General features: G+C 43.7%; 1 protein-coding gene and 1 pseudogene across 1 annotated transcript; one reads left to right on the top strand and one right to left on the bottom strand.

The window, feature by feature from the left end:
• Nucleotides 1–22,255: 22,255 nt before the first annotated feature.
• Nucleotides 22,256–22,372, bottom strand: LOC136638449 (5S ribosomal RNA; annotated as a pseudogene).
• A 13,635-nt stretch (nt 22,373–36,007) lies between these two features.
• On the top strand, nt 36,008–48,904 carry COX7A2L (cytochrome c oxidase subunit 7A2 like). Its single transcript, XM_066623727.1, has 3 exons — nt 36,008–36,178; nt 46,110–46,244; nt 47,977–48,904. Exons 1-3 carry the CDS (start codon nt 36,107–36,109, stop codon nt 48,118–48,120), a joined length of 351 nt encoding a protein of 116 aa, XP_066479824.1. The 5' UTR covers nt 36,008–36,106; the 3' UTR covers nt 48,121–48,904.
• The last annotated feature ends 21,058 nt before the right edge of the window (nt 48,905–69,962 follow it).

Below are 69,962 nucleotides of genomic sequence, written 5' to 3'. Positions count from 1 at the left end.
TAATGTCAGAACCCCTTACAGCAGAATTTTTCAAATGGAATTCTTTATTAGAGTTCTTTAATGACAATGTCCATAATGGTGGATAAGCAAAGACAGCTTGTCTGCCATTATCACCAATCTGTCCCAGCAATGCGCAAGCTCTAGGGATTGGGATGTTCTGGAGTGCATTTTACATTCATTTGGAGTAAGTGGCCCTAATGGGTTCAGCCAGTTCTTTATGTGAATTGACTGTAAACCTAAACTACTCCCTGGGTTCCCCTGTGATACACAAGGGTTCCTTGGCTGATGAGTGAATTTCCTGCGCAGAGGAAGTTAGAAACCACTGCTTTCTAAATACTTGAAACTCTGGCTAAAGTAACCTCCATCATTTATTTGCATGTAAAAAAAAAAAAATAGGCCAATGCTGGTAGAGAGCTGACCTGAGCCTGTCTCTTCTTATCCCTGGAGGATTTAAAGGCACTGGAGTTGAACTCTTGCTATATTTAATTGTGACCCTTCCCCATGCCTCGAAGACCTAACAGTTGATGAAATAATCTGATCTCTGTGAAAACCAAGTAAATCTGTATTATCAAAAGTGGGGTCAGCAGAGTTTCCAAATTCCAGATTTATAACAGAGATGAGGATCTGTCCTCATTTTTCTTTGACCAGATGTTTTGTGTGACACTAGCTTTCCCCTTTTTGGAGAATGGCATTCCAGTCCTAAACATGTTTACTTGGAAATAAGTCTCATGGATATGCTAGACCGTCATTCCAAGTACCTTAGATACTTGCCTATAGTACGTGAAATTTTTGCCAAGTAATCAAGCTCAAATTATCACTTTGCCTTATCTCCTGGTCAATCAGAGGGCAAAGCCTTTCAGCTCTGAAAAGTTTCCTTGTAATTGTGCAACTTCCTGATTTTAGAAATGGGCTATGTCAGATGCAAGGGAGGGCACCAGGATGCAGGTCTCTTGTTATCTGGTGTGCTCCCTGGGGCAGTTGGTGGGGCCGCTGTGAGATACAGGAAGCTGGACTAGATGAGCCTATGGCCTGATCCAGTGGGGCTTTTCCTATGTACTTATGTTTGTTTCTCAAGGGCAGACAGGTGCCAAATTTCTCAAGCAGCAGGCAGGCACAGCTCCTTAGAAGCAATTTGTTAACCTTTTATTCTCCTTCTTTCTGCTGCAGCCTGGTTCTGCTTTGCAAATGCTTGCAATGCAGGTCTGTTTTTTGAAACACCAGGATGGGAATCTTCCTTTCCATCTGAAGCAGGCTACAATTCAATGCACCCTTACTTAAGAATAACACCCATGGAAAGCAGTGGGTCTACTTCTGAGTAAAAAGGGTTGCAAATATATGCAGCTGCATCTCTGCTGTGAATTGAATTGCACACTCCCAGTTATGTGTTATGGGTTGTATGTCATACATAGAGCTGCTGCCTTAACACACCAGACACCTTGAAGGTGGATTTGATTCATGGTTCTCCTGCAGTGGTTCCCAACCTTTTTCACTTGCATATCCCTTGGCAGCCCATTTCCATAAATTGTACCCTTCATATTAGCAAAATGTTTGTAATTAATAATACAAACCCTCATCTCCTCTATATGAAAGCCTAGACTTCATGTATTTATCACAGTGTTTTCTCTTTTTATCTGTTTGAACAGAAGACTCTGCCTTTGCACTGTTTTGCACCAGAAGTGTGCTGAGAAATTCTGGGTGATTGAGCACTTTCCATATTATTATGTTTCAGCTTTTTTACTGTGCTGGTTTTCAATCACTGGTTCATACATGAATTGATCACCAAAAACTAGATATTGGTGGGGCTTTCACAGCCAACTAGCTACCTCCCTTCCTACCTTGCTGGTCCTTGCAAGGCATTCCTGTCTTGCAAGCATTCTGGAGCATGACCTGCATTATGCCATTCTCTTTCAAGTACCCATAAAGGTTCTGTTGAGTGTCCCTGGGAGTACATGAATACCAGGTTGGGAACCACTGTTTTACTGGTTTGTTGTTTACAGTGCACTTACTCAGATACTACTTACAAAAAGGTGATGAAGACCAGAATTTAAAAAGAATAAAAATGTATCTTATGATCTTTTACTATGTTTTTAATAAATTAGAGACTACAGTTCTTAGGTAACAATTAGTGGTGGGTTATTTTTCAGGATCTGGCCTCAGGTAAAATCAGACAAAACTATAGTCAGACACCCCCCTAAGTTTAACCCCTGACTTATCCGAGGGTCATAGAAAATTCCATGATTGTTGGCTCAAAACCTGCCTTGACGTATCTGTGGTATCGGCTTATAGGTGAGTGTCTGCGGTGAGTGAGTTTAGGGTCAGAACTGAAATTAGATTATGAGAAAGCGAGTATAAAATTTTTTTAAATAACAAAAAAAGGTTCAGTTGTCCAGAATAAGATGGACATTTGTGATTCGAACTAACAGTGTGAGTTATACTGGGTATGAGTTATATTACGAACCAGGTTTCATCCTTAGGAAGACATTTATTCAAAAACCTTGACTTTGCCTTTAACGTTTTTAACAATCACACGGCACTTGCCAGAATAATCGTAACAAAAAGTGTGACAACTGGGTTCAAATTCCTTACTCAGCTGAGAAAGTAAATGGGTGAACCCTGAGCAAGTGGTCATACACAGGAGGTTTGCAGTTATGAGAATAAAATGGATTCAATCCATGTATGCAGCGCTAATCTCTTTTTAAGAAAGGTGGGATACAGTTTGCTGGCAGAATCATGGAAGGCTGCAATCCTAACCATACTTTCCTGAGAGTAAGCCCCACTGAACAAAATAGCACTTACTTCTGAGTAGACCTGGTTAGGATTGTCACATACTTGATAGGTGGACTAATTTTCCATATAAAATGTTGCAGGGAAATTGAATAAAAACAAAATAGATTTATATGCTACAGAAGTTTTAATCCAATCCCTGGAAGAACCAATCAAAAACTCTCATTGCTAGTCCTTTTGCAGAAGCTGTCTGCACCTTTTCAGATTTCTTGGCAATCCGGAGCACCAACATTATGCTTTTTCAAACAGAAAAACCAGATTCTTAGAATTATGTTGAAATTTACCATCAGACTGTATTTCACAATCCTGGCATATTCTCAGACTTCATTTATATGTTACAATCAAATTTGTTATCTTCATGTTTGATAAGGAAGCCATTGTAAATGGATATATTTTAATGTAATTTATTGACGGAACAAATGCTCCATTGATGTGGAAGAGGAGCTCTGAATGTAAGCTGTTCTATGTAAAAAGCAGTATGTACTCTCTTGTAAATGTAGAACCGAAATAAAATAATTCTTGTACTTAACATAGCCCTGCGCAATGGCACCATTAATAAAACTTAGGAAAGCTGCCATTTAGACCTGTGCTGCTGCTAAGCATTAAATGTAGGTACAGTTAAAAGCTGTACTATCTGCTGATAAACAGTGACATGAAACCAGTAGTGTAGCTAGAGGAGGTGCAAGCACTAAGTTTTGCAGGGAGCCTTTCTGTGCTGTGCAAGCGGCCCCCTCCCCTTTGGAGCCGTTCTGGGCCACTAGAGCGAAACAGAGGTGTTGGTTTTGCTTTAGCGGCCTGGAATGGCTCCATAGGAGAGGAGCAGGGGGGGTTTGCATGGCGCGATGAGGTTCTCTGCAAAATTTAGTGCTTGGCACCCCCTCTAGCTACGCTACTGCATGCAACATTCTTTTGTCTCACACCATCCCAGAATCCTCTATATACTTGCATGTGGTGTGTTCAACTTAAACAAATCATTGTAAAATGTTTATTGTGGATGAGTTTTTGGAACTCCTTTTCTTGTTTGCATTCTTTTCTATTTTAACAGTTTTAGAAATGTGAACAGAACATTACTGGCATCTGGAACAAACAACAGCAAAACTGATAATGATAATAATGATATGATAGTAATTATTATTTTCATCCTGGTTACTCAAGCTGCTTTACTCTCACCTCAGGCGTACTACTGTCATTTTCAGTTATTAAATCTTGGCCCCATATCCTTCTACCCCATCAGGAACTCCAGAAGAAATTCTGTATGCGTGCACATAACCTACATATAGGTGTCACACCAAATGACACATGTAGCAAGGAGATTCCAGGGTCCAGATCAGTCACCAGAAAATGCAGGAAAATGACTGTGTAGATTAGATCAAATTCAGTTGTGGATGTGAGCCACGTGCAAGTACCAAAGGAATGGATTCAGTGATATAAGAAGCTGCCTTATACTGAGTCAGACCAGTGGTTCATCTAGCTCACTATTTTCTGAACTGACTGGTAGTAGCTCGCCAGGGTTTCAGCCCAGCCCTAACTGGAGATAGGTCCTGGCACCTTCTGCATGCAAAACTTTTGCTTTACCACTCTGCTATACCCCTGTCTAAGGAGTCTTCTGACTTGCTTAGTGGATTATATAGTCATTTAGATACTCCTGCACATCTACTTCTGTATAAATTTATTTCCCAAATAAATTTACAATCCAACAGAGCAAATTTACCATCCATTCATTTTAATGTGACTCACACCAGATAAATTTCCCAGCAGATTTTTTCTTCGTGTACAAAAAATTTGAAATCCAGAATTCAGCAGTTCTTCTACACAAGGTCTGTTGAAGTAAAGGGGACCCAACCAAGAGGATCATGGCAATGAGTTCTAAGCAATAGACATTCTCCATGGAACGCGCTCATAGTTTTTACAAATCCAGTATAAGGAATATGATCATTTGATTTTCCGAGGGAATATTTATCACGCTGTGGAGTATGTATGTTTTATTGGAAAATCAGTGCTATAACTTTGGTTGCACTGCAGAATGTAAAATTGCTTACTTGTGTATATTTCATTTTTGTATTACAATAAATTATTATTTTGAATAGGATATTAAGGATCCTTTGAAATGGCTTCACATGTTTCCACTGTAAGTATGTGTGTCCCATTAATTGGAGAGACAAATGTATATTCAGATTAGTGTAGCCTGGTTATACTGAAGTGTCATCACAATTTTTTTTAAAAAAATAACAGTGAAATTCTCTGTATTGGTGTACTTGAAAGCGATCTGCACTGTGCTTAATGAAACTTACTGCCCAATAACTGTGTTTAGGATTGTGGCATAAAGGGCCGGCCCATCCATGAGGCCAACTGAAGTGGTCACCTCAGGTAGCAGGTTGCTCAGCAGCACCCTTTTCTATCTGCCTACTTGTCTCCCCTATTCCTCCTCCTCTTTCTACTTCCTGGATTGGAAAAAGAAGAGGGGAACAGAAAGGAAAGAGAAAATATGGAAGGGAGGAGTGTGTTGAGCTAGAGCAGGGCTGTCTAAACATTTTGGCAGGAGGGCCACATTATCTGACACTGTGTCAGGGGCCAGGAAAAAAAAAGAATTAATTTACATTTAAAATTTGAATAAATTTACATAAATGAATTTATTAGAGATGGGACTTATATGAATGAATGAAGGTTTTACAGTAGCTCAAGGCCTATAAAATGCCTTGCACAATGCAAGGCCAGCCTTTCCTTTGCTGCCACTGCTACATCACAGATGTGGAACAGCAAGTAGTGGAGGAAGCCCTCATCCCACAGCTCGGGAGAAGTTGAAAAGTCGTTCTCAACTGAGAGCAGTGGCTTTGGGCCAGCACGGGCTCCAACAAGTCTCCAGAGGGCCAGAGGCTCATTGGAGACTGGGGGCTCCCTGCGGGCTGGATTGGGAGCTCCCGAGGGCCGCGTGGCCCCCGGGCCAGGGTTTGGACACCCTTGAGCTAGAGCACTGAAGAGTGAAAGGAGTTGAAGCAGGCATATAGTTGGATGGGGACAGTGATGCTATCCCAAGACATCTTGGACCTACCCTGGGAGCATAACACAAGTAGCCTTAAACCAGACAGTCTTATTGCCAGGGATGAGGTACAGTTTCTAGCAATCTGTCATTTTGTTTCTGATGGTTACATTTTCACATTTTTTTATACTGCCCTTCCTCCAAGGAGTTCAGGGTTGTATACATGGTTCTTTCCCCACTTATATCCTCACAACAACCCTGTGAGGTAGGTGAGGCTGAGAGATAGTAACTGGCCCAAGGTTGCCCAGAAAGCTTCATGGTTGAGTGGGGATTTGAACTGGATCCACCAAGTCTAACTCCCAAGCCACTACACCAGTAATTTTCAACCTTTTTAAACTAAGGGCACACTGACCAGGTGCTACAATTATCAGGGTGCACCATCGGTTTTTTGACTTTTGACTAGGCACACTGCCCTACTGGCAGGGGGCTCACATTCCCCAATGGCCCTAATAATAAATGACCCTCCACCAAACTCCCACGGCACACCTGCATACCATTTGTGGCACACCAGTGTGCCATGGCACAGTGGTTGAAAATCACTGCAGTACACCATCATGGCTAGCTAATGAAATATGGCATATTATGGTAACTTTATCATAAAACATCAACCACTCCAGCTGTCCCTGCTTGCCAGAATCAGCCCTTATTTTTTAGAACTTGTAAAATAAATCATGGCTCCTATTCTGCCTTGTTAACATTTTGCTAGTCTAAGGGCCAAACTAGACATGACATTGAACAGATCATCATTCTCCTTTGATCAAGGCCAGCTCATCCACGAGGCCAGTGAAGCGGCTGCTTTGAGCAGCAGTCTGGGAAAGTGGAAGAGTGCGGAAATGGCATCGTGTTAAAGGGTTAAACATCATCTTCATGAAAAAGAAAAAGAACAGCTTCCAGGGCTGATGTGTCTCTTTAATTGATGTTCCCAGTGTGTTTCAAATAAAATCTTTGCCAAGGGAATATCTATGACAGGTATGAAAAACATAGCATCGCTGCATAAAAAAATAAAAAAAAACATTCACATTGTATTTATTTAAAATAGACTAAGACCATATAAGGATCTGGACTGAGGCTCTGCAGTATGATATTAAGAGAAAAACAACCATCAAACTAGATGGTGGTGCACTGCACGTCATATCTGGTTTGGCCCTAAGTTGCTAGAGCTGTCACACTTCAGAGTCCTACTCTCTCCCCAGAGTGTATAGAAAGTATACCTTCCGGTGGGAAGTGTCCCACTTCCAGTGGGAAGTGATGGTGTCTGATTTGTCTTGTCTCTGATGCACATGCACCTACATTAAAATGTCACATAGAGTGCAACTTGCCATTTCACCTCTTTGCCGGACTCATTTCGAACTCTCAGTCGCGGCTCATAGTAAAATGATGTCTTTCTAGCATCTTTTGACAGTAAGAGCAAAGACCCTCTTGACTTTTAAAACACTGCCAGGCAAGCCATTGTTGTGTCAAATGAAAATGGCACAAAGCTACATAGAAGGGAGACACCTTCAGTGATGTGTAGGAGTGGTGGAGGCTTGGGCATCCGTGCTTGATGAAAAAACTAGACGGTGTGGGACTGTTTTCATCTGTGAAATCTGTGACAAGATGAATCAAATCCTTTTAAGTTGTGTTTGTTATCTATGCTGATTCCTGTGCACAAATTGAATCATTAATTTAAACTCAAAAACATTTATTTAAGAGTTCAGTGGTTCCCAAATGTTTGAGCATCGTGAGCCACCTCATCCTCAGTGGGTCATGCCCCAATGCTCAATGTTCACTAGCAAAGCCTTTCTGGGAGCTCCTGGAAGTCACTTCTGGGTTGTGCAAGGCCTATGACCTTCTCCATCGGCTTCTGCAGGCCCCAGAATGCCTCCCAGAAGTGACCTGAAGCAACTTCCAGTTTACTTCTGGTTTGGATCCATGACTTCTGGATGCTTCCAGGAGATGTGCTGGGACCCGTGGAGGCCCATGGAATGGCCCGGTATGACCCAAAAGTAGCCTCCAGAAGCTCTCAGAAAGGTTTTGCAAGTGAAGCATTGAGCATTGGGTCATGACCCACAGTTTGGAAAATGCTGTAATAGTGCAATGATATGTGCACTGATACATATCATGTATACATATCATGATACATATCATGATACAACTTCAGATATGCTCCCTGAAGTAACGATGACAAAAATAAAACAATACAGAATGAAATATATAGGAGAAATATAGCAAATGACAGGAAGAGTTCTAGTCTGGCCTTGTCCCAAACATGCTTGCAGGAATATATTTTTTTTCTTTTTCTGTAGGGAAGAAATCAAAGATAAAAGCTGCCAAATGCAATCTGAAGAAGTATAGTCCTAGGAAGGCTACACCTTGTAATTTCCTACCTGTGTAGATCAGGCCTTTGTCATTCCTTTAGCACCTCACTCTAGATAGGCCAACTTTTGATCTCAAAAGTAGTGGCACTCTGAACAAGACTGAGAGGTATCCAGAGAGGTATCCTAGATTTCCCTTCATGGTACACAGTATTCTTGTTCTCCTTCTACCTATGGTAGGGAGATTCCTTCTTAGAAAAGTGATTAAATATGGATGATTCAGAAAGGGATGTCTAGGTTACAGATGTGACAGCCTGGAAAAGCCCAGAAAAAATGGGACACACACAAACAACTTCCCCCTCTTTCCCCCTTCAAATATGGGAAGAATTTTGTTGCTAGCCAATTCATGCAGCTGCACATAACTTAGATCCAAGTCTGAAGGATTGTAATGTCACTATCAGTAGCACTGGTGCTGCATTGAATTGATTAGTAATCATGCCACATATATAGGACTTGATATTGGAAAGGTGTTTTCCAATGTTGCAGAACACAGAGCAGGAGATGTGGTCTGGAGGTTGAGCTTTCACCCTGCCTGAAAAAGCAAAAAAAGATTTGTGGTGGCGTGTGGAAGCTTGGACAATGCAAGTGCAGGGCGGTCAGAACCACAACTGCTTTATGAAGGGGAAACATCTGGAGAAACAGAATTCTATGAATTCTCTCAAAAACCCATGTGAAAAAATGGTCTTTATGATCAGCCTGCCTATGTAAACCACCTTGAGTCTTTGAGAAAGGCAGTATATAAAGGCGATGCCACCACCAGTAGAGAAGAGGGGATGACGACTCTTCTTCATAGGGCCTTCTTGGTTGTGGCGCCCCATTTATGGAATTCCCTTCCTCTGGAATTAAGAGCAGCTCCCTCTCTGGCGACCTTTCAGCAGGGCCTCAAGACCTTATTCATGAAGGTTTTTTAACTGATACTGTGGAGCTGCAGCTTTATATTTTAATTCAGTGTTTCTCAAACTGTGGGTCTGGACCCACCAGGTGGGTTGCGAGCCAATTTCCCCATTCATTTCAATATTTTATTTTTAATACATGAGACTTGATGCTACCATGGTATGTGACTGCATCTGAGGAAATGTTAGATCTGTACTTTGAACAGGCTACTATGTATATTCTTTTAACAATGATAGTCCGTGGGACTTACTCCTGGGTAAGTAGGGGTAGGATTGCAGCCTAGGATTGTTAAAAATTTTCCTGCTTGATAATGTCACTTCTGATCACAACATCACTTCCGGTGGGCCCTGACAGATTCTCATTCTAAAAAGTCGGTCCCGATGCTAAATGTGTGAGAACTGCCTGTTTTAATTATTTAGATCCTGGGTGTTCGTTTTTTAAATGTTTTAATATTTTAATTGTTTTTAATATACATTTTGTTGTTTTAATGTTTCATATTGTTAGCCACCTTGAGTCCCTTGGTGCAAGAGAAAGACGGGATGAAAATACTATAAATAAATAAATAGTGTCAGGGGATGACCTCCCCCAGGGCCCCTGACTTACCTCTAGAGGGGAACTGCCCCCAGTCACGGATCCCCCTTTCCTCTTGGGATGGTTGGGGATCCCACCCCACCCTCTGCAACGCTGGTCTCACCAACCAGGAAGAGGTAGGATCGGGCAAGCCTGCGCCTGGCTTGCCTGGCAAATGGGATGTGAGCGACCCTCTGCTCGGGCCAGCGGGCAGGCAGGCCACCCCCCCCTCCCAAACCAACTGCGGCGGAGGCACGTCCCCGCAGTGACAACCAGGCGGCCAGTGGTGGAGCCCACCGGACTGCCTGGCAAACCCAGGTTTCCCCGCCCAATGACGTCAGTGGGCGATGAAGCACGCTGCCAGCTCCGGATACCCCAAGGGGCGGGAAAAGGGGGGGCCTGGCAGGGGGTGCAAGCCACTGGCAGAAGAGGGTCCTTCAGGGGGATTGATCCTCCCGGGGGCACTGGGAAACCCCTTTCCAGAACCCAAGCCTGGTGCCGGACACTGGCCCTTTTAGACCTGCCAAGCCAGGAAGAGGCGGGGTTAGGAGGAGGAGCCCTGGGGCTTCTTAAGATCCGGTCAGCCCATGATGACAGTCAGTCTGGAGAGAGCAGGCTGAGGGGAGGTAGGAGACTGAACTTCAGCCTTCTTACCAGTGACCCAAAAAGCCCACCTCAAGCCTGAGCAGGGGACCAGGGTGCTGTCAACCCTCCCCTCCCCCCCTGGCAGTCTGAGGCCAGCCAGACCAAGGCTGCTGGATGCTTTAGAGAGAGAGAAGCCGGACTGGCAGCTGGGCCTTCTGGCCCAGGGATCCTTGTGGGACACCCTATGCCCTAGCCCCACCGGGCACCAGAATCCCCACAAATAGTACAATTTTATCTGCTGAGTTATCAGTGATGCATTTTATGATGTTAAAGTAGCAAAATAAGTTGAAGCTTGATATGAACATCACTATTGCATTTATTTCAACCTTTCCCAAATTTTCCATTGTCTCCCCTCCCCCCAAAAGTGGTAGTTTTCCATGGCTTCAAGGACATTTTACATCTCTAGGTGTGGAAGAATACTGGGATATTAAAGAGGTGCCTATTCCATAAAATTTGTCATGTGCCTGTGCCAGGGGTAATGGCTTTGTGTAAAGTGGGCTAATATTGTTTTGTTTTGTTCTATTTTGTTAATGCTCATAGTCTGAAATCATTACACTGATTCTTACTGCTGAATACTACAGTGGTCTAGACTGGAATTTAGATGGGGATAACATTACTGGTTATGGGATTATTTATTATTCATTCTGGGAAAACAGAAATTCCTTTATAATTATGCAAATAGCTAGCCATGTATTATTATCAATTATTATTAACAGTATTTATATACCACTTTTCAACAAAAAAGTTCACAAAGCGGTTTACAGAGAAAAATCAATATAACTAAATGTCTCCCTGTCCCAAAAGGGCTCACGATCTATAAAGATGCAAAAGAACACCAGCAGACAGTCACTAGAAAAGACACTGCTGGGGTGAGGCGGGCCAGTGACTCTCCCCTTGCTAAAAAGAAGAAGGTGCCTCTACCCGGTTAGCAGGGGTTGTATCACCTTACATGTTTGTAAAATTTATGGCCATTTATGCATTTAGCTAATCTGATTCTGTGGCCTAGCACTGGGCAACTAATGGGTGCTCGGGAATTCTAACAGGATGCCAAGAGCCAAATTCTATCCCCCCCCCCCCCTTTGCTGGTGTAGCCATGCCCTGCATGCGTCCAGCAGGGTGGTGGTGTTGGATCAGGAGGCTTCAGCAGGCAAAGGCGATTTAAATTCCCTTACCCCCACATAAGCCTCCAAACCTGCAATGGGTCTCCTCAGACCTGTGCTAGCGAATTTGCTAGAGCAAGTCCAAGGGGAGAAAGGAAACAGAGAAGCAGTGAAAACGCAGGGTGGGATTCAATGTGCACCATCACCACCAGATCGGCCCCTCCTGCCGCCTCTCTGCCATGCCATCTACTGCCCTGTTCCGCCCTCCCCTGCCCCTCCCACCTCCCACGGTGGATCACCTGCTAATGTGGGCCGCTGGAGCTCTGGCAACTTGGGTGGGACGGCTCTGGTCTTCCTGCCAGTGTCTGGGCGGTGTGCTACTGAGTGTGCTGCTGGAAGGTGTTTTCAGGCACTTTTCCAGCTGTGGCCAGCATCAGAATACACGTTCCACTGCTGGTCAGATAACTGGGTTGCAATTTTCCATAATGACTCTTCCCCCTGCCTTTGGGAGACAACCCCATTTCATTAGTGGGAGAATCAGAGAAATAGGACTTGGCAGTTTTGAATTTGGAGACAGAGAGAGGAACAGAGATCTGTGAGTTTAGCTGGGCTAGAAGCGGTCTTAATTGTATTAAAATGCACTCTTTTCTGAGTATATACGTCTCCCTTCTGCCTGACACAAAAACTCTGGGCCATGTGTGGGCAAATTAGGTCCATGTAAGATGCACGGTCCCTTCCAAGTTCTTTGTGAGACTCATGCATTTGCAACAGCAGTCCTGCCCAACTGAAGAACCCTACTGTGGCTAACGGGGTTACCAGCATTGCGACAGCTTGCCCAGACTGTTTGTTCTGTCCGTACAAATGTCTCAGTATATTTTAAATAACCATATTCAGAGCTTTTAGCAAGCAGATGGATTAGAAGATGGTAAAATGTCTGGGCTGTGAAGGGAAGTTGTCCATCTCTTTTTAGACATATTGATGGCTCATCATTCCCAAACAGGAAACATTGCCATCTGTCTGAATGTTGTGTGTCAATGAAAAGCCCCTGCCTAGCCTGATAACATGCAAACAAAGCTCTCAAATTCTGCTGGGGGTCGCTTGAAAGGAAAAGTTACTGGCAAGGTACCACCTGCTTTTTCCAGTCATTTTCTGGCTCCAAAAGCCCTTCCTCAAGTTACTTTGCAGTGGAGATAAAGGGTTGTGGGGCTGTCCCTTACATGCAGCTGCTGTATAACGTTTTGTCTTTAAGTGCACACAAACAGAGAACATCAGCTCTTTGTCCCATCATCTTCTTAACCACTCACTTCGAACTAATGAAACAAGCTATTGCAGAAGAGCAGCTTGTTCTTCACAGGAGTTCACAATACAGCATTTGGCACATGAATGCAACATTGTCCACCTGGATACGCCAGATCAAGTTATGGGCCAAGATGAGAAGAGTAACATCCCTTTGGTGTGTCAGAAGGGCACTCCTTGAGCATCTACTGCAGCATAGAGATAAATGAAATCTGAGCAGTCTAGACCAGTGTTTCTCAAACTGTGGGTCGGGACCCACTAGGTGGGTCGCGAAGCAATTTCAGGTGGGTCCCCATTCATATCAATATTTTATTTTTAATATGTTTGACTTAATGCTACCATGGTATGTGACTGCATTTGGGGAAATGTTACATACCTGTACTTTTAACAAGCTACTATGTATATTCTTTTAACAATGATAGTAAATGGGATTTACTCCTAGTTAAGTGCGAGTAGGATTGCAGCCTAGGCTTGTTAAAAATTTTCCTGCTTGATGATGTCACTTCTGGTCATGACATCACTTTTGCTGGATCCTGACGGATTCTCATCCTAAAAAGTGGGTCCCGGTGCTAAATGTGTGAGAACCACTGGTCTAGACTGTTGGATTCCCTCCACCCCCTGAAGCACCCTATGCCCCCAGCCACAAAAAAGAGCTTTTGCCCTCCAACCATATAACCCACCTCCCCACAACTGAACATTAAACCCTGTCCATATAACAAAATGGAGGTGTTTACCTCTTCGCCCTACCCTATGATATTATCCCCAAGCAGGATGCCTCTTAAGTGCCAGACTTTGGGAACAAACCAAAGGGACTGGTCATCCCTTTCATGACTTGTGAGTTTCCTAAGAAGGCCTGATGAAAATCAAATGCCGAACTAGATGGGCTCTTGGTCTGTCTCTGCAATACAATGTTTATGTTCTTGTACAAGAGCCAAATAAAATGCAATGTGACATGAGAAACAATAGAATAATATTTTATATGTTGGGATGTATATATTGTATTTTTTGTTTTCTGCATAGTTACATTAACCACTCCCAGTGCAGCTGACATCAAATGAGAAGAGCCCCGCTGGATCAGGCCAAAGGCCCATCTAGTCCAGCTTCCTGTATCTCACAGTGACCCACCAAATGCTTCAGGGAGCATGCACGACACAACCTGCATCCTGGTGCCCTCCTCTGCATCTGGCAATCTGAGGTAGCCTACCTCTAAAACCAGGAGCTTGCACATACCTACCATGACTTGTAACCCATATCACAACATATAGCATATCATTCAAACAATGAAAGGAACTTTTCCCTGCCTAGATGGCTTCTTCTTTTCCTCCTTCTGTTCCCAGGGCAGTGGATTGGTCTAGTAGTCTGTGTCCAGGGAGAAGACAAAGCTGGGATGGGATGGTGACATTTTCCTTTGCTGGTTTTAATTCTTCACTTCCACTCCATAGACAGTTATTCTGCCCATCTGTTAAAGCCAATTAAAAGCTTTAATGTTTTTGTCAGCTGATGACAATGGTAACATCTGAAAGTGCAGTTTATTCCACTTTTTGGTTCTTTCCAAAACCGATAGTGTTATCATTTTATAGCACTTTGGAACATTTGCTCTGCAGTTCCTTACAAGCAAATTCATCTCTGTGTTATCACTGGAAATGTTAATAAATATTGGCTTGGCGATTTCTTCAAGCACAATCCTATCCATGTTTACTGAGAAATAAGTCCCGCTGTTTTCAATAGGGCTTAGTCTCAGGTAGGTAAGTGCAGGGAGAATTGCACCTTATGGGCCAATCCTATTGGTCCTTGCAGCCAGCAGACAGTGCTTTCCACTGGCAGCAAGTGATGAAAAATGGCCATAAAGTGTGCTCTGGTGGGAAGCACCAGTGGGAAGGCCGGAACCTTCCTGCACATGTTGATGGAGCACCAGCCGCCCACCAAGGAAGGTAAGGGTATATGGGGAGGGAATGGGGGTGGGGAGGCTACGGAGATGGTGGATCTAGTGGTGATAGTGTTGCCAGATCCTACTCCCTAGAGCGGCAGCTTCCTTGCCCATTTCCATTTGTGCCGGTGAAATTGCTGGTGCAGGTCCAAGGGCACCCATTGGAGGGTGGGAGGCTTACAGAAGGGAAAGGGGACCCTTCTGAAGCCTCCTGCGCTGCTCCCTGCCAATGGATACACCACACTCCTTTTTGGTGCAGTTGCACCAGTAGAGGGTGGGGTAGGGAAGGATTGTATTGGTCTGTTAGTGTATTTAGACCTACCCCTTGGAAGAGCAGATATATAGTCCAATGGTAAGTGACTTCAGCATTGTAGTCTTGGATACATTAAAGGAAATAGAACCATTTCTTTTCCAATATGTTGGTGCTGCAACCTGAAGTATCTTGGACCAAATTCTATTCAACTGTCTGGTGCCAATGCAGGCATAATGCAGCCCTGAGGTAAGGGAACAAATGTTCTCTTACCTTGAGGAGACCTCTGTGACTGCCCCCTATAGCAGGACGCAGCACATGGCCAATTGGCATGGCTGCATCGGCACTGGGAAGTTGGATAGGATTGTGCCCAAATGTATTGCTGAAGTGACTGCTGCGTAAACCATATTTGTTTGGAGTATGTGCAAACATGATTTTTCTGATTTTTACTGTGTTATACCTTGTTCTATCATTGATTTCCTCTGAGGCTAGAGATGGACAATAATTTTGAAAGTACTGAAAGTAGTAAGATAGAGGCAGCATTGTGTCGATTAAAAAAAAACAAACCCCTGTGCAGATCACAGGCAACAATGTACAGTATTACTGATCACACTCAGAAAAAAACCCAATTGTCTGTCTTTAGAATAAAACCTAGGAGACTGATTCTTGTAGAAGGAAGCCCTGATATCAGTTGCTAGAAGTTGAGTATGAACAAAGAACCCAAAGATAGCAGCCCAATCACCAGCCCACACAATCAACTTTTGCAATCCACCGTCTCATAAGAGCCTCTCAAGCTGCCTTATACAAAATCAGAGCTGAAGGGCAAACGAGGACAGTGTATTTTTTCTTACAAATTGCAGAAAACAGGGCTTCTTGCAGAAATCTGGGATTGCACAGAACAGAAGACAGAGAACAGATAAAGAAAGAAGTGCTGGGCTGGAAAGTGTAGTAGCGTGACTGACTGTATGTATAAAGCTGCTTCATATACTATTGACATGACCCAGTGCAAGTGCTCTTAGATCAGGCTACTAATATATGCAGCCTTTGGCCTGTAATTGAAAGTCAAAGCTCTGTTTGGTAGTACTGAACAGTATTAATCCTTCTTGCACAACAGATGTATTATCTGTAGATGTATTTTTCTTGTCCTCTTTATTGATCTGAATTCTATTTTGGCTCAACAGGGCAAGTTAAAAAAAAATCTAGATGTCAGGAGAAGCTGATGTCAGGACAAAGATTCTGCCCTCAGATAGTCCTTGTCAGTGAAGCTGAAAAGGTCTTGAAGCTTATTCAAGACAAATATACAACAAGGTTTGAAACCAGGCTGAAGACTAGTTCTCACAGAGGTGGCACACCTGTGCCTTGGCTATACCAGTTGCAATGGTGGGGGAAGTTACATGATGGGGGGGTTACACGATGAAATGTTTCTCCATATAGGGGAGGGGAAATACGTGCACATAGAAAAGTAGCATGCCAGCAAAAACCTGGACATTTCTGGACCATTTCCCCTGACATCTAGATTTTTTAACTGTAGATGGGATATGGAATTGTTTGTGTGAAATCGCATTCAGTCATATGAAGCACAGGTTTATTGCCTCCGAGAGAACCAAGTGGAGTTTAGCACGGAAATATTTCTTTATTATTAGGTGCTGCTTCTGACTTGGAGTCCCACACTGAGTTGACAGACCTGAGTGCTAAAATGAAATGCTGTGAGGGAATTTGATCTTGGAGCAATAACTAATGAAAGCGGCAGCGCTATTTGTACAGTTGCAATTTTCACAGCTACAGCCAGGTATATTTTAACAACCTAGAAAGTACAGAATTGTAGAAAAGAAACATGCGCAAGCATGGAATGCAAACATAATGAATGATATAGATTTGAACATTCTTCCGCAGACTCTTTCTGCATTCATTTCCTTCCTCTTCCCTCTGTTGTTTCTCTTGCATCTCTTTTAAATGTTGAATCTTTGGTACAGTTGCCTGTCTTCTTCACTTTTTGTACAGCGCATGTGCATGGATTGTGCTTAAAAATAACTAGCATAATACCCATGCTTCGCTACAGCATTTAACTACTTTAAATACATTTTGACTCCAATAAACTTTCCTTTGATTGCATTGAGCAACTGAAATTTAGCACAACTACCCCATGTCAGGCAACACTCTGTAATTATTGAAAGTCATGGTTCCATTAACTAGACGCTGTTCCAGAACCACCATTCAGAGCGTGATACCATAGTCTTTCGAGACTGAAGGTTGCCAACTACTACTAACTACTGGTTCCATTAAATTTTTTTGTTTAATAAATGGTTATTTTTGTATTTTGAATTGATTTTGTGCTATAATAGCACAGTATCCATGCTTCACAAAGGTACTTGCAAAAGTAAAAGAAAACAAATTAAGGAAAAGTATATGTAGTTTGAATAAAGCAAAGCAGGTTGATGCAGAAAAATGAAATTTGAAATATAACATTTGATGAAGAAATAACAAAGAGAAGATTGTAGTGAAAAAGAAAATTGCAAAAATACCTACAGCCTTTGCTTCTCCACTTAAGGACCGCTTTCTAGACCACATTGGTGGTTCTCCCCCCAGGTGCTAGGATCACCAGGCTGCTGGGTGAGCTCACTCTGGAGCAGAACGGCCCAAGTGAGAAGCAGTTCTCCCTCAAATCAATCTCTGCCACCTTCAGCAACTGCCCCCGGGACTTGTTGATAGTCATAGCAAAGCAGACCTTGTTTTCTAAGACAGGCCATACTGTGGCAAGCCTTGTCCTCCCAACTGCGTCCTCAATCAGCACCAAGGATCTGTTGTACACCTCATCCATTGCCTGCTCTGCACTGCCTTGCAACTCCGTCTCCACCTGCTGCATGTGAGGGAAGCTAGACTGTGCCACAGAACTTTCAAGCCAGCACCCTTACCTAAATCTCCTCTCACTGGAACACAGGGATAAGCAGAGCAATGCCTCCTGTGAGGGAAGTCAGACTGCCCCACACAATTCTTGAGCCAGTGATCTTCCCTAACTCTCCTCTCACTGGAACACAAGGATAAGCAAAGCAAGGGCTGGTGATAGCACTTGTTCTCAGGAGAAGGGCTTGTCAAAATCTTGGTGTAGCAGAACTTCACATTGACCCAGAAATACTTCATTTTACTCTTCAGAGTAAACACTAAAATGACTGTTATTTTTCAGTTATTTTACTATTACTACCCTTTGCCATAATGACTTAAAAAAGGTTAAGTTGAAAGGGCCAGCCTGTAGACCCCTTGTAGGCCTCTCTCAGGCACAGGGAAAAAAAACCAGCCAGGCCCAAGTAATAGGAAGGGTTCTATAATGCACCCCCAAATTTAGATTCACCCCCGTGATTAGAGAGAAATCCTGAATTACATTTTTAAGTATTTGTATTGGTAATCTTTGTAAGCAAAAACCAAGTTGATATCTCATTGGGCCTAAAAGATCTTGAGGAATTCGTGAAAACACATTTTACCCCTTTTCACCCCCTTAGGGGTTGAATTTCTAAAAATCCCTTCTTAGTGGGTCCTTATGTAATGAAAGGAATATACTCTCTGAGTTTCATGTTTCTAGGTCCAGGGGTTTGAGCTGAGTGCTGAAGACTCAGGACATTTTTTTATGTATAGAGATTATAGTTGACCATTTGAAATTCAGCACCTTTGGGAAAAGAAAACAACCGCCCCTATTGTCACTGGTGCACTTGGCGCAATCCCCAAAGTCTTTAAGAAATACCTGGCCAGCCCAGACAGAGATAAGGTAACAGTTGAACAACTGCAATGAACTACTAGGAACTATGAACATTATTTAACAATATCTCACCAGTTATTAAACTCTTTGGGAGAGTTTGAACTAGTGAGTACTCAAAAATCCCAGTTCAAACTCCTGGTGGACTGTAACAACAGGATATAATAGTTGACCGTTTGGTTAGTGTCTGTAGCAAAATAGTCCACATAGACTATACAGGTGAGAAGTTAACGACGGGAATACGTTCTCCGATCCCCACTGTTATGCGATTAAGTTATTAAGTGAACATTGTCCAATCTATTGCTTCCAGTAGCCTGCAAAGGCTACTGTAGAGAGATTGCCTTTTCTTTGCAGTAACAGCCTCTCTGTTGTGTAAACAGACACTCTGCTGCAGGCGATGGGAGACATGATTGCCTCATTAAGAGCATCTTTATAGTGCTTTGACACCATCATATATTTGGTCCGTCATAAAGCAAATGGTTAAGTGGTGCAGACCTGTATAAGGAACATCATGACAGAGTTACAGCTTTGGTTCAACTTGAATTTTTGCAAATGATACAAATTACCTTAACACTGAAACTCACAGAATCATAAACCTGACAAAATCTTTGAGAATGACCAAGCAAAGATTCTTTGGGACTTCAGATTATAGATAGATAAAACACCTAGAATATGATACGCCAGATAACAGGAGTTCATAAAAAGAAGAATCAAGATTGGATAATCAATATTGCAATCCTAGGAGACAGCAGAATCACACGGGAAGACCACAGAACTCAGGCATCTCTGGAAGAAAGTCAATATTGTGCCAATTGTCACTGGAGCTCTTGGAGCAGTGCCTAGAAGTTTGAAGAAATACCTCAATATTCTTGGCCTTGAGCAAACTGCACTAGCTCAGCTCTAGAAATCAACATTGCTTGGAATACCAAGAATCCTACATCAGTACCTCCGTGATTCCCAAGATCTTGGTTATATCCCTAATTGCAGAACATAGCTAGTCCAGAATATTTGCTTAGGCTGTTTTGAAATATCATAATATAATAAACAATGCATGCCGTTTCCTCATTATAGTTGTACCCTTCAAGTGAGAGATGAAGGAGCTGCTTGTCAGCCTGCGTGGGAGGAATCTGGAGGCCAGAAGTGATACCAGACCAGAAAAGTTCCATCTGAAATGTTGTGTGGTTCTTGAAAGATAGAACCTTTCTTCAACTGTAAAAATCCCTACGGGGATTTAGAACAGCCTGCCCACGTAAACTGCCTTGAATTAAAGTCTGAGGAGAAATCTGATGACCAAGAAAGGCGGTATATAAATACCTGCATTATTATTATTATTATTACATTTCAAAGTTCAAAGCAGCATACATGAGATTATCTTATTTTAGCTCACAACATCCCTATAAAGTAGATTACGTTAAGGCAGCAATCCAATACACACTTAGCTGGGACTAAGCTCCATTAGCTTGAATGGAACTTACTTCTGAGTAGACATACATATGCTTGGGTTGAAAAGACTTCCCTTATGTCTAGTGTCTACTAGGATAGGAAAGATAGGAATATTACATCCCTCAAACCGAAATTAGAATTAGCCAGTGTGCCACAACAACCAAAAGGAAGCTGCTTTCCATCCCTTGCCATGAGGACTTTTGCCACATGGCAATCCACTTGCATCCTGCCTTTTTCCCATTGTACAACTCAACACAGCATATGCAGCTGATCTCCCATTCAGCCACTGACCAGACCAGCTTAGTTTTGGGAAGATCCCGCATTATGTGCTACAAACCATAACTCTGGTGATTGCTTTGCAAGTACTATACATTGTGTGCTTTTCCCCAGGCTGGGCATTAGCACTGGTGTGAAGCAAATGGTTGACTTAACAAGGTGAGTGATTTCTTTCAAATAACTTGTCATTTGATAGCATTCACTAAAGCTGCTGCTCTATGCACATTTACCTGGTAGTAAGTTCCATTGCAAGATGCATTATAACTGGAATAATTTGAAGTGGTCTCCAAGTGAAGCCCATAAAGAGAAGAATGGGTCTTACAGCTACATCTAGAATGGTCCAGAGACCCAAAACTCGCTGTGACCACATGTCAGCTTGAAAGCACTTCCAACAGCTATTTCCAAAATAGAGATGAAGCATGCTTCTCAATTTGATCTCTTTTTAAACATTCATGATATGATTTATGTGCTGTCACAACATGCTATCACATCAGACACATGAATTGGGATTGTCTCATGCCCTCTAAATCATGTCACATACACCAGATTTATAGCTCAAATCACTAGAAGTAGAGTTTTGTTCATATTTTATTCAATGCCTTCAAAAGATTGTTTTGCACCAATCACTAGAAATACAGAAGTAGAAATTGTCAAGATAGCGGTATTGGGCTCTCTTGGTCCAGCACAACTTGTGATCCGCCAGGCAGGTATATGCAGCCTGCCAACCCTTAGAAACCCCCTCTCCCCCTTTGTTTGCATTGTGGCACTTAAATATTTCTTGAGCCTCTGGTGGGTTTCATGTGGTTTGGTGGCTCAGATTTCCTTTATGCTGGCATTATTTGCTTGGGGGGGGGGCATATCACTACTGGCACCCAGCAGTTTCAGATCTCTTTAAGTACAATTGTTCCCAAATACAGAACCTTCATAGAAAGAGAGAGAAGGATACTGTCATTCTTTACTGTCATTTACTTCTGTACTTCTGTAAATGCCTTTCCACACAATACTACCTCTGAACAAGACCACTTAGTACTACTTAACACTGTTCACAAAGGTGCTCCTGAACAAACAAGCTAAGAGTTCAAAACTGCATAAAATAAAAGGCATACTAACAGCGATTACTTCCCAACCATGAAATATGCTTTGGTGCTACATATACAGTATGTTACACATACAGTATACAAACATATACAGAATACCATCTGGTGCAGGGGTCTCCAAACCCCTTTCAAGTTTCCAAGTGAAGGAAATGGGGCAGTGAGAGGGTGAGTGAGTAATGGGGGGAATGCTGAGTAGGGAGCTTGAAGGCTGTAATCCTGTGCACACTTTCCTGGGAGTAAGCACAATGGGACTTACTTCGGAGGAGACATGCATAGGATTGTGCTCTAAGCTTGGGAGGAGGACAGAGCAGCTGCACTCAATTGCTTGCTTTTGCCTTGGCTCCGTGGGGTCAGGGCTGCTTGTGGGAAGGGGGGTCATCAGGGTGTTCAAACCCCTTCGTTTATGCGCCCTCCCCTACACGGGCAGGTGGCTGGCACTGCAGCTCGGGCGGGAGGGAACGTGCGGCTGCAGCGGCGGCAGTGCGGGCTTTTTGGGCAGGAGCTGCTCCGGCGCCCTCCTGCCCGCGCTGTCCCTCTCTGATCTGGCCTCACCTGTGTTGGCTGGAAGCTCAGCACTTGAGGTGTGGGTGGGCAGCTGGGCTACTTCTCAGCGTAGCTGCATGGGTGGGCGTGCCAGCCATTTGCGCCCTCTCCTATGGGGTGCAGCTGCAGGAGGTGAGGGAGCTGCGTGCGCGCGCTCGGGCTGGTGAGCGGCGGCTGCGTCACGGGAGGGGTGAGCCCCTCCCCCCGAACGGGTTGGCCCCGCAGGGAGCCGCAGCAGACGGCTGAAAGAGCCGCTTGCGGCTCCAAAGTGGCAGGTTGCTGACCCCAGGTATAAGCCTACAGCACCCGGAATTCCCAGGCGGTCTCCCATCCAAGTACTAACCAGGCCTGACCCTGCTTAGCTTCCGAGATCAGACGAGATCGAGCATGTGCAGGGTAACAGTTGCTTTCATGACTATGCAGAAAAGCTTTTGTAGCCTGGAAGAGCATCCAGTTTTTCTTCTTTGGTGCATTGGTGGGAGTTTGAGGCATTCTGGATAAGAATAGGCCATCTGGATGAGACCAATTATCTGTCTATCCTATTCAGCAACATGGCCTTCATACAGCACTTCCAAGTGTGAAAGCTGAGTGCTTCTCATGTATTCTCTTGTGATAATTATCATACCTGTAAGGTGTGGGAGTAATAATATTGTAGAAGTGAGAGTTGAAGTGGAGACTTGCTAATTCAGAGACCATCTCTTAACCACTATTCAAGCCTACTGTTCAATAAATAAACCCACAATATTATCATCTATCTATTGGATACTGTAAAAAAGAGCTGTACTTTGCTTTAAGCTATTTGGGCAAAATGGCATATGAAATTTCAATAAGTAAACCTACCCTTTTATACCATGAGAAATTGTATTATAAAACTGATGAATTATTATAAAGCCAAAGAAAATGGACTCAAAGAAGTTAAGGCAGAAGCTACGCTGATGTTTGCTTTACCGTCAGAATCCCAGCTGCCTCCTTGGAGCCTGTCTGCCCTGATGCACGGGTGAGCTCCTGTGGCAGTTCCTGTGTTGACTTAGCCCTGCTCAACCTCATGCCCCAGCTCTCTACTCCAGTTGCCATCCTTGCCTGTCTGTTTTTCTGTTTCTGCTTAGCATCTCATCTGAAAGTGCCTGATGAGCAGAACAGAGATGTTGGGAAAGAGAGGAAAATCTTTCTAAGAAGTTAAATGTTAATTAAATGCAAAGAGGTCCCATTTCCCAGCGTCTCAATTAGTCACGCATTTTTGACAGAGATGGTAGTGAAAAGGCTTTTTGACTGTGATTAGTAGAAAGCCTGGAGAGTGAAATGACAATTATAGCTAGTTGTCAGATGTAAAAAACAACAGGACCCAAACTGAGGAGTCCTCTTTCAAATCCTTTCTTGCAGTGTGATCCTCACACCCTTTACTTGGAAGGAAGCTCCATTGACAAACCTTCCCTTTCTTCCCTTCTTTCTCCTCTTCCTGTGGTGCTTAGGCGCATTTATTGAGTGACTGTCTTTTCATGCCTCTGTAGCTGCGAAGGCACTCAACATAGCACCCAAATTCATGCTGAGTAAACTACTTTTATTGGAAAGTGAGTCTTTAAATTTGGAAGCCACCTTGGCAGCTATGGTGGCTACCCCAAATGGTCACATTGGTGGCCTCTGTGGGAGCTGAGGACACAAGTTCCATGGAATGGTTTCACAGGGACCTGTTGAGGCAGCCTTCTTCCTTCTTTCCCTCAGGGCACACAGGTATTTAAGCAATACTTAGGAAGCTGGGGAAAAGGCTGCCCCAACAGTTCTCTGTGGCCGTTGGTGGGTTCCCAAGCCCTTATCGAAAGTTTTCCCTGCCCTGTCAGCAGCAGGCAAAGACATGGCACTCAGAGAGAAAGAAAAACACAATGTATTGAAGTCACAGCATGAGTAAGTATGCCTAAACATTATGAGGAAAGGGGAAAGACTTAAACATAGTGGTGCCATTTTGGGTGGCAGCTGTGTGTTGTCTAAGATCTCGCTCTGTCCTTCTACAATAGGCCGTAAACATCTATTTCATCTCTGGCTTCCATTTTGCCAAATTCCCAGTCCCGACTTCGTCTAGAGAACCTATGCCCACTTTAAGCTAATTAGGTCCCCTTTGTACCTCAACAATAGCCCTAGTTCTGCACTGCAGCACTGCTGGACACCACCACCAGGGTAGCTCACTTGTTCAACCTGCAGTGGTCCTCCTTCCTCCCCTCTTCTTCAACAGCTTCTTCAGCCACCACAGCAACACCTTGGTTCTCAGCAGGTCTTGGGCATGGCAGCCACACACCAGTCTCCAGTATGTCCAGCAGTCTCTGTTCCAGTAATCCTCAGAAGCCCATTCACCCATCTGTCAGTCAGTAAGTCCATTAGTCAGTAAGTCCATCAGCCAGTCCATTAATCAGTCCAGCAGTCAGCTAGACCATCACTCAGTCCTCTCTTCTCCAAGCACATTTCTTCTGCTCTCTTAGTCTTTCCAAGCTCTTTCCTTCTACACCTACCCACCCTTGCTACTCCAGGTGCTTTTATCCCTGTAAACCTGACTGCCTCTAGTGGCTACAGTTGTGCAGCACACCCAAAGCCTAGGTTTTAACCCAAAGCCTAGGTCTACAAAGCCTAGGTTTTAACCCCATACTTGCCTGCCAGAGCAAGAGGCATCTGTTGACACCACACCCTATCTCCCTGAAGGATCTCGCGCATTTGCATTACAGCTTCACACACCTTTTCCTCTTTGCGCCTGAGTTTTACTTCTAAGCCCTTATTCATTGTTTAAATCTTCCTCCCAAATTCTGGCTTTATGAATGTGCACAATAGAGACAAGACCAAACTGCTCCTGCTGAGTCCTGCAAGGAGCAAAACAATTTGATTCTGTCTTAATACCTCTGCTGATACATCCATCATATAGACCAGTGCTTCTCAAACTGTGAAGTCGGAACCCACTAGGTGGGTCGCAAGCCAATTTCAGGTGGGTCTCCATTCATTTCAATTTTTTTATTTTTAATATATCAGATTTGATGCTACCATGGACTGTGACTGCATTTGGAGAAATGTTACAGATCTGTACTTTTAACAGGCTACTATGTATCTTCTTTTAACAATGATAGCAAATGGGACTTACTCCTGGGTAGTGTGGGTAGAATTTCAGCCTAGAATTGTTAGAAATTTTCCTGCTTGATGTCACTTCTGGTCATGACATCACTTCTAGTGGGTCCTGACAGATTCTCATTTTAAAAAGTGGGTCCTAGTGCTAATAGTTTAAAAACCACTGGAGTGACTCCTTTGCTGCTAGGCAAATTCCATCACAGGAAATTCAAGCCTTTTAATGTATTTCTTTTCTTCATGCCTTTCTATGAGTTGTTAAATTATAGAATGAAGCTGTGACAGCTTCAGGCAGAAGTAAATTAGGAATAAGTCTGGCAAGTTTCTCTGCCAAGAAAACCTTGGTCTCATTTATTGTGAAGAGAAGCAAAGGGGAAGGGGGAATTTCTAATGCTATATCAAGGTTTCTTATAGTATGAATTCCCTTCACCCATAAACAATGGAGAACAGACTGGCTTTATTACTTCTTGAATTTTGCTGTAACTAGAAACGTACAGGCTGTGATAAGGTTGGTTGCTTTGGATCAGTATGATGAATTCAGCCTCAGTGGCATTTAGTGCCTGCAAGGGGCCTTCTGTGTGTACAGCTGGATGTGTGGAGGGCCCCCCATACCTGACAAGTAGCAAGCTTTGATGTTAGGGTGTTATAGAACTTAGAGGCTGCATCATGGGATCAATTGACCGAGTGTTTGGATAGGCTGGTTCTGAAATCCAGATGGTGTCTAGGAGCTCAGTCTGCCAGGCTTGCACTGGAAAGAGAGCACAAGTGGGAAATATAGGATCTCTAGTGGGAAAGTTGTCAGTTTGCCCCCAAATGAGTGTTTATCCAACTTTTTACCTCTTTCATGGATAGGCAGTCAAGGTTAATAGCAGGCTATTTTGGCTTCTCCCTTAATCCCTTGCCTCCACCCTGGTATCAGATTCCTTTCCCCCCCATTTTCAAGGCTTGATGGTCTTGTGACATTATCATGTCCCATTTCAGAAATCTTCTGTTTTTGGATGCATCTAGCCAGAACCACAGAGCATGACTCTTGGGAGTCCTGGTTTGAGACCCCAGTGCTTTATATGTGGCCAGTAAGGAATAAATATTTCTTAGTGGTGTGTAGGAACTACAGCCCTAGACTCAAAAGGGTTCGCAGAATTAAGTTCACAAAAGAGTATGCAGACTTGATTTGAAAATCTGCATTTGAGAAATGTAATTGGTGTCATTTGGCATAGACCTTGTGAGTAATTTATGAGGTCTGTGGAATAAATGCATATTCCAGCAGTGGATTAATCCTGTTCCTCCTTCAGAACTATTGAGGCACTCAGGCAGAACATTTCTATTTTTCTCTGTGTCTTTCAGGCCTTTAAAAAAAATTATTCTTATTAAAGAGTGAAATATTCTGCCTTGCTTAAACAGATTGGATTGATCCAGTTTTCTGCCAATTCTGGTAGGTTAACCCATTTTTGCCCAGCCCACAGGTGTACACATTTTGTTCCTGTTGCGTATATGCAACGTTGGGCAGAAATGGCTTAATACCTTTGGATCTTGCTAATGAAGTTTAAATTGTGCCATCTCTAAGGGCACATTGATTGGAACCAAAGAACTAGCACTCCTGGGGGAATGGGGCGCAAGGCAGCTCATAGCTGTAAAGTAGCATTTCAACTGTGCAGTTGGGGGCCAGTTCAGATGTTCTGGCCCCATGTGATTTGATGACAATGTGTTATGGCAGGGTGTGCACCCTGTTTCTTCTCATGCAGTGTTCCACCTCTCAGACTGTATTGTCCAAACTGGCCCTAGGGGAAGTAAAGAATCTCTAGCCACCCAATCTCTTATGATTTCCTTTCTGATGTCAATAATGAAGAAATCACTGACCCAAGTGTTTCAGGTATTCATGGCACCTTGCAAACCTTTCCCTTCCTCCCTCTAGTTTTATTTTTCCTTCCTTACTTCTTCACCCACCCCCATTTTCCATCACCTTTCCCCCTCCTTTCTCCCCTTCTTTCTGGCATCTCTAGGAGAGAAAAAACGTACTTAGGGTCATGACTGTTTTTTGTTTTTGTTTTTTTCCAAGTGGGGACTACTGGTCTAAAGTATTAACGAATTGCCAGTATCAAGGTCAGTAATTTTGCCAATCGTTGACCATGCCACAAGGTGCTGTCTATCCCTGCAGATTTCTCTCCTGTCTTGCCACAGAACAGTTGTATGGAACTCCATCAAATGTCAATAAGCTACCACACCTGTTTCAGTCTGAATCCAGAAGCCAAAGTTCGATAGATAATGTGGATTCCTTGACAGTTCTGCCCACTCTTATTGTGTATGGTTTCTCACCGTACTTGACAGGCTGGTCTCACACTACATATCTCTGTAGTCAAGTCTGTGCATAGGTAGGCATGTGCTCCTCACCTTTAATGTTGTGTTCTGTATATGCCAGTGAATGTCTCTCTAAATTTTTAGAGGTCACAGAAAAACACTCAGATTTTTATAACAGGTCATTTTAATCACATCAATAGGCACATCTTTTTAAAACAAACAAACAAATGTATTTGCACAGAAGGACAAATGGAGTTTTAACAATAATTTTTATGGCAAAGGTTATATATAAATTATAACTCACAGAGTGCAATTACAGACTATTCCCTGCAAATGTAATTACAGAAAAATGAAATTTTGGAAAGCGCATTCTTCATTATTCAACAGACCATATTGGATTGTTAGAACACATCATAATGAAATGAAACGTTCCCTTCTTTTATTAATTTTCTTTCCTAGATTCATCTTAGCTAATTGGAAAAGTTCTGGATTTCCCTCAAGCAAAACTCTTCTACAATTTTTCCTCCATTAAAATACATGGGTTCCTAGTCATTCTCTGCCTCTTAGCACCTGCTGATCTTGATCAGAATAGTAATCTATCACTATTATGTGCGTTATCTGTGGGCATAAGCCTAATATGGGAAAATGAGCATCTTCAAGTAGAAGAAACTTTGCAGAGCAGAAGAAGAGATTCTAAGCGCACTAAATGAATATAGAGGGGATTATATTTCCATCTTCCCTCCTATGTTCAGGCCTTCAAACAAGGCATAAATGTTTAAATTATTACCAAGTGCCTGGAAAAGAAACCACAGCTTTTAGCATAAGACTGTTGGGTGCAAAGCTTATAACATAGCATGGCTTACTTGTGGGTTCAGGCCACAGTTACACTTGTGACTCACTTGCTTCCATGAAGACCATTCACACTTGGCAGGCATCAAATGGGTTAAAGCTGCCTTGTCGGGCATTAAACGTAAAGGTAAAGTGGAAAGGCCCATCTGGATAGGTTCCAGACGATCCTTTTTGATGTGATCGGGCAGCCTTAATCCTAAAAGTGGCGCAGCCACCAGATGCAGCGGTGCTAAAGCAACCTGGTTCCTCCCCCCTAGCTATCCATCACCCTGTTCCACTCACTCCCCACCTTCCCCCACCACTACTTACCTCTGGCCAGTACTGCTGGAGCATTGGCTGGTCCTCCGAGAGGCACCGAGGTTCAGCACCAACTGGCACGGGTCCAGCGCTGGCAGCCCCTCCTCTCCAGGTGCTGCAGATGTGCTTTACATGATGTCTGCGACACCCAGCATCGGCTGTACACGTGAACTGCCAGTGCTAAAGAGCTCAGAATTGGACTGTAAGAGTCTTGAAGCACCTTACAGACCAACCTGCCTATATCTGCATGAGCTTTAAGAGCATTCTGCAGAAGAGACACCACACTTGAGAAGGCCTTCTCCCTGGTTTCACTTCAGATAACACTTCGTAGTCATCAGAGGCAGTATTATTATTACAAAAGTGTACCCTGTGCTTTCCCGTAAGGAAGGTGCTCAAGGCACAATCAGACCAGAACCAATACATAAACAAAACAAATTAAAATTACATAAAATAAAAAAATAAAAAACAAACAATAGAAGCAAATTAAATTACATAAAATAATCAAGGACAGCAACAGTGGCAGAATTAGCAATGAGTGTACCCCAGTGAAACAATAACATCACAGTAATTATATAGAAAATCATATGTCGAAAGCCAAAATGGCAGTTTCTGGGGCACAACAGTGGGGAAAGAGCTATTGCCATGCTTCTTGGCTTCCTGGAGGAACCTGGCTGGTACCTATGAGAAGCAGGATACTGGACTAGATGGGCTTTTGTTCTGAACCCAAAGAACTTACAGATCCAAACTTGTTGTATACGGATTTTTTATGCATGGATTTGACTCAACACTAATCGACACTGCAAATGAGAAGGAATGTGCCAATCCCTGGAGAAGAAGGAAAAAATGCATCTCTTTAAAATAGCAGTTCAAATAACTGCTTTTCTTCTGGTTGTAGCAGCAATTAGATATGCAAGTGACTGCTCACCCTTTGCCCTGAAGAATGGAATGCAGAAGTAATGAAACGGAAGTAATGAATGCAGAAGTAAAGAATCCATTCAATTCTTAAGTGAGCCAGGCAAAGGCAGAGAGAGGGCTGCTTGCATCACTAATTGACTGCCTCTCTACAACAGTAGGAAAAACTGTCTTTTTAAACCATGATTGTAAAGGAACATGTTTTTAAAAAATTTTTTAATTGCTTTAATTTATGTATTTTTTGGTATCAGCAGGGAGTCCCAAAACCAATAATGAGGTACAACCATATGTTCATTTGGCCTGACTGTTGGAGAATGCAGCAGTCAACCCACTGAAGTATGTCTCTGCTTAGGCTTAATTAGCAGACAATGCAAATGAGCAGCCTACAGTCTCACTTTTCCAAGGTGGCGACCACCAACTACTACTTGGTGTCCAAAGTACCCTTGAAATGGCAGCAAACCTTTTGGAAGTCCTGGAAGTGTCGGAATTACCCCTCCTCACTCCTGGAGCAAAGGTCCATGATGCTGCCCCCCTGGGAAGATGCCGCACCCCCCGCACGTGAATCCACTCCCTACCTTTCTAGCGTGACGTTAAGACTGACTGGGGAAGCCTTCTGAGGCTTCCCTGTGGTCTTAAACTGTGCTTCCAGAAAACCAGAAGTACAGTTTCTGATCATGTTGGGAGCCTCAGTGAGCCTTCCCATGCAGTCCTAGAGGCCCACAGACTCAGCGCCCGGGGTGTTTGACCAGTTTGCCCAGTGCTAAGTCTGCTGCTGAGTCCTGGTGAAGTTTCAAAGCCACAATTATTTCAGTGCGCAGCTTTGGATGAGAATGCAAACTTGGTTCTTTAGACTACAGCTAGGGCAATAGCCAAATATTTCATTGCCTTCCATCGGTTTGCTGCACATATAAATAATGAACACATTTTATGGTGTTTCTCTCCCATCTTTCAGTCTCAAGCCCTTTACAAATGCTTGCTGCATAAACAAGCCACAAGCGCACACTGCAATTTCATATTCTTAACCCGCCCACTCACTTGTTCCCTGAGACTGAGGAAAGGAGTTGCATCACAGAAGTAGCAGGCATCTGTCCTGAGTAGAAAAGCCTGTGTTGCAACTCTTTGTACAATGAGCAATCTTTCAGGACAATAGGAAATTTTTTTTTTAATCTTTGATCCATATTCACAGGAAAGGAAGATCCCATACAATCTAAATAAGTTACTCTATTATACACTCTTGGTGGTCTGCTGGTGCTATTTCAGTATGATTTTTACATAAGGCATGCAAACATGACTCTCTCACTCACTCTTTGACATCCCTGGCTTGTTCACCAAAGGGGGGGGAAAGGCTAATTTGCATTTAAGCCACCCCAGGAAATGTCCGTGCTTACTTATTCATATATTTACCAGGTAAGATGATTGGCGGATCATGCAAATCTAGGGCCCCAGTCTGCATTTTCCTGAAGCCTGGGGAAGAGCATGCCTGGCTTGTTCACTCATCATTCAGTTTGCTCCTTGAACTTTCTCTCTCTCTGGAGTTCATCCATTATGTAATTTAGCTCTGGTATCCCTGGTTTAATGAACCTGACAGTTCCCAGGAAGCCAGAGCAAAGATACATAAAAGCATCCTTTTGTGACTTACCTGAAATGAATTCGAGGAAAGCCAGCAGGAGTGAATGTTTCAGAATTGCTGGCTTAGGCAGGGGATGTGCGTAGACTGTACTGAATATTTTTCAAACTATTAAAGCTGGTACAATTCCTTGGCAAATGCTGAAGTGGTAATCCTATATACACTTTCCTGGGAGTAAGTCCCATTGATCACAGGGCGGCATACTTTAGAGTAGACTTCCATAGGATTGTGCTGTATGTACATTAGGAAAGAAAACTATGGACAGTGCAGGAAGATGTAATCAGTGAAAAAGTCGTTAAAAAGCCATTATTACCCTATTGTTTCTTTTGAATTTTTGTCTCTGGTCCAACAGAGCTACCTGCATTTTCTGTCAGCTTCAAAGAGGATACTGGCTTTCTGAGTATGGAATTTTCTCTCAAGCAAAAATCACTAGATCAGTTCTATTTGTTCTTCAGAAGGGCAATAAAAATATCCCCTTTCCACCAGACCTTTGAGCTGTAGGTTGTGGACAATAGTTTCTGACATCATCTCCCGTTTAATGATCATGTTATTTCCTTTTGATCATGCTGCCTTGTTATAGATTGAAAGGATTTGTCACTGACTTTTTAAAGTGTATTTTTATGAAATAATGCAAGTTGCTAATGTGGTCAGAAGGCAGAATGCAAATGTATACAAAATAAAAATCAGAAGTACATTTTCAAATATTCTGCAATATATTTTTTTATTATTTACTAATTAAAAGGTGTACAGAGCACTCTTCAGGAAAGCTACCCAGGATGGCATGCAGAAATTAAATGTCTTTACCACTGGAACAACATTGAAATGGATCTGTCATTTTGTTGTCCATTCTCCCAGTTTGGAGAGATTCTTCTGGAACTCTTTACAATCCTTTCTGGTCTTTACCACTCAGAAAAGTTAAGTGTCATCCTCAAACTTGGTCATCCCACTGCTAATCCCTATCTCCAGGTCACTTATGAACAGGACAGATCCCTGAGGCACACCGCTTTTCACCTCTCCATTGTGAAAACTGCTCATTGACACCTGCTCACTGTTTCCTCAACCAGTTCCTAATCCAGGGGAGGACCTGCCCTCTTATTCCCTGACTGTGTAGTTTTCTCATCAGCCTTTGGTGAGGGACCGTGTCAAATGCCTTCTGAAAATAACACTCATGGGTTCTCCCCGCATCCACATGCCTGTTGACCTTTTCAAATAATTCTAAAAGGTTTGTGAGGCTTCTTTGTACCTGGCTTCCTCATTTGAGGGAAGTCTGCTCTTTGGAAGCCAAAGGGTTTTGTGGTGGATTTGCTTGGCACTTCCTTCTCATTGCCTCTGCTCAGGCAATTACCTTCTCCCCACCCACTCATGTTTCTACCCTGCCCCTGCAGCTGCCACACTTGTGCACACCTGATCTCTTGCAGTACCTCTAGCAGATACTTTCACTCAGCCGCTCCACCATCTGAAATGCTTCAGGGGCTCATTCGCTGCCTTAGTGAAAAAAACTACTTGTGGATTCCTTAGAAGCAAGCAAAAATGGTGCTATTTCATGAAACGAGTGGCTTTTTCATGTTTTGATCTTAATATCATTTTAGATTGCGCAGAAATTCTCATTATTTTGCATTCTGTGTTGGTCACCAAATAAACCACCCCTAACTATAGGGCTCCCCCCGCCACACATGATCTGGTGGCTCAGCTGCATCAGCAGGCTGGGGGAGATTTAGATAGGATTGGGCTGCTAGACTCATTATTACTTATTACCTTTGTTGCCTATTGGTGCAGCCAGAACCCGGCTTCTAAGGATTTCAAAGAAGATACTTCAAAGAAGGTTGATATATGGATGAGATTAATAAACCAGAAGCAAATCTTCATACACTGTGTATCATATACAGTGAACATGCTGCACCTGGACTTACCAACATCAAGAATTCTATTCCCATGTTCTGTTATATTCTATTTTGTTTCACGTTTATTTATTTACAATGTTTTTATTAAAAAATATTTTAATTCCATCTTTCCATTAAACATGTTGAAGGTGGCTCACAACAGAAACATTAAAATAAAATGAAAACCACCATGTCAAATGCAAGAGGGAGAAGGACGGCAGAGGAAATGATTAAAAGTGACACTGCTAATTCCCACCACCCCTTTACAGCTCATTGGTAATAAGAATGGGTTGCTTATACTGATGCATCAATACAATGTCAACAACATCTGCTATTCTGCCAGTCTTCTAATAACATTATAATAATGCCTCAGACTGGTACGGTGGGTGCAAACCTTTAGGAACAGAGCGTTAATCTGTCTCTGTTACGCAAAGCTGATGATTGCTCAAGATAACACCTTAGAAGCAACTTCCTTCTCATTCCTGCTTTAAATAATTAGTTTTCAATTTCCTCCCTGTCATATGAAATGCTATATTGGACATATGGTTTCATCTGAAGTTGCAAAAACAACACTTATTTTACTGCCATCACTTTGGCATTTACACAGGGTTGGATCCTTGCATGAGAGCAGCTCTCCTTCTGTTCATGGGAGGAGCTTCCAGTGCCACTCTGCTGAAGGCTAGGATCCAACCCATCTGCTTCTTCGAGTCCTCTAAAGCAGTGTTTCTCAAACTGTGGGTCGGGACCCACTAGATGGGTCGTGAGCCAATTTCAGATAGGTTCCCATTCATGTCAATATTTTATTTTTAATATATTAGACTTGATGCTACCATGGTATGTGAATACATTTGGGGAAATGTAACAGATCTGTACTTTTAACAGGCTGTTGTGTATATGCTTTTAACAATGATAATCAATGGGACTTATGGGTACTCCTGGGTAAAGCACTAGTTTCCCCATCAACACTGCTCCTTATATTGCTGCTTCCCAGGACACTTGTTCTTCCAGGAATGTATCTTTGCAGTACTGTAGGTATTACTGCATTCCGAACAGCATGATTATGTTTAAAAAATAAATGCATGAAGTATCACATCTTTTATATGTAATGGTACAACCCCAGCTAGGCATGTTTACTCAAAAGTAAACCTCACTGGGTTCAATGCATTTTGTCCTGATGGGCAGCCCAGCCTTGGCAGCATTGAGAACGGCTGCCGCTGGATCCTGTGCGCCCTGGGCTACCGCGAATGGCACCTCTGGAGAAGGGGACTTTTGTCCACTTCCCCTGGGTAAGGTAAGCAGCCCCGCAATGGGGCTACTCGCTTTACCGCCGACCAAAAGGTCGGCAGTAAAGTAAAGGTGTTCACATAGGGTGCCAAGTCCTCCACGAACGCCTTGGATCCAGTGGAGCGGAACTCCATGGGCCCACCTCCCTTCCTCCCCCTGGCACGCCTCCCGCCTGCCCCTTCCCAGCTCCCACCTCCCCATCATGCCTTCCTCAGCCGTCTCTCCACCCCCTGCTGGCCTCCCCCCTCCCTGGAACACCTTGTCCCCGCCCCCTCCCCACCCCCGCTTACCCTGCCAAAACTGTGCGGTTCATGAGACCACCAAGTTGCAGAGGCTGGGCACCCACCCTGCACTAGCCCAGCACTGGGCTAGCACTGGTGGTAGCCTTGCAGTGAGGCTCACAATCGTGCTTTATGGCACGTTTGCGACAGTGCACAGCGGCATGAAGCCACGGCAAAGAGCCCAGGATTGGGCTCTAAATGGGCATAGGGTTGCAGTCTGAGTGGATGAAGAACCTCAGTGCTTGTAAGCCTCCCCCCCCCCCCAGCTCTTTGATGGCCAGGACTATTGTGCTACTTTGTCTACCCAGCCTGGCTCTGCCAGCCCATACAGAAGCTCAGGCAAGCCACCATAACCTGCTAAGTCTTCTTCCCCTAGCAACAGTTGCTAGGCTAATGCTTAACATGTGACACTCATATACACAAGTGTTAAGGATTGGTCTGTTTCAGACCCTGTCCTCTTGCACAGATAGAGCTAGAGCAGGGGTGTCCAAACATTTTGGCAGGAGGGCCACATCATCCAACACTGTGTCAGGGGCGGGGGATTAATTTACATTTAAAATTTGAATAAATTTACATAAATGAGTTTATTAGAGATGGAACTTCTATGAATGAATGAAGGTCTTGCAGTAGCTCAAGGCCTATAAAAGGCCTTGCACAAAGCAAGGCCAGCCTTTCCTTCGCTGCTACTGCTGCATCACAGATGTGAAACAGCAAATAGTGGAGGGAGCCCTCATCTCACAGCTCAGGTAAGAGGTTGAACAGTTGTCCTCACGCAGTTGCATTGGGTCAGCATGGGCTCCAGCAAGTCTCCAGAGGGCCAGAGGCTCATTGGAGACTGGGGACTCCCTGTGGGCCAGATTGGGAGCCCCTGAGTTCTACAAGTGGCCCCCAGGCTGGGGTTTGGGCACCTCTGAGCTAGAGCTAGGAAAAGACCAAAGTTACAACTTAGGCTCCAGTCCTCTCCACACTTTCCTGGGTGTAAGCCCCACTGACTATAATGGGACTTACTTCTGAGTAGACATGCAGAGGCTTGGGCTCTCAGGCTACTATCCACACTTTCCTGGGAGTGCACTAATGGGACTTACTTCTGAGTAGGCATGCACAGGATTGGGTACTTGCAGAGGGAAAAGACACAGCACAAGTTACTAAAAACATTTACTGTGACAGAGAAACTAAAGCATTCAGAAGAAAGCACTAAACGAGAGCCAGGGCCCCAACCACCCAGGGAGGAGAACCCCACTCTGCCGCCTCCCAGGGGACTGCAGCCCTCCAGCTGACAGCCAATGAGGACTTGGGCACAGTCCAGTTCAGCCCCCAGGTGTCCAGAGTACCGCCTGCCTGAAAACGGATGCCGGCATTACCCACGCCCAGCTCAGCAGTGCCATTTTCCCCCTCCTCCCCTCACCTTCTCTTCAGGTATTCAAGCGCATCACGTGCGGCTGCTGCTCCTCTTGAGGCCAACGATCAGGCACTGAAGTAGCCACCTCACAGAGGGGCCTACGGCAGAGCGCGGCGGAGCAGGGTCCTTTTTCATCGCGCGTCGCAGCCGGCTGCCTGCGTGCTGGCGGGGCTGGGGAAGCGGGGCTCAGGGCGCGGAGCGAGGCGGCCGGTGTCGGGCGCCGCCATGTACTACAAGTTCAGCGGCTTCACGCAGAGGCTGGCCGGGGCCAGCGCGTCTGCCGCCTACAACCCACAGGTAACCTCTGGCAGCCCCGCCGCGCTTGCCGGTCGTCAGGGGCTTGACCTTCACGGAGCTTGCTACGGGTGCCCGCTGGGGACACTTCTCAGCGGTCAACCCGGATAACGAGTAGGGGGTGAGAGGGGCTGTGTCCGCGGAGGGCGCCAGCAGAACACGTGACCACTGCTCTTGCCCCGGGCAGGAATGGCCTGCCCAGGATGACCTTCAGGGCTCCTTCTCAGTGCAGCCTCCAAGTGGCTCTGCTCCTGTGCCTGCCCTGCACTGCTCTGCTGGCTGCATCAGTGGCTCCTCTCCTGGCTTCACTGGGTGCCAGACTCTCACTCTGTGGGATGCCTTTTAGTTCAAGCAGTTAAACTGCAGCAGACAAGTGCTGCTTTGGGTGTTCCCTGAGGTCTGCATGTGGTACACATCAGGGGTGTCTGGTGAGTGGGGAGGCAGGTGAGGTGCTGCCTCTCCACCGGAGTCCTTCGAAAAGTGTCGCCACCATGGGAGCTGCTCAAGCAACCCCAACCCATGCGCGTGACTGCAACCTTTCCCCAAATGTAGTCATGTACCATGGTAGCATCAAGTGTTGTGTACTAAAGTTAAAATGAATGGGGACCCACCTGAAATTGGCTCGCAACCCACCTAGTGGGTCCCGACCCACAGTTTGAGAAACACCGCACTAATATCGTTAACTTGTTTCTGAACTTTTGCCTTATGATATATATTAGTGCAGTGATTTTCAATCTTTTTTATCTCATGGCACACTGACAAGACGCTAAAATTGTCAAGGCACACCATCAGTTTTTTTGACAATTGACAAGGCACTACATGCTGCTGGTGGGGGGTTTACATCCTTATTGGCCTTACTAATAAATGACCCTCCCCCAAACTCCCATGGCACAGCTGCAGACTGTTCGTGGCACACCAGTGTGCCACAGCACAGTGGCTGAAAATGGCTGGATTAGAGTGAGAAGGGTGATGGCCAAGGTTAGTTGAATGGCTGAAGCTAGGTGAATTTAATGGGTGAGAAGGATGTTCCTTTTATAAGTGTCTAGGTGCTTTAGCCAGCACAGTGCAGTGAAATTAGTAGCAATAACAAATGGTTCTTGTCTTTTGTCTGATGTTGTCTTCTGGTTTCAGTTCGCCACATTTTGATATTTGGTTCATGACCATTATGGGTTTTGTTCCAACCCAGAATCTGCGTTTTAGTTGTCACAGACGCAGATGGACTTCACCATAGTCTTTAGGGAATAAGAGTGTTGTAAGGTAGCCTGGATAGTAGAAGACACTACAAAGCATTTGTCTATTTAATGACACATGAATGTGTGTTGCTGAATTTATATGCTTTGATTCCTCTCAAATAAGTGGCAGTGACCTGACTCTCTTCCTCCCAGTTGCACAAATCTAATATTTGTTCAATTCCTGTTCTGCTTTTGTCTCCAAATGGCACCCAAACAAAAAACCACATTTAAAACAATAGTTTTTATATAAACATTAAAACAACCTTAACCATTAAACAGCCTTAAAATCACAACAAACACAAAACCAGCAGCAGTAACCTATTAAGAAAGGGCAAAGCTTGTAATCTAATCAGCATGGAAATAAAAAACCCAGATGTCCAATGTAAAAAACCAAGAACTCAAAAAGTTAATCTGAAAAAATATATTTAGGCTCTGGCAGAAAGCCTCTAAGGAGGGAGCAGTTCAAAAACTGAAAGGGATGGAGCTCCATAAGGTTGATGCCACTATTGAGAAGGCCCTATTTCTTGCTGCCACCCCTCCAACAACTGGTGTTGGCACCTGTAACATTAGCTTCTCCTATAACTGGAGGGGACAAGGCAGATTATACAGAAAATGGCAATCTCTCAAATATCCTGGCTCCAAGCCATATAGAGCAGAGCTGTCAGATTTGTTTCATATAGTGGGTAGTGTAGCATTCATGGCACCTGCTGAGGGCCGGAAATGATGTCATCAAGTAGATGATAACCAGAAATAAGTACTTTGTTCTCACATAGAAACTCATTAGCTGCAAATGACAGGTGAGAAAATGTGGAAATCTTGATCATATTTTCAAGATATAAGAAAGCCCAGTTATAACACTGGCCCAATTATCATATGGGCTTACCTTTTAGCAGTGCTGCTTCTGCCGCGCTGTCACTTCACACCTCAGCAGCTGAGATGTGATCTGTGAAGTGATGCCTTGGCAGAAGAAGCACTGCTGAAAGGGCAGCCCACGTGATAATTGGGCTCTCCCAGAACCTCTGCAGCATCTCTTTCACTCTTGGTTTTCCCCTTCTCCTGTAGTTTTCCTTGTCTTTAAGGGCCTCCTGTCTCTCCCTCCTAGAGCTTTGGCAGAAGGTGCACTGCTGAAAGGATGGGGACAGTTCAGTTATAATGTGGCCCAGATAAAGATCTTCTGGGAGCTGCATCCTGCCTTACATTTTACCCCCCTCAATATAGGGTTTTAAGGTCAAAACCAGTGCCTTGAATTGGGCATGGAAGTGAATTGCCAGCCAGTGCAGCCACCAGAGCAGCAGCCTGACAGAGTAGAACCACCCACCTCCAGCAATCACAAGGGCTGCCACATTCTGAACTAATTGCAGTTTCCAAAACATCTTTGAGGGCTCTACACAAGCAGTGTGTAATATCTCTGACTAATTTGTGTTCAGATTTGGCAAAGGTGCAATTGTTGAAATTTCTGGTTAGCGGCAATGTTAAATACTCAGTTTGAAGTGGGTGCAGCAGTAGATCAAAGACAAGTCTCCTTTTGTCAGTTCTTGCATTGCCTGGCTAGATGGAAGAATGTGGTGCCCAGTGTCACATCACTACAGATAAAAGTGCAGGCCAGATAGAGTTTGCCAGGCATCTTTGTTGAAGTACAGAATTGTACTGTTATGCTTTCACCATTCCTATGTTTATCAAATAATTGTGTTTAAACCAAGATATTAATATACTTTTTTTTACTATGGTGATTTGAATCCTAGCTGGTGCCTGATTGATGATATCTTAAGTTTTATAGTAGATTTCAGCAGAATATACAGAATAACTTCTAATATAATTTTGTGCATCCCCATGCTATTGAAAGATGAGGAAAAACTCAGGTGTTGGCTGCCTGGACTCTTTAATTCTGAGGTGCTAGTGCATGTGTGTGCATTGATATATCTATTTCCAGTCTGGGTGTTGATGGTTTGCTGCCTGATTCTATGCAAAGTACAGTGGTGCCTCGCAAGACAAATTCGTTCCGCAAGTTGTTTCGTATTGCGAAAATTTAGTCTTGCGAAGCGCGGTTTCCCATAGGAATGCATTGAAATTTAATTAATGCGTTCCTATGGGCAAAAAAAGTCAGAACAAAGTCAAATTTGGTTTACAAAGTGTTTATTAAGTGCTCTTTAAAGGCATACATACTGTACAGAGGATTTCAAAAATTTCAAGCACAAACTTCAACTTTTTAATTTTAAAAATTCGTCTTGCGAAGCACAGCCATAGAAAAAATTCGTCTTGCGAAGCACGGCCATAGAAAAAATTCGTCTTGCGAGTCACCAGAAAAAATTGCAAAAACGCTTTTGTCTTGCGAGTTTTTCGTTGTGCGAGGCATTCGTCTTGCGAGGCACCACTGTATAGAAACAGATCTGAATATTAACAGTGCTGCTAATCCATAAATGTACAGCCTTTACCCTTGCAGTTCCTTTTAGATTACAGATGAATCCCCAAATCTTTTAATAACCAGAATGTTATAAAGAGAGGTCAGTGCTCCCTGCTATGAGGAGCTCTAAGTCAATTCATGTGATCCTTTTACTTTAGGAAATGCTGGTTGTTGAAGTGCACCCTTTAGTGATTGTTTCTCCAAATGCTGCCTTTTGGAACCACAGCTTGCCACTCATCTACTGCAGGAGCTGCAAATTGTGGCTGGTCTTGATACCCAACTATTTTCTAGTGGCATGCTGTAGTCCAGTTCTACTGCACTAACAGCTTGCAATGCTAAGATAATTTCTATACGAAGTGAAACTTGTAATCTAAATTATGCCAACAAAATATTAGCTGCAAACATAGTTGCTTGTTTGTACTAGAGAATTGGTCAACCAGCAAATATTAGGAATACTGCAACTAGAAGAGAGAGATAGGAAGTCCCTGACATCATTCTGACCTCTCTTTTTCTTGTACCAAAACTGTAGGCAGCACACACGGTGCTGCAGGCACACGACATTAGGCAGTAGGTTATGCTTGTGAAGGGGAGGGTAGCAGGTGACCTCTGCAAATAGCTGTCATTGCTGTGCTCTTAGATAAGTCCATTGTAGTTGTAGGAGTTCCATTGCTGAATAGGATCAGACTTCATAACATAACATACCAATCCCTTCAAATTAAGACATCGGGACTCACCGGGACCTGCTTTTTAGAATGAGAATCTGTCACGACCCACCGGAAGTGACATCAAGCAGGAAGATTTTTAACAATCCTAGGCTGCAATCCTACCCACACTTATCCAGGAATAAGTCCTATTGACTACCATTGTGAAATGCATTTCCCCAAATGCAGTCACATAGCATAGTAGCATCAAGTCTAAGATATTAAAATATTGAAATGAATGGAAACCCACTGAAATCAGCTTGTGACCCACCAAGTGGGTCCCAACCCACAGTTTGAGAAACACTGGTAAGGCATTGATTTTAAAAGTTGTATACACTGCCTTTTGATCTAAGAATCCTAAGGCAGCTTGCAGTGGACTATGTAATACAATGTGAAGATATGGGGGGGGAATCAATTACTGCAGCAATTGTCAATCTTTTTCATCTCACGGCATCCGGCAAGGGTGCTAAAATTGTCAAGGCACACCGTCAGTTTTGGGACAGTTGACAAGGCACACCACACTACTGGCCTGCTTTCATCCAGGATGTGTACTGTGAAGCCGTACCAGATATAACTTCGACTGAAGTAGAGTTTTTCCATGAAGGCCAAATGGCACCAGTGTAGCTCTTAGATTGCTTTGGCATTGGGACAGTTGAGAAAGGTGCTGAGGGGACATGATGTTAAGACTTTCCAGTTCTCTAGGGTTGCTGCTACTGCTGCTGCTTGTAGAAGCTTGTGACCAATCCAGGGGAAATGAGAGTAGTCCAGTGGTTTTCAAACTATCTAGGAGAGTTTGCACTGCTGTAAGTCCTTGCAGGGGTGGGGTGGAGGCAGCAGGGATGGGGGGGAAGGCAACGATGCTATCCCCAGGATTGCTCAGCTCAGGAGGGCTGCAGGGACTAGGATGCACTCACCAGTCCCTGCAGCAGCCTGACAGGGGTGCGGAGAGTCCTGCGCATTCGTCTGCAGGGCTCCCCAGCTCTGGAAGTGAAAGTGGTGCTATTGCACTCCTGGTTTTGCAGAAGTGGAGCGCAATCACTCTACTTTCAGTTTTGGAAGGCTGGGGAGCCCTGTAGACGCTTGTGCAGGGCTTCCTGCACCCCAGGATGGCTGCTGCAGGGACTGCTGAGTGCATCCCAGCCCCTGCAGCAGCTATCCTGAATGGTGCAATCCTGGATATTGTGTCACTGCTTCCTCCTTGCCTCTCCCCTGCCTCAACCCCTTAAAGGGAATGAGGCTAGGGCATTGTGATGCCCCAGTCTGAAAACCACTGGAGTAGTCCTTTATAACAGACATCACAAAATGACATGTGGAAAAATACCTTGACCCTCCTTGAAAGGTGGCTTCTCAAAAATGAAACCTTCAGGGTTGTGTCTAGTTATGCATCCAAGTCCAGGCCTTCTGTTTCCTAATTAACTAGATACTGTACTGAACATACGTACTGGCAAATATTAAGGAAGTATCAGCTCATTGAATGAAAACAGAAGGTTCAAAAGTTTTTCTTAAAGAGCATCATTTTGAATGGAAAATAGAAGGTATGGTGATTAAATAAGCTGATTGAGCCAAGTGTGTGACCTGTGTGAAACCCCTCCATGATGGGTTGCAAAGCTTGACACGGTGCTCTTCCAGTTTGTGGCAGCAAATGGAGGTGACCATTGCAGCCCCTGCACCCTTACTTGGGAAAAGGGGATGAGGAGGTCTCCAGCAGCCCTGGCGGTGCTGCACCAGGTGCTGCAGTAACCGTGCTGGTGCTGCTGCACTCAGCATAGCCACTGGGGATAGGATTGGGCTGTAAGTTCCCTATAGTCTGATCTTTTTTAAAAAAAATATGTAACTCGCTTCATGTTTTTCTGACATGAGAAGTGTGTGTGTGTTGTTTTTTTCAAATCGCCTTGATTGGCAGGCTCTTGATAGGTGAACAAACAAAAAGTAATTAGTAGACATTCATTCCAAGCATGCACTCATTAGCCTTGTTAAAATGCAAATTTAGTGTCAAGCATATTGTGTTCACACTCACTGCCTGGAATAATAAGGTACAGAATTGGTAATTGTGGTTGAACTCTATAGGGTTTTTACTTCTGTGTAGCCCTATTAAATCCAACCAAACTGCTCAAGAGTAAGCATATTTTGAATTATCTGGTGGTTGAAGCAAAGCTGTCTAGAATTAACTATCTCAGCACTTCATCATCAATGCTGGAATGCATGGATGAAGACACTGCATTGTGATGGTAGGAGCATTCCAATCTTAATTGAAGGGTGTTTTGTGTTATAAGTCACTTAAAACTGAGGGGGAATAAAGGCTATTAGGAACTTACTTGCTATTAGGAAATTCTCTATTTCTATTTCTTCCCATCTTTATTGGTAGGTCAGTTCCCAAGTCTGTTAAACCAATTGGGTTAAAGGGCAGGAAGGGGTTGTAGACCAAGTCCCCCTTCCATCTATTCTGATAAGTGCCCCCGCTCCTCACCTGCTCCTGCTTCCTTTTTCTTCTTATCTCAAAAACTCTGACAAAGTGAACCTGAAATAGTAAGGAAATACTGTTTTTTGTATTTTTTCTTTTTCTTGAGTACTAATAGACACCCTGAGGAAAACTGGCAGGTCATAGTGTGATGTATTTGGATTAGTATTTCTGTTTTTTTATTTTTGAAAAACTATTTCCGTCTCAACCTTCATGCTCAGGGAAGTAACTCTATATAGTAGCTGTAAAACGGAAGCAAAGTATTTCATTGTGAGAGTGAGTTCTTGGTGTCCACGCCTAGTTGCAAATGCTTCTTTTCAGCAGAATTATGTCTCTGGGGCCTGATTCCGTTGCATATTGGACTTCACTTGGGATTTGCATGTGGGTCACACTTTGGTTGATGGTGTACCATATTGATGGAACTGCAGCTGTTCTTGTTAGGTGGTGGGATAAGGAGAGCAAGACCAGGTGCCAAGGAGGATAGACTTTCTTCATCTTTAATAGTTAGAGCTGACAATGCCTCATAAAGCAAGTATCTCCTTCTACTCTATCTGAAAACCTAGAAACATAGGAACCCTGTGTGCCTCTGCATCAGATCACACTAAAGAGAAGAAGGAAATTGTGCGTATTTTATGGTTAAAAAGAAAATGAATGTTGCAGGTTGAGATTAAAGGTGGATTCTGGATCTAAAAAGATTGCATATTTTTTTGGCATGTTCTTTCTATAACTTAATTTAATCCACAATTGTGCTTCATGTATGTTATCTGAATATTCCTTACGGCTGCCCTGAAAGCTGCTGGTGGTATTAAGACTATTTAAATATTGCTTTTCAACAAAAAGCAGTTCACAAGCAGTCAATAAATGGTACCCTGTCCCCAAAGGATGGACAGCCTAAGAAGAGATGCAGAAGAGACACCAGCAACAGCCATTGGAAAAGACACCATGCTGCGGTGAAAAAGAGACAGTTGTTCTCTTTTCCCTGCTTAATATAAGAGGACCCCACTTTAAAAGGTGTCTCTTTGCCCAGTTACTAGGGGTTAGAAACTGTGGTCGTGGTAGATCAGGATGATCTCAGTTTGAAGTAGGGATGTTTGTACTTGCTCTTGACCTTTATATGAAGTTGGAGTTATCTTCAGCAGCCTGATGAATACGTTCCTTCTGGTAGCAGGTTGCACAGTGCATAGAATTGAGTTTGGATCTCTTTTTCGTACAGGAAGGTGTCTTTTATGCTTCTGATTTTTCTTGCATTTGGAAAACATTTGGCTTGGCAAAAGTTGACATGGCCAACATAATTTTCTTTTTTGTTTGACAAATTCTTAAGTGTGTAGTGATCTTTTTGCTTCAAGTTTGGAAAATCTTGAGGAACAGACCAATTTTGGCAGAGCTTCCATTGTAAAGAATATAAATATAGATCTATCTCTAGCTATTAAATAATCTGACAGTAAATATTAAGGGCAGTACAGAGAATATTTTTAAAATTTTATTTGGAACGTTGGAGTTAGGAATTTTTACCATCCTTGTTGGGCTTCTGGGGGGAGTTAAAAACAAAATTTCGTTTTGCCTTCTTGATGGGCAGCCCAACCTTATTCAGTTCTGGTGCAGTAGGGCCTCATGACCTATGCGGTACCCAGTGCTGGGACTGAGCAGTCTAGAGGTCTTCTCAGGTGAAGTTAACATTTGTTCTCTTTCCTCCTGTCATGCCCCAGCCTGCTCAATGGGGCTATTCAGTTCTGCACCAATAAAATCACTGACACAGGTCAGAGAAATCCCATGTAGGGCTTTCAGGCCTGGGAGGAGGACTAGGATGTGGTAGGCCAGTGCCACCGATTCCACCCCAGGTCTGAACTGCCTCTGCCCCGTTACACATCCTCTCCTGTTCTGTCCTCTCTTGCACCACTCAGTTGGCGCGTACCTGGCGCTTATCAGACTGTGCTCCAGGATCCAGTGCTGGCAGGATGGCACAAGTCGTCCCCCCACCCCCGCACTGCTTACTTGCATGGTGCCATAAATGTGCTTTGCAGCACATTTGTGGCACCTATGACAGTGCAGTCAGCTTCTGTACCAGCATAGCCAGCAATTCAGATTGGGCCATTATTTTGTTGTCAGTTGCTGCTGTTTTGTTGTTCAGCTTTTATTTGTTGCTGCTGTTTATTCAGCTTTTATTTATTGTGCTTGACTGTTTTTTATTGTATTTAATCTTTTTAATTATTTTGTAAGCTGCCTTGGTTACAAGGGGAAAGGCCCAGTAAAAATATAGCAAATAAGTAAGCTTGCCTGCAGAAGAACTTGAAGCAGCCTTTAACAAACTGTACTGTCAAACAGTGAAACTGTTACAAAAGGAGCTATGACCAGTAATAAACATAATCATTAAAACAAACACCCACCAACCTCTGCTGTGCATTTCATACTACTATTCGTAAAGAACTAGCAGTGTCAACTCAACAGTTTTAAGCCCTAAGGTTTGGCCTCCTTTCTGGACCATTCAGAACAGTGCTTTGGGGAAGTTGTACTGTGACCTCAGAGTAGTGGCAGTGAGTATCCTGCTACGTGATTTGACTTTGTGTGGTGTGAAATCACACATTGTAATCCACCCTCTGTGATGTACTAGGCTGATGGCTGTTGCAGACACAGATGCTGTTCATGAAGGAATAGAAAGTCTTGAACCAGCAGTAAATTAGCCTTGGCAGCCAATTGCTAGCAGAGTCCCAAAAGGCATCAGATCTCTGTTGGTAAAGCTTAAAATGAGCATGACCCACAAATGGATGGATGAAGGGTAGCAGCAATTCAGGTACATTGAAATTGCATCTTTTCCCATGGTAATTGAAGGAAACTGTTTGAGAAAGGAGTCAAGTAATAGTTGATTACAACCAAGCTACTGAAAATGCTCTGCAGGCTCCCTCCTCTGATGGCTGCCAGGTAATATGGGCTTGCCCATTGCAGGCAAATTTGACTTGCAGGCAAACTTGGCTTGCACTTGACTGTGACAAAGTGTCACCTTTGCATACAGTAATGGTTCTAGAGTGAGACCAGATTTGTGTTTGCTTTCTGTTCTCCTGTTGATCACTTGTTTTGCAGGGAATGTGGTTGCTGATACCATTTTCATTCTTGTTTATAAACACGTGTAATTCCCTTGTTACTACAGGGACTCAAGCCACTGGTATCTATGGAATCGCCAGCTCTGATATTTGGGACGCCAACTAAAATTGCCTCTGAAGCACCAGCAGCTGTTGAGTACTTGGGTAAAAACAAGGTGCCAGAGCTGCAAAAGTTATTTCAGGTGAGAAGAAATATTTGATTTTAAGAATTCGGACTTGTAGCACTAGAATCATACTTGGAGGCAATGAATTTGTACTGTAGTTTTGCTTGTGTAGCAATGTTGAATGCTAGATGTTTGCAGGTATAGATTAAATCCTTGTATTTTTCCAGTTCCTTCATATTCTATTGCCCAGTGAATAATGGTGGCCATTAGTCATGTTGGGACTAGTATGTCCCGGGGAACAGCAGAATGAGGGGGCTAATATCTTCAATTTCTGTTTGTAAACATCCTGGCAGCATCTCGTTGTCCACTGCAGGAATTATGACTAGATGTTGTACTTTGGTCTGCTATAGCCGGGCTCGTTCTATATCAATAATGCTATTGCAGGAAGAATCTGTAGCAAATAATATTACATCAGAATTGTTGTATCTCATTAAGGGTGGATTTTTTGTGTATACTTAGCATACTTTTTCTCCTTTTCCCCTCTTCCTCTCTGTGCTTCATATGGTTAATTTTCATAATTCCTCATCCAAAATTGAGACTTTCAAACAAGCTGAAATTTGGGGGAGGGGATGGGGGGGCAAAGACTGAGATGGCAGAGGGCAAAGATTGGAGCAGGGAAGATGAAGAAATCTGGAGAAGGCAGGCAGCTTGCTTGCAAGGAATGATAGCCATGGGAGGAAGGAGGGAAAAGAAACTGCAGGAGCACTGGAGAACCACCTCCTGAAGCCTTAGTGTCTTGGTTTAGCTGTCTTTCGGCTTTTAGTGTCACCATGTTCACAAGATGTTTCTCTCTGTGGCTGAAGGATACCATTTCCTAATTCTGCACCAGATGCTAGATTCTGTGCGTAACAGAAAATCAGCAAGAGCTACTTATGATCTCTTTGTTCAGCTTCTGTAACTTGAGCATTTTGAAGAATATCTACTGATACAAAACAGAAATTCCATATTCCTCTTTGTTTTGTAATAGGAATTACATATTCAGGTTGGTTTTCCCTGTAGGCAGTTTGTATCTGCTCTGTGTATTGTGCTAGGTGTATTCTGCACTTAAATTGTGCCAGCTTAAATTCTTCACAACCTCTGTAAATGAGTGTGTTTTGCATATTCCCTTTCTGTCTTCACAGGAAAGGGCAGGGAACTATATAAAGTACTGAAGCTGGTACTCTCTGACAACTGAGCTCATTTAGATGGCTTTTTCTGGTTGCTGGGGCATTAGCAGACATAATACAGCATCCCAGCTAGCGCTTCTGTCGTCAAGTGCTCCCTCTCTGTTTGGAAGGAGCTTTCTGCTTATATCACATGTCCTTGCCCAAGCAAAAGGCATCATTACATGAAAGGAGGGCTCCTTCCATTCATGAAGGGAGATCCTGACTACAGAAACCTTGGTTAAGATTTACTCATTGACTTTGCATTTTCAAGCACATATTTGCAGCCATGATTATCCTTAATAACCAAGATACTAATATCTTATTTAATGGCCTTTTAAAATTTTAAAACTGAGTTTCTTAGGGTAGTGAATTCTGTGGACGGCGTCCAATTCTGTGCTTCAAGAAGACAAATGGAAGAGAAGGTTCCAAATGGAAGAGTTGAGTTGCCTGTCTAGCTTGAGAGTTTTAATTCAGGTTCTTCCTAAGTAGTGTGTTTTCTCTGTCAGCTTCCTTGAGGCTCTTCAAATTTCAGGTTTTGTAGTTCAGTTGGGATAATAATGTACCTGCCTTTATTAATCTATGTGCATTTTTTTTAATTGCTTCAGAAACCTGATGGCCTGCCAGTACATCTGAAACGAGGCCTTCCTGATCAACTCCTCTACCGGACCACAATGGCACTAACAATTGGAGGGGCCATTTACTGTCTGATAGCACTCTATATGGCTGCCCAACCAAAAAGACAGAAGTGAATGATTCCTAATGAATTGGGACTTGATCACAATCATCTGGAAGGAAGACGTGTGTTTACCCTCTGCTGTTATCTAATCATGTGATTTTTTTTTTTTATGTTGCAAATTCTCACGATTCAGTCTGAGTTTAACAAAAATATTTTGGAAAATGGTGACCTTCTGTTGCTTAGGAAAATAAGATCAACATGATGGCGGGGGACAAACCATAATCTCCTATCTAGGTTTGCAGGTTTGTCTTCATGTCTTTTCATCAAAAGTAAACCAGACACAGCATGGCCAATCTACAGAAGTTCCTACCAGCAAGTTATGATGTGCTGATAGCAGAAACCGGAAATGAAGTTGCTGGGTTGATCCATGCCTTAGCACGACCCAAAGGGAAGGCGAAAAAATGTTGAAAATGCATTTCATTTACGAAAGGAAAAATTATGGACTAACGTACTAAGTTGCTCCAAAATGGCAAATGATTCTGTCCCTTAATAATTTGCCTTGGAATCTGGCACTGGCCCCTTTCCCAAATCATGTTGCAACTCTGGTTGCTAAACATTGTAATTTTCAGGGAACAATTTTTTGGCAAAGGGCTACATTGTCACAAGCAGCACATAACCATTCTCTTCTGATCTGTTTCCTCTGTGAGTACATCTTTGGGAAGCCGTGCTGTGCACAAGACAGGCTCTGCATTGCATTTGCTCCACATCTCTCCTTCACCCCTTCCTCGGTCTTCTCGCAATGAAGTTATCTTTGTTTACCATTGGAATAAATATAGCAGTACAGCTACTGGATCATGCCAGATTTGTCTGTCGTCTTTTATGAATCACATAGAATGGATTTGAAACCTAATTCTTCCCTTCATTTCCATGAAACTTTAACCTGAGAAGGGTAGTATGAACAATTGTTACCTTAATTTGAAAAATATAATGTGCAGCCATAGAAATTATCATAGGAAACCTAACACACTGGTTGGAATAGTATTACCCAATTGTAAATAGCTAATTGCCTGCTTTACCGTGGGGAGAAAAAACTGTAACCAGCCAAGGAGCAGAAAAGTAGAGTATAAATGTGTGGTGTTGGGACAAGTGGATTTGCGGTTCCCATGGAGCCAACTCTGAGCAGAGGGTTTGGTTAAATTAGTTCAAATATACAAAATTTTCTTCTACTCCTAACATGGCAATTCATTGCAAGAAAACATTTATGAAATAAGTTCATCCTGTGACCCACAGATTTTTGATTAACTTTTAAAGCACCTAAAACTATTGGGTGGAGCACACATGCAAAGAAATTGGACCCAGTTTTATATATTTTAACTTCAAAGCTTGGAATCCATCTCTTTGTCCCAGCTCGTAAAAACTGGAAACCACCAAGCATCTTTGGAGATTTGTGTTCTAACCAGTTGGAATGGGAAGCTCTGAAACTTCTTAGGAGATTCTAGGGCTGACTAGTGAGAAAGTGAAAACACTGAGTGTTTTGGTATAGTACTTTCTAGTCCTGAATAGAACAAGAATCTCAGAAGACCTTTTGGAGCTTTGCCTTTACACTAGTTGGAACTGGAAGCCCCCGAGAGGCTCCGGAGACTTCCATTTCTACAGGTTGAAACGATTTCTGATGCATTTTTAATGTAACCACGTATACCAGTACCTATGTGAGTGGTTGCTTGTCTCGCCTGCTACTCCCATAGGGGTAAGTGAATGGCTCCCCACACAGCTGCAGTGATTTCAAGCAACTTTTCAATTTCTCTTGCTTATGGTTTTGCTTCTGTTCTGTTAAAAACACACGAACAGCCTATTGTATGTTGCTAAACCCACAGGGCTGGATTGGTAGTGGCTGCTCACATAGGTGGTTCCATATGTGAACTGAACCTTAATCACTGTTTCTGCTTTATGGAAAAGTATTCTGTGAGCACTTCCCCCCCTCATAAGGCCATTCTTAGTATGTTCCCCCCCTCCTGGGTTGAGTTGCACAGCCTGGTTCTCTCCAGTCTTCCATTGAATCCTCAAACTGCCTTACTGCCAATAGGAATAGGCGTGCTATCCAATGTTAGAAGTGGTGGAGAAAGAAGGGAATAGTGGTTTCAGGTTTGTGTAGTCTTTAAAAAAAAATAGTGATGGGTGGGCTAACTTAAAAATTAACTTCTGCATATCTTTGGCTACTTGTTGCTATATTGAAACAATCCTTTTTTATTTCCCTGGATGCCCGCTTGGCTCCAAAACAATTGATACCAACTCTGTTGTTAAAGGTAATGATGGCTATGAATTTGATACAGCCTCCCAGGTGGCATTTCCCTTTATGTTGACTGTGAGGCATCAAGCTGAAAGCAAATCAGTAGCAACTGTACTGTTGTCAGTAGAGTTTAACTGGCGCAAAATTGGTATGAGAATAAAATTAATGGGAAGGGATATCTTTTTAGGATAAAACCACTTGCAATTCTTGACATGGGGTTGTCCTTGCAAACAGTTCAGACTGAGTTCCCTCAACCTTCCCATAATTTTTTTCTTCAGATATATGTATTAAAAATATTTATATACCACAGGAGTAGTTCACCAAGCAGTTCACACAGTAAAATAAATCAAATGGTTCTCTGTCCCCAAAGCGCTCACAATCTTAAAAAATACAGAAGAGATGCCAGCAATCTTTACTGGAAAAGACACTATGCTGGGATGAAGAGGGACAGTTTCTCTCCCCCTACTAAAGATAAGAGGACACCATTGGACATTTCATTTTCCCACCCCTTGTTCAATGTCTGCAGCTAGTGGTGGATTTTTTTCTTACAGAAAAGTAAGGGCATGACATGTGAAAGATGATTATTCAAGAATTAGTCACTGCTGTGAATGGTCCTTGTCTTCCCTCCCCCATGGTAATGTCTTGTTTTAGAAGACATACAATGTCATGCTGGCATACTCAGATTTTCTTCACCTGCAAGTAAAAGCCAATGAAATGGAACAAAGGCAGAGGAATTTGGAGCCTACTAATGTCATGATACTGTTTTAAATGCCTGATGCGGGGAGGGGGGAGAGGAGAGAGAAGAGGATATTAATAGTATATCAAGCTTGCTATTTCTACATCCTGACTAAATGTCACAGGGAAAGGAAAGGCAACCATAAGCCTGTCATTTTAATAAGTAGCCCCATGACAAGCGTGGCATGCGGTTTTGTCCCTTAAACTTCCATCTATCCAATGCTTGCTTATCTTGACAGCTTTAAATGAAAATTTCTTCTGGAATGTTTGCTGCTATCACTACAAGGTATGCAATTTAGGCTGCAATCCTAACCTCACTTTCCTGGGAGTCCCATTGAACACATAGGACTTACTTCTGAGTAGACCAGGTTAGGATTTTGCCCTTAGTTATCGCAGTCTCCCATTGGCAAATTTGGACAGATGGGGAAACTATTGGTATCAGCCACTCAATCATGGGAACAGGATATTGAAATAGGAGATATACAAAAACTGGGCTTGCATTTTATCTACTGATCATGTGGATGAACCAAACCTGAAATTTTCAAAAAGGGGGAAATTTAGCTGTGGCAGCAAAGTAAATTTTTTGCATACTTACATCAGTAATCCTAAATGTAAGTTGATAAGTTCAGATATGATCAGTGTGACCATCTCACAGCATTCCAATTTACTATGTACAGTTTGAATGCATGAATCCAATTCTTCAGTGGCAGGGGGGCTGCCGAATCAAGTAGTCATAACATTTTTACCCTACCTTTCTAAAAAAAAATAGGTTCAACTAGATTATTTTATTTCTAATAAAGGCATTCCTTGCCCTTTGGTTAGGGATCAGAGCATGGATGAATGTCCAGAATGACTGAATGTCAAAGCATAGCCTTATCTAGCTTGCAAATTTATTTGTGAAAAATGTAAATAACTATATAGCACATGCAAATATGTATAAAACCTAAATAAACAAAAAAAAGAAAAATAAACATAAGAACATCAATGAATGTTGTGGAAGGTTGGATGAAATTAGATGAAAGAGAAAAGTAGGTGGTTGCAAGGTGGTTGAAAGAGAAAATTAGAAATATGGTTGCAATTGAAAATGGTTGAAAGAGCAAAGTGATAAAAGTCAAGTGGATTAATGGCTTTTAATAATAAGATTATATGGCTTATTAATGGCTTTCTTAATAATAAGAAATGGCTTAATAACAATTTAGTTGTAAAGGGACTGCTGTGCCACTGCAAAAGCTCCCTGTGATGTCAAAGGACTTCCAAATTTAGACTGGGAGCAGTGTAAACGTCCCAGTTGTATACTTTTCTGAGAAGTTGACATTTCAGTTTAATAGGAGATGGTACTTCCTTACAGAACAATTCTGCTCTGCAATGTGATTGTAGTAAAATGACATTAAGGATTCATAAACTCTGCTCCTCTGTGTACATTTTGACTCATATTTGCTTAGCACAGTGGTTAGAAATGCATTAGCACTACTTTTCACTCTTGTAGGATTCAGAAAGCCAACAGAGTAACCCAGGTTCTAAGTCTCTGTTGCTTTGCCAACATAAATATTTATTAGAAATGTGTACTCAAAGAAAGGTAGGTTAGAAGAAAGGTATGTTTAAAACAAAATCATACCTCCACATGCATGTGCACGTGCGCACACACACACACACACAGAATCCATTTAGTTCCAGATATATATTGGCCTTCTCATCCACAGCCATCCAGTCTCTAAAGCAATTTTAGTTGTCCCTCTTGGCTAAAAGCACACACCACACACACACACACAATATTCTGATGTTTCTACACTTTATATTATTAGGGTGTCTTTCCATCCCCTTCTTTGTTTGGAATAATTTTTCTAAAGTCTTGGCCACCACTGCCTATTCGTCCTTCAAGCTGCTCCTATTCAGCCCAGTGCCTACTCTACTTCCTCCATCCATTCTCTCAGCATTCAGCTTGCCCTTTGCCTGGTGCTACAGCTTCTCACCTTCCTTCCTTATCATCTGGTCCTTCTGCACTTAACTTTCCAGCCCTCCAGGGTCTTGCCAGCTCACACAGCTCTTTTTATTCCTAAGCTCAGGGTGAGGTTTTCCTTAATTGAGCTGCTGTTTCACTTTCCTTGCAGAAACAGTTTGACATATTTTTTCTGAGCAAATAATGTCTTAATGAGGATTCCATTACTTCAGAGCAGCTCAGCCAATGCAGCTTGCTCTCTTTATGTAAGACTTTTCTTACTCTGTTCATCTGGGGAGCTGAAGGATGGATGAATCCAATCTAGCGCATGTGAGGAGATTCTACAAAGGCAACACTCTATACCCCAATCAACCTTGGGGGGGGGGGGGAGTGAGGCTGAGAGGAAGTGACTTGTCTAGGTACACCTAATGGATTGAAGCAAAGACCTTCTGATTCACAAATCATGATCTTGCTCTCAGATTGCCAGCTCAGACTGAAGCTATTTCTAAAAAATATTTTTTCTCCAACATTTTACAATGTGGGAAATTTCTGGACCCCAGTACTGCTTTCCTGGAATCCTAACCATGCTGTGCACTGGCACAATGGCCATAGAGCATGTTTGCAACTACTTTAGTGTAGGCAGTACTGGTGGGAAGGCCTGCACCACTCCACCGGTGCTGAATCCAAGCCCCCCAGCCACTGGCAGAGGCAAATAAAGCACCAAGCAGCAAAGGGGCTGGGAGAGGTGTTCTGGATGTTCAGGAAGGTGTTCTGGATGTGGGGAGGGGTGGGATGGGAGGGGATCAGGCCCAGGAGGGAAGCGGGATAGGGGAGCAGGCTTTCACCATATCCTATCCTCCTTCCTCGGCCTGGCAGCCTTACGCAGGGCTGCTTGGACTTGTACCTGTTAAATAGTTGGCTGAGATACGAGCAGCCCTACAGGGCAGGCTGCAGCATTCCTCAGCGTAAAAGGAAAAATATCCCCTTATCACAAGAAAACCTCCAGCCTGCTCCTAAGCTGCGTTGAATACAACAGAAGCTATGTGGGCCTGCTGTGTCAGCACAGGTTAGGACTGGGCTGCCCAAAAAGGATCTGCACATGTCTGGCATACAGGGGGCACTGAAAGTGTCTTCCATGTATGAAAGACCATTTTAAATCAGAAAGACACCTGCCTTTTGAATTGATCACAACTGCTGTTGTCTGATTTAGAATGAAAAAGCCCTGGAACTGGTGAGGTTTCCCATCTATTATTAAACACCTCCAGTTTTCAGTGCAGCGATTATTAAATTGTTCAATTAGAATCCCACATACAAGCACACAACCCCTGCTTGCTATTAAAGCAAATGAGAAAGTTTTAATTCCTTGACCTCGTACTGTTCTGGCTTGTCTAATGAATTTTCCGATTTGGAAGAGGCAGATTTCTTTCTCCCTTGTTGATGACCCGTGTTTTCTGCTCTAGTCAGCGTGCGATTAGTTTCTTATTTAATTTTAAGCCTGCTGAAAGAGCTTCATTTGAATTTCCGAAATACCTGATGTTAATTTTAACACAAATTACATTGACTCTGACAGATACATGGGAGGGAATATTTTGTAGTTCTAAAGGGAGGCAGGGAGGGAGAGAGAGAACTGTAGGAATACCTAAAAGGGATGTGAAACATCAGCCATGATTGGAATTAAGAAGAAACACACAAGGAGGTAGCACAAAGACTTTTTAATCTCTTACCCATGACTTCCATCCCATGGAAGTGAGCTCCACTTCACTGCAAACTGCTCCTCTTTAAAGGCCAGACTAGATGACATGTCTTATCATATGACTGAATCCTGGGTGCTTGATTTTCAACAGTAAGTAGCAGTCATACATGGCCCCGATCTAGACAAGAACTGGATAGGAACTGTGTAGGAGGATAAGAGCTCTGCACACTGGTTTTCTACTGGTGCGCACTGTTGCAAAGGTGCCTTAGAGGAGCTTACTGCCAGCCCAGCATCAGAGCTAGCCCGGCGCAAGCTAGGGCTGGTGGAAAGCTGGTACTCGGTTGCTCAGTGGTTGCCCGAACCACCAGTGGTGGGAAGTGGGGAGGGAGGTGTTCCAGGGTGGGGGGAGGTGGCCAGAGGGCAGGGAGAAGACATGCTGGGGAGGGAGGAGGGCAGGATTGGTGGAGCTTAGCTTCACCAGATCCTCAGCTCCATGTTGGGCCATGTGGCCCGACACAGAACTCTTTGATTCTGTGGCAGCTCCAGAGCTGCCGAAGAATTGAGTAGCCCCATTGTGGGGCTACTTTCCTTACACAAGAGAAGGGCTGAGGGGCTGCCGGCAGCTCCCTGGTTGTGCTCAAGATGCCACAGCAGCCATTTTTGGTGCCGCAGCACCCCCACGCTTCAGGCAGCTCAGGATTGGACAGTGGGTTTGCATCTCCCCAGTCCAAGTCATTAGCTGTTAATTAACAAATAAAACAATCTCTCATTAAGAACGTAAGAACAGCCCCACTGGATCAGGCCATAGGCCCATCTAGTCCAGCTTCCTGTATCTCACAGCGGCCCACCAAATGCCCCAGGGAGCACACCAGATAACAAGAGACCTCATCCTGGTGCCCTCCCTTGCATCTGTCATTCTGACATAACCCATTTCTAAAATCAGGAGGTTGCACATACACATCATGGCTTGTAACCCATAATGGATTTTTCCTCCAGAAACTTGTCCAGAAACATTGACTCTGATGGGGAGTTTTCTTGTCAAAATACAACTGCAGGGCGGTGGTGGGGGGGGGGAGGAATCTGAATCATGATGCTTCTTCTCACCTTGGGTCCTTTGAAAAAAAATTTAGATCTAGCCCCTGAATGGTCCTGTTAATGACATTACCACCCGTGCTGTAAGGAAGAAGGAAAATTTTCCCTTCTCAATTTGCGCCTGGGTATAGGAAAAAGAAAAATGGAAAGAGTGCATCACATGGCCAGGAATGACAAGATGTGCAATCTGACAACAATTCTGTATAACTCTTGAAAGGAAATAAGCACAGTAACAGTTCACAATAGCAATTGGCGACAATGCAATCTCTCTAGACTGGCAAAGTTAGTTTACGCCTGTAGCATGTGAGAAAACTGTTATCTTGACTTTCAAGCCTGGACAGACATCTGTCTACTCTGCATTATTTGTTCCAAAGGCAGAATTTGCATTTTACTATTAGGAAAGCACTGAATGGCCGTGTTGAAGTATTTTACAGTATAGTAACTGTAATTTTTCAAACAATTATTGCAAGCCACTTTAATTATTATTTTTTTTTAATGAACAGCGGGTTAGAAATGCAGTAGATAAAAAATAAACACAGTAAATACACCCAGCCATGTACACAGGATGAGCACCGGAATTTGGGTTTACTCTGAATATTACCTAAATGTATGAATATAACAGGTTGACAGTGCCTGATACATGATCATACTTGTGATGGACTTTCAGTGTTAATTCACCTAGTGCAGCAATTTTGAATCATAGTTCCATGACACATTGGTATGTGACAAAAAGTCTGTAGGTGTTGTTCAGGAGTTTGGAGCAGAGTGCTTGAAAATCACTGAAAAACCTTTCTGGGTTCTGTGGCTCTGTTTTAAGAACAACTGTCAGAGCAATCCTACCTTGCACTGGAACAGGCTGGACAGAAGGTCTGCATTGTATCCAGCACAAGATAGGGCTCCAAAGTGGTAAGGGGAAGGAAGGTAAGGGGAAACTCTTTCCGAAGGGAAGGGAAGGGGAAACTCTTCCCCTTACCCCCTGGATAAGCCACTGCAGCCCTTATGGGTCTCCTTGGACTTGCGCCACCTCAAGAGGTGGCATAAGTCTGAGGAGAACGGAGTGGCTTGAAGCCGCTACATTTCGCTCAGGAATGGGTGTTGGGATCCGGCATAATTTCCGGGTCCCAGCTCTGCCTCCTACTCCCAGCCTGCCTCCGGGACCGCCCACTCTCTCCCCACCCCAGAACGCCTCTCTCCTGCCTCCTCCCCACCCACCCCAGAGCCTTGTGTTGGCTGAGCTCGGCCAACGCAAGGCACCCTTTCCATGTCAGCACACAGGCTGGATTCAGCCTTTGTGGGCTGGTGCGCATCTGCGCGCTGGCCCAGCCAACTTTCGAGGAGGTGCAAACGTGCCTTATAGCATATTTGCAACCCCTCCTGGGCCAGGGCAAGAGACTTGTGTTGGCCTAGGACACACTTAGGATTGTGCCCTGTCTGTATTAACTAATTGCCTGTCCCTCTTCCTCTGTTGGCAGTTGCCCTAAAAACAAAGCTGCAAAACCAGGAAGAGTCTCCAAGAAGCTGGAAGTGACATCATAAGAGGCGAAGACCATAGGTCCGTGTGAGAAGAAAAACATTGAAAATAAATGACCTAGCAGGCCACATTTGTCTGGAGGATGGAAAGGGAAATCTGAGGTATTTGGAATAAGGAGCTGTATCCGGCTTAAGTGTTTTCTTCGGAATGTGTAGCCTTACCTATTGTCTTCAGTTAGGAAGTTGGAAAAGTTGTGAATTTGGAACCTACAATAGGTGTGGATTTTCATCGTTGCAGAGGAAGACTGATCACTGTGTGGAACACACTTGATGCGTGTTCCACTTTCTCTGTGGCACTGTGCCTTCAGCAGAAACCTTCTGGGGATTCTCTAAATTTAACTCACAAATCTCTTCCCTAGTCAGCATTCAGCAACCTCTTTCCAATTAGCAGATATTCATTTTTTTTTAATTCCAGCCTCCAAGGCTCATTATTCTAAATTTATCTCCAGAATGAACCGCTTTTACCTCATCTGTAATTAGGTCAAGTACTAGTAACTCCAAAATACTTCTGCCTTTGACCATATTATTTCTAATTAATTGATCCCCTTAATGTCAGCACCATGGTCACAGTCACGGGTTCTGCTACTGAATAATATGACCCTGAACGAGCTGCTTAATCTGGCAGTACCTCCAGTTCCGTTGCATAAAAACGTAGCTAATGGTGTATTGCATTTCTCCATGGGAGATATTTCTGTTTAAGGATGTCCTGTGCAAATGGAGGGTGTAAAAATGCCACACAACCAAGGTCAAGCAGTAGGAATCTGGGAGTCTATTGACTGGTGATCAGCAGTCTATTGATTACCCATGGTAGCCCCAGGAAAAAAAATGGTACAGAGGCACAGAAGGGGCAAAATGCAGTTGGGGGCATGGGAGTATTTATTTATTTATTCCACTCTTCCTCTAAGGAGCTCAGAGTGGTGTACATGGTTCCTTCCTCCTTTTGTCCTCACAACCTTGTAAGTTAGGCTAGGCCGGGGTGCCCAAACCCCAGCCCTGGGGCCACTTGCGGCCCTCGAGGACTCCCAATGCAGCCCTCGGGGAGATCCCAGACTCCAATGAGGCTCTGGCCCTCCGGAAACTTGCTGGAGCCCGCACTGGCCCAACACAACTGCTCTCAGCATGAGGGCAACTGTTTGACCTCTGGCATTATCTGTGGGATGAGGGCTCCCTCCACTGCTTGCTGTTTCACATCTGTGATGCAGTAGCCGCAGTAAAGAAAAGACCAGCTTTGCTTTGTTCAAGGCCTTTTATAGGCCTTGAGCTATTGCAAGACCTTCATTCATTCATATAAGTTCCACCTCTAGTATATTAATTTATGTAAATTTATTCAAATTTTAAATGTAAATTAATTCTTTTTTCCCCTGGCCCCCGACACAGTGTCAGAGAGATTATGTGACCCCCCTTGCCAAAAACTTTGGACACCCCTGGGCTAGGCTGATAGTGACAGGCCCAAGTCACTCCGGAAGATTCATGGCTGAGCAATGATTTGAACCTGAATCTTGAGTCACTCTATGTGCAACCCAGGCACAGAGCTGAAAAAAATCTAGAGTCATCAGGGTAATGAGTCAATGACCCCACCATGTGCCCTGATAGGCCTGCCCTCAAGGCCTGGCCTGCTTGATCTATTCTATATAAATACCTATTATCCTATTCTCTTATATTCTCTCTATAGATAGACTGTATTCTATATTATCCTTCTGAGGCATGACTTATATTAAAATGCTTAAATTCCTCATAAGCATGATTGCTTTCTGCTGCTTTATGAGGCATTTGTTCCCTCCCAACCCCCAGTGTCCTGTAACGGGTTCTGTCACTATTTTCTGCTGCTGCATGCTGAACACAGTAATAAAGTTCTCTAAACTGCTTTAGACCCAGGGAGAATCTCTGCAACGACACATCTAAATTCCATGCTAACATTTTCCAGTCTCCTGCTCCCTGATCTGTGCCAGTTGTAATAGGGTTGAACGGCATGCTAACCCCTGCAAGAGCATTCTGCAAGCTGTCTTATATCCATTCCTTTTGAACTCTATCATCTTTGGATCTTCGATCAAGGAAATAGCCTCTTTGCTCAAGAAGCAAGAACATTAAAGGGAGAAAAAATTCTCATTGGTCCCTTGGCTTATGGCTGGTCCTCTTTTTTTCCTCAAATCTTGCTGTGTGTGATTATATGTGCTATCCTCTTGCTGCATTAACTGGAAAATTGTTCAGTTGCAGAGCTCTTCTTCACTGCACTTAAGGTTTATTTTTAATGATGTGTCTCCAGTTATCCTTTATGGAGTAGATCACTGTGGCTCGTTTTTATCCCTGAAGTGTCTAGATGAGTTCTACTGCTCTAAATTATTTCTCAACGCCCTTGTTCAAGGCTGCCTCAGCATCAGCCGATGGGACATGGACAGTAACTGCTGGCTTGACAAAATCTGGCAGTACAGCTCTGTGCATGGTGGAGATGCAACTTCTCAAAAGGGCAGTGACCCTTTTGAGAGGGGCTGTGGTTCAGTAAACTGAACATCAGCCTTGCACAAAGAAGGTTCAATCCCTCATATCTCCAGGTAGTGCTGGGAAAGACTCCTATATGCAATAATAATATAATCAGTGTCAACAGCACTAAACCAGGTGGACTGATTGTCTGATTCTGTTTGGCTGCTTCCTGTGCTCACCCTCACTCACTTACCTATCTTTATCCAGTGTTTATTTAACAAACTTGGAAGCCATCCTTTGGTTTCCAGGGTGGTGTACATATTGAATCTATAAAATACCAAAACAAACAAATAAAATTTCATAAGGGACCATTAAAATAACAGAAGCAGGCAGAATTACAACTCTTGTGTGATCAGTAAAAATAAGTCAGAATGACACAGTTAAAACCACTTAATCGTAGTAATTGCATGAATTATATTTTAACAACTCAATCCTATCTAACCTCCCCACTGCCGAAGCAGGTGTGCCAGTGGAGGGCAAGCTGCATCCTGTGGTGGAGGGGCAGTCCTGGAAGCCATTTGTTCTCTTACCTCTGGGTAAGTCGATCTGTGCCAGATCCTTGGCTGATGCAAGTCCCAGGGGGAGGTGGATCAAGGACACAAAGGGGGATAGGATATCTAGAGAGCTGCCGGTGCTAATAAATAAACCAAGTGTTTATTGTTTATTGGGATCATCAGAAAAGGCATTGAGAATAAGGTGGCCAATATTGTAATGCCATTGTACAAACTGATGGTAAGGCCACACCTGGAGTATTCCATCCAGTTCTGGTCACCACATCTCAAAAAGGACATTGTGGAAATGAAAAAGGTGCAAAAGAGAGCAACCAAAATGATTACTGGGCTGGGTCACCTCCCTTATGAGGAAAGGCTACGGCGTTTGGGCCTCTTCAGCCTAGAAAAGAGGCGCCTGAGGGGGGACATGATTGAGACATACAAAATCATGCAGGGGATGGACAGAGTGGATAGAGAGACGCTCTTTTCCTTCTCACATAACACCAGAACCAGGGGACATCCACAAAAGTTGAGTGTTGGGAGAGTTAGGACAGACAGAAGAAAATATTTCTTTACCCAGCGTGTAATTAGTCTGTGGAACTCTGCCAAAGGAAGTAGTGATGGCCTCTTGCCTGGATGCCTTTAAGAGGGGATTGGACAAATTTCTGGAGGAAAAGTTCATTACGTGTTACGAGTCATAGTAGGTATGTGCAAGCTCTTGGTTTTAGAGGCAGGCTGCCTCTGATTGCCAGATGCAGGGGAGGGCACTGGGACGCAGGTTGGGTCTGTTGTCTTGTGTGCTCCCTGGGGCATTTGGTGGGCCACGGTGAGATACAGGAAGCTGGGCAAGATGGGCCTTTGGCCTGATCTGGTGGGGCTCTTCTTATGTTCTTAAATCCCACCCCTTCTTCACTCACATCTCTGCTCTGGTCCCTGCTCTGTCCCCTATTCCAAACCATGAAACACCTCTCCCCTTCATTCTTATCTTGGTGTGGTCCAGACAGGCCATCAGTATGCTCAGGGAGTTGCAGTCAGCTTCTGCTGCTGGCTTCTTTGTGCTCAGCAGTGATGTGCCTTTTCCAGTGATACTGGTGTGTTTATGACAACAGAAGGTAACTTCCACTGTCGTACCAGGCCCATAGGATTGGGCCATAAGTGTCTAAAAAAAAAAAGTAAAGAATGACAAGACCCTGGCCATAGGCTTAAGTTTCACTCTAAATTGACAGGGGGTAAGAGGGCGTATTCCATAGTGGAAAGGGAGGTATAATGTGCTAGAGTGCCAAGGCAAATAAAAACATCTTCCCTTGGAACCAAATAGAGGTCAAAATGGCTCCCACTGAGTTTCTCTGGGAGGAGAAGGCTCTTTCTACAAAAGCCTCTTTCACTGGTACCCAAGAAGGATGAATGTCAAATATATTAAGCCAGGATTTAAAAACATATAGGGACCTCTTTTGCCTTTTGTGCTGTTTTTCTGCAGTACCTCCCTCCCAACAGTGCCACATAGCAAATGGAGAAGCTGAAGGTCCCCCTGTTTTGTGAACTCCCTTCCCATAACACAGCATTTCACTTACAAATCTGACATTATCTCATGTGTTTCCCTGCCCCATTGGGTGTGGTGCAAGATAGGGAAACACACAATGAAAGAAAATGGTGATGTAACATGGTGTGTGTGTGGATGGTTGGAGGGAACATTAAAGAAAAAATGTCACCACTACCACTGGGCGTATGCATGCTCCTTGGTGTGTGCCCTCATTGATTTTTGCATCCTAGTCCAGGGGAGCTACATCTGAATGATGTAAATCATGTGGGTCATCCCTATGCAGTTGGGACCCGGCTGGGAAGAAGAGTGCCAACATTGCTGAGATCTATATAAGGCTCCTGGATGAGGGAGCAACACATTGAGGGAGACACCTCATTTGGAGCCTGGGCTCACTGTGGCAGTTTGTGTACTTGTCAGCATGACACTTTTGTGACTTAAAGTCCAGGCCAAAGGCTGCGATCCTAGGCTCACTTTCCTGGGAATAGTTCTACTGAACACAGTGTGACTTCTGAGTAGGATTGTGTCCACAGCGTGGAAGGCTAATAACTGCAAAACCTTAAGAATATATTTTAATTTAAAGCAAATACAGACCCCATGACAGCCAATCTGTTTCAAATTTGTCTTCTCCTCCCAAAGCCATGGAAATGTCTTCTGTAAATGCCTTTTATTAAGACAAACTTTCCATTCCTTCTCTGACTTTGATAGATACATGGCTTCAAATGTGGGGGGAAAAAATGCTGAAGCAGGAAATCAAAGAGACTCATCCAGAACTTATATGTTTTAATTAAATATAAGCAGCTGCATGCCAGCTGAGCTGAAAGGTGTCTCCTCTTGGGGTTATGTAACACTAATGCTCATTGATTTGTGAAACTCTGGGGACCTATTTGCACATTTTGGAGAAGATGTTTGTTGGGGTGTGTGTGTTTTCTTGCTCTTTTCTTTTTGCAGGAAGATTCATTATCATCTGAAGCATTTCGTTAATTAAAAGAAAATCCGAAGGGATTTTTGGAGAGCTGCAAGTTAATTTCATAAGCAGTAAGAAACACAATATTCTGCTCTGTTCAAGCAAAGCTTAAGATTTACACACTTTTTTCGCCTCAGAAAGAACAGCAGCCGTTATCTTGCAGGGAAAAAAATATTTACAGGAAGAAGAGAAATTTCTGACCGTAGGAATGTTTGCCAAATGAAGGCCCAATCCTGAACTCCATTAGTGCAGCTGCTGAACTCCAGTGCAAACATGCCGTAAATCATGTCCACGGCACCTGGAGAGGAAGGGCTGCCAGCGCATGGAGGGCCGGCCAGTGCTACAGCAGCATCAGCCAGCAATAAGTAGTTTCAGAGTGGGGGAGGCAGGCAGTGGGCAGAATGGAGTGGGGGGAAGGTGGGGGGATGAACCAGCTCAGTAGGGGGACCAGTGGAGCTCTGCTCTGCCAGACTTCCTTGTCAGGCTGAAAAGCCCAACACGGAGGCTCTCAAGTCTGTGCCCACAAAATAGCCAGTGAGGACTTGAGAAGCCCCATTATGGGGCTTGGGGCTTTCCCCGGAGGATGGGGGTGAAAGGAGAGTTCCGGCAGCCTAGGACGTGCCACTGGATTCAGCGATGGCCGTTTTGGCACTGTTGCACCTGGCAGAGCTGCCAGCTTCAGGACTGGGCTGTGATTTAGCTAGTGCTGAATATTCCAGTGATTATGATGGGCAGGTTGTATGCCAAAGGGTGACTCTTGAACCCTGATATGCTAGTTGACTACATGCAGGGAGCTTTTGTTTATATGGTAGAGCATTAAAAATTCCTATGCCCCTCACAGTGGTACTGGAATTCTGACCACCTCTTTTTGTGCTATGTTTAGAAGGGTTATCAGTCTCTGATACCAGTATCACTGTTTAGGCCTTATGAAGATACAGATTTAGGGCGCAATCCTAACCACCACTTATGCTGGCATAGGAGACCCAGGAGGGCTGCAAACATGCTGTAAAGCTGCACGGGAGAAAGCTGTGTCGGTGCATCTAGATGTGCTGATGCACGGAGGCCGGTAGAAGCATCCGCGGTGGCTTCCTCTCTGCTGCTTGTGCCGGCGCACCTGCGCCGACACAAGCAGTGAAGGTAGGTGTGGGAGGGCGTGGAGGAGGCGGGAGGGGGCATTTCTGGGTGGCCCTGGGGGTGGACGCGTGGGGAGCCAGGGGCGGGGCTGGGAGCCAGCCATTATGCCTTATCCCAACCCCCGTCCCCAGGGAGAACAGAGCGGCTTCAAGCTACTCTGCTCTCCTCTGACTTGTGCCACCTCCAGAGGTGGCGCAGGTCCAAGGAGACCCATTGGGGCCAGTAGCCCTTACCCAGAGGTAAGGGAGTTTCCCCTTGCCTCTGGCTGAGCCGCTGCTGACCAGAAACCCGCATTGGATGCAGCGCAAGCCTCCTGGCTTGCCTGCTCCAGCACAAGTTTGGATTGCACCCTTAAAGTCTCCACAGTTGTGCTTTGATCCACCAGTGCAATGACTTTGAGAGATATAGTTGCTGGTTGCACATCAGCAATCAGGAAGAGTCCTGTAGCACCTTCAAGACAGACCCACTGATTTCAGCAAAAGCATTTCGTGGACTTGACTCCACTTCCTAAGCTGACATCCTCTGAAGTCAGGTATAAATATACACATACTTTGGGACAGAGAAGGACAACAAGACTGTAAAAGCTGGGGGATCAAAGGTCTAAAGGATGGAAGAGATGCAGTCAGTGACCTTTATTAGGTAAAGTTCAGCAATGACTCATAGCGACAGTAAGGGTAGCGAATGCATTCTCCCTGACTGTGTTGAATTAAGGACCTCGGGGAGTGAGGCAGGAGCAATAGTTTCCTTGAATCATTGATTTGTTTATCCCAGAGATTTGTATCCTGCCTTTCAGCTGCGAAAGAGGCCTCCAAGGTAGCTTGTATACAAGCTATTTATCCAATGATAAAAACAGTAACATCATAATAGAAACTTTCTTCTTCTCTCCCTTCCTCCTCTTCACTAGGAATTAAGGAAGTTGGTTTTTCTGTGTTCCTGTGGTGGGGAGGGGCAGAGTTCAAGTTTAAAGAGGCATCAGCAGAGAGAGGCAGCAATGCGAGCTCTTCACCTTATGAGTTTCTCCACTACTGGCTTCTACAGTGTTCCTATATCATCATCAGCATCAGCCTCTTATATTATATTATATTATATTATATTATATTATATTATATTATATTATATTATATTATATTATATTATATTATATTATATTATATAAGACTGTGTTATCCCCTATTATCACTTATATACATTATTGTTGTAATTATCTCATGCATTTAGTTTCAGATAAGAATCAGACCTCTCCCACCAGACCTCTCCCTCCCCTTGCAGCCATTCAGCTCCTTCCTTCACAGGTCTGGCTCCATGTTTGTGGGCTCAGAAAGAAAAGCACTGTTCCTGACACAAAACTTTGTTAGTTAATTAGTTAGTTAACCAGATCAGAAAGAAACATCTGAGTTGTTGTGGTTCTTGAAAGATAGAACCTTCTTTCAATTGTAAAAATCCCTAAGGGGATTTAAATAGCCTGCCTATGTAAACCACCTTGAATAAAGTTTGAGGAGAAATCTGAGGACCAAGGAAGGCGGTATAGAAATACCTGTATTATTATTATTATTATTATTATTATTATTATTATTATTATTATTATTATTATTATTATTAATTAGCTTGACATGGCCAAGAAGACTGCTTTCTCTGCTGTTACTGCCATTGCATCTCACTATTGCACTTCACATAATGATGAACACTGAATGGACCTCTTCCATCCTATCACCCTTTGACACCACCTTTCACCACTTCCTTTCCCTTTCTATTTTTAGTTTTATCCAAGTGTATTTTATACCTGCCAGTGAGGATAACACTTCATGCATTTGTCTCATGGTGGTGCTTTGTTGTTTTTATTGGTATAGGCAAGCATGGGGTTGACACCATGGCCTCCAGGACATAAGATTGCAGTGAATGTGTGCACAGAGGCAGCCACTTGGAGGCAAAATGGCCCATAGGGTTAAAAGCAGCAGCTGCAGGAAGGAAAAGAGTGTGGGTACTAGTAGGAAAGCTTGGAGAAGCAAGCGTTTGACTGATTAATGGACTAGCTGATGGACTATTGGACCTTTTGAATGACCAATAGACTAACGGACAGGTGGACAAATGAACTTCTGAAGATTGCTGGAACAGAGACTGCTGGAGACACTGGAGTCTGGTGTGTAGCTGCCATGCCCAAGACTGACTGAGGACCAAGGTGTTGCTGTGGAGGCTGGAGACGTTGCTGGCAGGAGAGGGGAAGAAGGAGGACCTCTGTAGGTTGAACAGGCAAGCTACCCTGGTGGTGGGATCCTGCAGTGCAAAACTAGGGACATTTTGGGGAAACAAAAGGGAGCTAATTAGCTTAAAGTGGGCATAGGTTCTATAGGTGAAACTTGGACTAAGAATTTGGCAAAACATACACCTGTAGAGAGAGAAAGAGGTGAATTCTAGAAACACTGATAAATTGAAAATTACAAGAGAAAAACTTAGAAGCATTCCCAGATCTTGAGATGAAGAAGAATCAGCCACAAACACTATGATAAACAAAAGACAATGATGTTGTTAAAAACCTCTGAAAAGATGAAAAAACACAAGCTCCACTTTAGCAGGGTTAAGTTAGTGAAAAGGGGCTTGTCTAGTTACAAAGATTGGGGCTAGACAAGAAAGGGAAAGTTTGAGTAAAGGGTAGCAGAGTTGCAGGTCATCAGCAAGCAGCAGGGTAGTATTGAAGATCAGATGAACAAATGATGAGATCAAGGGGAATACAATAAAGAGTAAAGGGTCTGTCCAATACTGATCTCTGAGGAACCCCAACAGGTGAAAATTCAGACCCTAAATAATCTTGAAGGAGATTTGAAAGTGCCCTGAATGTAACAGAGTGATTTTTATTCAAAATTAATATGTCCACCCAAAGATGGCTTTTCCTTAACTCCCAGGGACACCTACTAATAGGCTCTCATGTGCCTTTGTAAACAAAATAATTAAATAGTTCTCCAGGTATGCATTGCTATGAACCCAAAGATGAGAGAGACAGAGCTAGAAAGAAATGGAGCAGATGTCACCTCATACTTTACGCAAGAGTGTTTCATACATAGAAATGTACATGCAATTTCAGGTTTTCAAGCACCATCATTGTTTGGCTTCCAGGGAGAACAGATGTGGCTTTCTCCTAAGTCACCGATACGATAACGGTCCTTGGAAAATCTGATTTCCATGAAACCAGCAAAGGGAGCAGCTGAAGGTTAATTTTAGAAGCTGCATTCCAGGGGTTGTGTCAATCACGAGCAATTTGCTGTCCCTGCTGGTGACGGTACCAGACATGCCTATTTAGGAATTCATTTGAAGTTACTGGTTAGGGAAGCTGTGTGCTAAATGAAGAACGATGAAACTCTCATTTCTGTCAAACACTGGCAAAGAATGTTGTTTGTCCTTCAGAGAGAGTGAGAGAGTAAGAGTGTCTTCACCTTTTTCCTTGGGTATTCACCATTTTCAGCTTGATTGATTTCGGATACCCCAACATGTCTTTAATATGCATCATTTAGAACCACTTAAAGCAGGCCTTCCCAAACTGGTTGGCAACCTTCAGTTTCGAAAGACTATGGTATAAGCCTACAGCACCCGGTATTCCCAGGTGGTCTCCCATCCAAGTACTAACCAGGCCTGACCCTGCTTAGCTTCTAAGATCAGATGAGATCGGACATATGCAGGGTAACAGTTGCTACCCAAACTGGAACATCGTGATGCCCCATCCAGGAAAGTTCTGTCCTTGTCCCTTTAAGGAGCGGGAGAAGGGGGAGGGCAGCAACACAATCCCTAGGATCACACTACTGCCGGGGATGGGGGGGATTTTTTTACTTACCAACAGCCAGCACAGGAGTCTGGGGGGGTCCAGGGAGCCCTCTGCAAGATTCCCCACACCTCCAAACATCTAAAAATACCCCCAAAACAGGCATTTCCAGTTTTTGCACATGTAGAGGGGGTTGAATTACACATTTGTATGAATGGCTTCTTATCACCGAAAATCGCAGAACAAAGTCCTTGGAACGAAAATGGCTGCTTCGAGTAAACTGCAGTAGGAGGTGGCAATCTGGTGGGGGCTGCCCTGCACCCACACCTGCCCATCACATCCTCTGGTCCCCCACTTACTTGGCTGTTCCACTTGGTCATTCTTCTTCTCTTTGGAGAGCACATAGCAGGATGATGGGTGGGACACCTTGTGTCTTTCTCCAGTGCCACTGCTGAGGTAGGGGCTGCTGTGATTGTGGGCTCTACTGGAAGGGACCAAAGGCCGCATGATGAACTCGGCACTGAGCAAAATCCAAAGGTTGAGGTTTGGAGGTTTCTTGCAGACTTGAGCTAGCATCTGAAAGGCGAGAGAACAGTTTCAGTACTTCAGTATTTCAAAGGAACCAAGCATTGTTTTCTCCTTCCCTCCACATTCTCGAAATGTAAAGTTGGTAAGTTAATGCTCTTGTCTCCAGTGAAACCTTGAAATGTTTGTTCTTTGTGTAATAATTCTCCTGTCCAAAAAAAAGGAGAAAAACAAGCTGGGATTGTCTCCACCCACTGCGCTCAGCCATGCCTTCCCCATGCAGTGCTTCTCTTTCCTTGAACATAACATGGTGCAATTAAGTGGTTTCTCCACTCGACCAGGATGGGGAGGCAAGCGCTGGTCCCAGCTGGCAGACCTGCTGCTGCATGGAGGAAGAGGAAGGCATGACAAGCATGCTTCCCTCCCTCCCTCCCTCTGCCTGGGTGGCCATCCTTTATGCTGTGCAACTCCCCCAGCTCCACTACCATGCAACAGAGACAAAAGAGAGGGGATAGAACAGTGGAGGAGGGGGGATCCCAAATGCCTGGCTCTCCTCTGCCATGCCAAAGAGAGGAGTTGCCTGGGGGCAGAAAGAGGGGAAAGGTGATCATGGGGTGGGCTTTGAAAGGTTGCCACAACCTCACCTATGAGGCTTCAGTCATGACCCCATGGGTTAAAGAACACAGTGCTACACCACCTTTATCTTGAGCCAGTGTTACTCCTGAGACAGTATTGAACTTGGAGTGGTGAATTTGAGGTTCAAATCCCTTCTCAGCCCTGAGATTGCAGGAAGAACATGGACAAATAACTGTCTCTAGTCAGCCTGAGCTACATAACCTGGTAGTAGTGAGGAAAGTCTACACTGATATCATTAGAGGAAGCTTGGAACACAGTAGTGATGCATCTAGAATTCCTTGGGCCTTGAGCTCAGTCATACACCTCTAGGGCAGAGGAGCTTTCTCTGTGACCACCGAGAGCTTGGTGATGTAACAGCAGCAAAAAGATTGGCATGAGAAATTCATAGAATTACAAGGAGTCTACTACTCCATCCTCTGTTTCAAGCAGGAAAATCTTCTCTAGGTCTTCTCCAAAAGGTCGCTGTTGGGTCTTTGCTTGAATCTCTCCAACAAAGGAGAACCCACCATTCTCTTTGGTAATTTGTTCCATTGTTGAAAGCTCTTAAACAAATGTTCACATCCCTGGTGCCTCTCCCAGCCTTCTCCAACAACAACAACAACAACAACAACAACAACAACAGTATTTATATACTGCTTTTCAACAAAAAGTTCACAAAGCGGTTTACAGAGAAAATCAAATATCTAATGGCTAATGGCTAATATCTAATGGCTAATCAAAAATCTAATATCTAATGGCCACCAAGTCCCAAAAGCCTGGATTGGTCAGGACCATCTGCCAGATGAAACCTACAAGACCTGAGGAGTATACTATGCCAGTGAAACTTTACTGAAAATTTAGAGTCAAGATTTTTTTAAGGTGATTTTAATATGTTGCCCAATTTTACCCAGTGAGCTTATTATTTGGTCAAAAAGTGGTGTATAGATACTCTAAACAAGCATGAAAACAGTATGAAATTAAGTAAAGCCATCCAATGCCTAAGGCAACAAGTTAAAATCAGCTACAGTTACTTAAGTACATAATTGTTTACCTTGCAAGTGGTAAGTTACATTATATCAATCTTTGGGAAAAAAGCAACCCTGGAAACACAGCAATGTGAATATCTTCTTCTCCACTAGGGGGAGCT

The sequence above is a fragment of the Tiliqua scincoides genome, chromosome 1 (genome assembly GCF_035046505.1).
Source record: "Tiliqua scincoides isolate rTilSci1 chromosome 1, rTilSci1.hap2, whole genome shotgun sequence".
In the NCBI taxonomy this organism is placed as follows: Eukaryota; Metazoa; Chordata; class Lepidosauria; order Squamata; family Scincidae; genus Tiliqua; species Tiliqua scincoides.
The sequence above is the reverse complement of the archived record's forward strand: the minus strand, read 5'-3'. Positions and strand labels throughout refer to the sequence as shown.

Bases quoted from the DNA above. Each gene is read 5' to 3' on its own strand.
- COX7A2L (XM_066623727.1), top strand. From the start codon at position 36,107: ATGTACTACAAGTTCAGCGGCTTCACGCAGAGGCTGGCCGGGGCCAGC. The intron at 36,179-46,109 runs GTAACCTCTGGC...TTGTTACTACAG, and splicing joins CTGCCGCCTACAACCCACAG to GGACTCAAGCCACTGGTATC. The intron at 46,245-47,976 runs GTGAGAAGAAAT...TAATTGCTTCAG, and splicing joins AGCTGCAAAAGTTATTTCAG to AAACCTGATGGCCTGCCAGT.